This window comes from Salvia miltiorrhiza, chromosome 7, assembly GCF_028751815.1.
Source record: "Salvia miltiorrhiza cultivar Shanhuang (shh) chromosome 7, IMPLAD_Smil_shh, whole genome shotgun sequence".
In the NCBI taxonomy this organism is placed as follows: Eukaryota; Viridiplantae; Streptophyta; class Magnoliopsida; order Lamiales; family Lamiaceae; genus Salvia; species Salvia miltiorrhiza.
The window spans coordinates 35,968,939-36,033,062 of record NC_080393.1 but is presented as its reverse complement, the minus strand read 5'-3'; the positions used below and the strand labels follow the sequence as shown (position 1 = coordinate 36,033,062).

At 37.0% G+C, this 64,124-nt stretch overlaps 3 protein-coding genes and 2 long non-coding RNA genes across 7 annotated transcripts; 3 read left to right on the top strand and 2 right to left on the bottom strand.

The window, feature by feature from the left end:
* Positions 1-2,762: 2,762 nt before the first annotated feature.
* Positions 2,763-7,436, bottom strand: LOC130996217 (NADH dehydrogenase [ubiquinone] 1 beta subcomplex subunit 7). The gene is made up of 2 exons (XM_057921730.1): positions 6,947-7,436; positions 2,763-2,985 (listed from the first exon to the last, which is right to left on the bottom strand). Exon 1 carries the CDS (start codon positions 7,282-7,284, stop codon positions 6,982-6,984), a length of 303 nt encoding a protein of 100 aa, XP_057777713.1. The 5' UTR covers positions 7,285-7,436; the 3' UTR covers positions 2,763-2,985; positions 6,947-6,981.
* A 19,961-nt stretch (positions 7,437-27,397) lies between these two features.
* On the top strand, positions 27,398-28,656 carry LOC130996216 (uncharacterized). Its single transcript, XR_009092439.1, has 2 exons — positions 27,398-27,961; positions 28,284-28,656. It is a non-coding gene; the product is annotated as an uncharacterized LOC130996216 (long non-coding RNA).
* Positions 28,657-37,768: 9,112 nt separating this feature from the next.
* LOC130996215 (protein CHROMATIN REMODELING 19) lies at positions 37,769-45,252 on the top strand. The gene is given in 13 exon segments (XM_057921729.1): positions 37,769-38,457; positions 38,619-38,733; positions 39,194-39,234; positions 39,330-39,580; positions 39,691-39,871; positions 40,809-40,994; positions 41,130-41,303; positions 41,387-41,545; positions 42,026-42,103; positions 42,213-42,349; positions 43,405-43,623; positions 44,942-44,972; positions 44,974-45,252. Coding segments are annotated over 13 exon segments (2,250 nt in total). The 5' UTR covers positions 37,769-37,911; the 3' UTR covers positions 45,106-45,252.
* A 499-nt stretch (positions 45,253-45,751) lies between these two features.
* LOC130996213 (protein ACCUMULATION AND REPLICATION OF CHLOROPLASTS 3, chloroplastic) lies at positions 45,752-61,782 on the bottom strand. Of its 3 annotated transcripts, none has more exons than XM_057921725.1 (16): positions 61,267-61,782; positions 59,783-59,841; positions 57,374-57,435; positions 56,553-56,687; positions 56,305-56,353; positions 52,652-52,764; positions 52,458-52,529; positions 52,284-52,394; positions 51,868-52,049; positions 51,080-51,370; positions 50,920-51,002; positions 50,395-50,753; positions 49,086-49,190; positions 48,839-48,976; positions 46,987-47,153; positions 45,752-46,223 (listed from the first exon to the last, which is right to left on the bottom strand). In XM_057921725.1, the coding sequence occupies exons 1-16, from the start codon at positions 61,575-61,577 to the stop codon at positions 46,154-46,156; spliced, it is 2,307 nt and encodes a 768-aa protein (XP_057777708.1). In that variant the 5' UTR covers positions 61,578-61,782; the 3' UTR covers positions 45,752-46,153. The 3 variants fall into 3 exon arrangements, with proteins under 3 accessions (XP_057777708.1, XP_057777709.1, XP_057777710.1); XM_057921726.1 differs by having other exon boundaries at positions 52,299-52,394; positions 61,267-61,753; XM_057921727.1 differs by lacking the exons at positions 56,305-56,353; positions 56,553-56,687; positions 57,374-57,435 and having other exon boundaries at positions 61,267-61,713.
* Positions 47,545-48,363, top strand: LOC130996214 (uncharacterized). Its single transcript, XR_009092438.1, has 2 exons — positions 47,545-47,982; positions 48,211-48,363. It is a non-coding gene; the product is annotated as an uncharacterized LOC130996214 (long non-coding RNA).
* Positions 61,783-64,124: the final 2,342 nt, after the last annotated feature.

Below are 64,124 nucleotides of genomic sequence, written 5' to 3'. Positions count from 1 at the left end.
AAGGGTAAATTGTGCGTTTATATCAAACATAAAAAAAGGCTAATTTTTCCATATTTTTATATTTTTTCTTTTTCTTATACAAGAAAGGCTAACTTAGCCCATTAACTCAAAAATTTAACCCTCAAAAAGGTGTAGGCCAACTACTTTTAACCAATTTACACATTTTCTTAATTTTCGTGCCGAAAAGTTTTGAGTCACTTATAATGGGACGGAGATAATAGCTAGTATTAGTTCCTAGCTATCTGCTTTTCAATCCTACTACTCCTTGCTTCTCAACCATATTCCTGTTTTCCTTTTCTGGAATAGTTTTCATGTGATTTTAAATCTTAAAGACTTTACATAGGATAAGTATCATATATCATTATAAAATTAAAGATAAATATTTTATTCATGAAATGTCAGGTGACTGATGTATATAGGTTTGCGTTGTGGGTGAAAGTTTAGAAGATCTGTTCATATTTATTACAAGTAGGATCTCATTGGATGCTATTATTACAAACACTATTTGTGGATGAAATATTGTAAAATCAAGCATTTAATATATCATGTTTGAAATTGGATCTGAATGCGAGGTGAATAAGACATCTTTCAATCGTATACACTTGGTAAAATAGTATGTTGTGTAAGAGATAAAAGAAAAAGAATAGAAACTGCCTACTCGTAGCATACATATAGTATAAGAAAATGTCAGTTTAGGACTCAAATTAAACTATCTTTTTTCACGAAATTGTTTATGAGGCGTTACATATTGACATTCAAATTTTAATAAACTGAACTAATATATTGAGCTTTCACCGAATCCAACGAAACTATATTTCCGCCATAAGTCGCGCTCGTGCAGTGAGGATCCATGATTTTGAATTTGGATACAACAAATTAAAATGAAAAAAGTATTTTTTTTTGGGGGGGGGGGGTTATTGCCATAAAATACATCAAGTTTGTTAATTTTCTAGTTTATATCATGACCTTTTTTTGGGCCAAAAAATACATGAATTTATGATTGACTCTTAGATATCCCATAAGTTGTAATTTCGTCCAAACTAATCTGAGGTGGCTGCCGGAATTGCCAAATCATACATACACACACTTTTCTCTCTCTCTCTCTCTCTCTCTCTCTCTCTCTCTCTCTCTCACACACACACACTGCCACATAAGCCACGTAAATGACACATAAGTTTCGATTTCGCCGGAGATACTCGCCGTGGGATTTTTACCAACAAATCATAAATTCATGTATTTTTTGGCAAAAAAAAAGATCATGATATAAATTAGAAAATTAACAAACTTGATGTATTTTATGGCAATAATCCCTTTTTTTTTCTTCAACTCAAAGCTCAAAGTCTCAACTATCAAGTTTTGGTAGGCAGTCAGTTCTTTCCTTTTTCCTTAACCTCTCAAATCTGTTTATGTTTTTAGTTTTTCTTTTAAATAATTAAACACGTAATACATGCAATTTTTTAAAATTGAATTGATTCGAGGAAAAAAAAAAAGATCAAAACCCAAAAGCAAGGACTGAGGCCTGAAGCAAAGGGAAATGCAGCTAGCTTTTTTAGGGTGCAGAACACTTATTATAAAATATTTTAATACATAATATACATAATACTATTAAAAAAAATAAAAATAAAAAATTGGGGGTACAGCCACCGCCCTACTCTCGTGCAAGGTGCAAGGTAGAGCGCCGAAAACAAGCTCAGACCGGCCTGATTTTGGGCAGGATTAGGCTAAGGGTGCATTCTATTTGATGGAAAAGGGTAAAATACATATATTTTCTCCTATTTTTTCATTCTTTTCACATGTTCTCTTAGTTGGAAAATTTTTCTTGAGCAGAAAGGAAATTTTTTCCGAGCAACTTGTTTTCCTACCTTTTCATTCAAATTCAAGATAATATTATCACGATTCACAAGTTATAGGTGTGATAATATTTTCTCATATTATATATTTTTATGATCTTTCGATTTTGCACTCAAAATATATACTTTCTCCGGCCCATTAATAATAGCTCAATTTCTTTTTTCGTCTGTGTCACTAATAATGGCTCAGTCCAAAAAAAAATAACTTTCTTTCACAAAAAGTTGTGGGACTCCACCACTTCCTATCACTTTTTTCCTTTAATAACTCATTTTTTTAATAATCCGTGCCGAACAGTAACGAACCGCTATTAGTGAGACAGATGGAGTATAATTTAACTCATCTCTCTATCTTCTCATGCTCTCTCTTACTTTTCTCTATCTTCATAATGTTTTCATATATTTTTTTCACTAAAAAGAGAATATGAGATAAAAAGAGCGGGGATCATCGAAGTGATAAAAAAAATTCATATTTTCTTTTCTCTTATTTTTTTAATGATAAACTTATAATCAAGGAGAAGACAATCTAAAAAATTTAGGGGCGATAGAATTTAAGGGCAGAGTGAGGTGCACGTAAAAAATGTGGTGGACTCATCTGATGGCGGTCCAGGATGATTAAAAAAAATTGTAGTAGAAAATATGTTTTGGTGATGGTTAGGTTTCATTATTTTGGGCTTCATCTCTGATGGGGTCGAAAGCAAGCCCGCAATCTTTGTTGGATAATATATTTGTAGCTTAAGTTTCCACAATTCCGCGTACTTTTGTTTTGTGCATGATTTAAGAAAGTCAATCTTCCTACTTATATAGTAGCTTTTAGTTTTATTTGTATCTCACCAGAATATTAATCTGTATAAATGAAAAAGAAAACCATAAGAGTAACAAAATAAGCAAACAAATCCTTTAAAACCTTCGCAATGGGGAAGAAAAATTGGTTGCTTGTATATGAAACTGCAACAGTTAGAAGTAAAACACTGGTTTCATGGATATTTTGGTAAAACACTGGAAAGTAGTAAGTAAAATTGAAACACAATCATGTGCGAAATTTATTACAAACTGGTGTACCATGAGGAAACCAAAGCATTAACATGGAAGAGTTCTCATACCACATTCTGCCATTGTAAATACTTCCAGCTTCTTCCTGCGTGAAATGTACTAAGAGTTCATGACCATGTGCAACTATGGAGAAATTTAATGCTATGTTCGCAAATTTTTAGTTCAGAAGTAATATGCAAATATGTGAAAACATGCGCGTTCATTGGTCTAATATGTGGAAAGAAGATAATAAAAACGGAAGTAAGCAAGCATTCTTGCCAACACGACTACATGACAAGCTTCAACTCCAAACAAGCTTCTTATATTGTAAATAAGGGCATGTAAAAATCTCAGACTTCTCTGAATAGGGTTGTTTGACAATTCTTAATAATTGAAGATTATCATGTGTTACGTGTTAACACACACAAAAAAAAGTATGTGTTAGTATAGGGGAATATGATTATCATGTCGGAGCTTATTGTATCGATAGACAAAACACGACGCTGTTACATAAATTGCCAGCCCTACCTATTGGTCCAATAAATTACCTGAACTAAAGAGTGTTTTCAGATAGGTAGATGGCAGTGATGAATAAAAATTGGACACAAGTCACACAATAGATGCATTTCACAGGAAATGAGTTTTGACTGGGGGCCTGGTGCTATTGGCTGAGATAGATCTTACAACTCTTTTATCTTTTGAGAAGAAAAGGCAGCAGCAGAGTTATCAACTCACAGTGGTAGAATCGAGGGATGATCAAGGCGAACAGACACTGGATAAATGAACATTATTTAAAATACTAAGGCCCCATTTGGTAGCCCCGATTAGCCCAAGATAGGAAAGGTATCTGAGCTAATTGGTTGTTTGGTATCCTCGATTTACTATCACGAAAGGCCCGAGATAGGAAACTGGCCCGTGCAAAAAACATTGTTGACTTTATGTAAACATACCGGCCGCTGAGCCTCCGATTCATATCGGGGCTTGAACAGTGACCAAGTTTAAATCTTCCTCAGCCAATACTACCCCTCTCCTCCGTCAGCCTTTCTCTGCCTGTGTCATTATTTGTAGATGTACTTTTTGTCTCTTTGTATAATTTCTCTTTTTGTAATTGATGGAATTTCTTGAGGATGGAATATTTCTGTTTCTATAATTTCTTCTGTGTTGGGGGCTGCGGAGAAGAGAGAAGATGGAGGTTTTCAGGGTTTGGGTGTTTCGGGTGTTGGGCAGTGGGGAAGAGTTATAAGATGGAATTTTTCGGTGGGGGAAGGCTTCTTCGGGGTCGGTGGTGTTGCTGGAGGTTTGGGTTTGGGGGTGAATCATTTTTATTTTGTTTTCGTGGAGGTTCAGTGGAGAAAGAATTGGGCTTTCAATGAGGGGTTCCAATGAGGGCTTTCAATGAGGGGTTCCAATGAGACAGAAAAACCAGAGCATTGGGGATTGAAGAATTGCAGTAAAAAAATTGGCTTTCAACGATTGAAGAAAGAATTGTTGGGTTGGGGGGTCGTCCAGTGAGTAAAAGAAATGGGTGGGGAGGGGGTTTCAGTCCATGGAAGAAATTGTAAGGTTAAAATTGTTAAGAAACTGGGTTGGGGGTGTCCAGCGAGCAAAAAATTGGTTGACCTTTTTTTTCTTATTTATTTAGATTATTTACTTAAGGTTAAAATTGTAAATTGTTTACTTAATCTAGATTTTAATCTTTCATTCCAAACAACTAATTCATGATATTTGTATTTTATATCTGAACAACAAAACACAAATACATGATACCAATCTCCCCTTATCTACGATACATATGTTAAGTTTTATCTATCTTGACTTATCCTAACAAGTCTAAACATGCCCTTAAGATACCAGGCAAAAGCCGACTTGATACTAAACTAGTTCCATGTTTGGAACGATTCAACAACTAAACTTAAATACCGAAAGGAAATATAACAAATGTAGGGTTCCTAGAAGGCCCTGATCCACACTAAGTCCTAATTCAACTAAAGAACTAATTCAATCCCCTTTATCCTAATGGCGATAAACTCTAATCTGCAGTTTGCTAACGGTCCACATAAAACCTATGTGAAAAACGAGCTAGAACATGATAGAGTGAAGGGATTGTGATAAATGAAGAATAATGAATAGAAAAGAAATCGATTGAATAAATAAATAAATAAATAAAAACAATAAGAAACCCTCCTCAAAACAAGGCCAATCCTCAAACAAGGCCCTACAGCAGAAGCTGCTCCTAAAACAAAGTAATATCCTGAATGAATGAACCCTAGCTCACCCTATTTAAAGACCTAAAAACTTGGAAGCCTAAGTAAATAACTTGGAGGCCACACAAAAGCCTAATCCATTTATTCTAACCCTAAATAACTAAATATATTAAAGAAATAAAAGATACTACAGCTAATAATAAACTTTATCAGAACATAGAAATTTGCAATAAGACCAGAGATACTCATCACTCACTTTTTCGATTAAAAATTTTCTTGCAAAAAAGTCCCTTTCTTGCTTTATACACCCGACAGTGTACTCCTCCAAAACTGATAGAGATGCACATAGCATTAACCTAGGCACTGACAGCTCAATTTGAAGAATAATAGTAAGATACATTAATTATCACAGAAATGCACTACAAACTTTCTTTCTAGTGTGCTCTAGTATCTCAATCGGCCTTTACTAATGAAAAGTCGTCCATGAAACCTAAAAAAGAGGACATATCTGTTCATACAGAAATAGAGGCGGGCAAAACAGTACAAAAGTTTAATACAAAACTGGGGCAAGATTTTAGCAAAGCACATTAATAGAGAGCCATCAAATACAAGTTCCGACCAGAACAACACATGAAAATGTATTTTTCAAGTGGATTCTACAAGCTACATTGTCACAATTGGTCATCATGCTTGTGACATGAATACTTATATATTAGATGACATAAGAAGATACACTTTTGGTTTTGTCTATGGTAAAACATATATAACAACTTGAAGTGACGTTCTGTGTATAGATTTTAAGTCAAAGAAACTTGTACTCGAATGATGTAATGTTTACCAAGATGTGAGCTCTTGATTAGTCTCCCTTCCCCTTTAAAATTACCCCCTTCTACATATTTTATCATTCCTCTTTTTCACAATCAAATCTATTAATTAAATAAGACCACAATCTTGGCATACAATGCAATCCTCTTTCATAAATCAAATTGCATCACCTCTTCTGAGCTCCTAAATTATCCTTTTTCGCTATACGCTTCAAACCATTTCACTTATTTAGCCAGGGTCAGGGATCGTCTAGAGATCAAACTAACCTAACCTGAGGACACTCCTCCGAGATACTTCTCAGACAGCTTAGCAAGACAATTGAAACAACAGAATGCATGTTACTCCTATTTTATTTTCATGTTATGTGTACTAACTAACAGCATAGCCAGATTTATTTCAAATTTGGACTAAATAATTAGCATACAATTAGCTTATTAGAATGTAAGAAACCAAAGTTCATGTTTCCCCAATTTTCTTTAAACACATTAACATAAAATTTGGGTGAATACAGATGCAAAAATAAATTAATTAACTATAAGTGGGAATGCTAAAATAGACAAAATTTAACAGATATGCAATGTTCACACATTTTTACCATACATCAATCTAAATAAATTAATGAACTTCTATTTATATATGCCCGTTATGAAGGTGAACAATCATTCCACATTCCACATTATTTTTAACAAACTCTTTCAGGTTAAACTTGAAAAGAAAATTCACGGAAAGCATTGTACATGGGAACATACATTGATATATTATACTAATCCATATAGGATAGGTTCGATAATCTTCAAATACAAGATCTAAACAGAATCATAATTCAAATGAAGAAACCATAGAAAATCACAACATTAATCTTGGCTCAAGAGAAGGAACAGACAAGTAACGTGCTAAGATCATTGGCCATAACCAGCATTCAGAAATTCAAATGCACACCGATCGCCATTTCAATAATTCTACCGAGAGAGCGCAAAATTTGGCAAAACAGAAAAGAAAACACACCACTCTCAAACAACATAGCGCGAGAAAACTGACCTTGAAAGATTATTCATCATCGTCAAAATGTCGAATCAAGCATTAGCGGTTTTAGGGATGAGCGGAATGGGCTGCGACGATCCCACCTTCAACTGGGCCTCGCGCTCGCGGATCTTCTGCATCTGGAGCATCCGTTCCATGACGAGCTCGTACTCACACTTCTCGTAGGAGTGTCGTTCCGACCCGCACTTCCACGGCAGGTAGAGCTCCGCCTGCCGGCATTTGTTGAGGGGGATGAGCAGATGGGCGCACTGGTCTCTGTAAGCCAGCGGCACTTTCGCCTCCACCATCTCCTCCTGCGTCGCTATCATCTTCTTCGATGAGCCCGGGGCCTCCATTGAAGGAATCAGATGGTGAATTGAATTTGTAGATTTGGGGAATGGGTTTCGTTTGATTTCTGGGAAATTTTCGATTTTGATCTCGTGTGTTAGGGTTGCTGATGCTTTTGGGAAAGTAGAAGTAAACTTTTTTTCTTTTCTTTTTTTTTGTTTATTACTCCCTCCGTCCGCCAAAATTATGTAAAATTGCTTGGGCACGAGATTTAATAAAATTGGTGATGATTTTGATGTAGTGGAGAAAGGGTCCCACCACTTTATGAGATGTGTGATTGAGATTGAATTTTTAGTGGGTTTTTTGTAAATAAAGAGTGTTAGTAAGGATAAAATATTAAAGAGGATGGTGGGACCATTGCCATAAAAGGAAAGTGACATAATCTTGGCGGACGCCAAATATAGTAATTTTTACATAATCTTGGCGGACGGAGGGAGTAGCATCTAAAAAATACTCGTAGAAGTAAACTTTTTTTCTTTTCTTTTTTTTGTTTATTAGCATCTAAAAAATACTCTCTCAATCTGGCGAATCTTTAAATCAATTCTTTTCAACAGGAGAATTAACAAAATAGTTAGTGTGTTAAGTGTGATAGGTGGAAAAGTGAATAAAGAAATGACTCAAGATTCGTGGGACGATCGAAAAAGAAAAGTGATTCAAGATTTGTGGGATGGAAGGAGTACATAAACTCATTTGTTGCTTAAATTAAAGTTGATGTGGCAAGTCGAAATATCGACATGTACTCATCGGACGTTTTAAAAAATGACTAAATTGTATAGGACATCTCTAAATGACATCACATCTCTAAGCTTGAAAATCATAGGATTTTATAGAGTTCGAATGTCTAGAAATTAAATTTGTGATAAAATTGTTATATTATTAAAGTTCATGTATTTTTTTACTCCCAAAATTTAAGTGCAAAACCAAACCATCCCCAAAATTAATGTATTTAGGCATTAATAAGTATTTTTTTTTTCGTAAATTCGTGTAGATGTCAATTTGTAATTTTTATTCCACTACGTCACACAGGGGCGGTTTTGAGGGTGTGCGGGGTGGGCGACCGCACAGGGCCCCGAAAAATCGAGGGCCCCCGATTATATATAGGTCAATATATTTATATATACCTAAATAGTTGAAAAATAAATAACTTCATTAAGTAGCTTGGTAGAAATATGCTCTCTCAACATCTTATTGATGCAGGTTTGATTCTTGAGAGTGTCATTTGTAAATTTTTATTGCTTGGGCCTTTGGGGCCTTTTTCCTTAACCACCGTATTATATGTGTATATAAGACTTATTCATAAACTTAATAAACAAACTAATTCTTCTTCTTTTTTTTGACGGAATAAACAAACTGATTCTAGCTAGATAGCACTAAGAAAATCAAATATATATATATATATATATATATATATATAGAGGGAGGGTCATGTGAGAATGATATATTTTTGTGACACCTAAGAATTAATCCTAGCCATCTAATTTGTGAATCTAACGGCTGGATATGCTATTCACATTCAACCTATAAATATATGCTTAAAGGGTAATTATGTATTTCATCAATTCACCAAATCGGTTACTTTCCTTATTTCATGCAAATGATATCACATAATTATGGTATTTTACATGTTGGTCAAACAAACATATCTTTGAATCTAACCCACTAACTCACGAAAATATGATTGTGATTTTATCTTTTATTAATCAAAATTTCAAAGCCATTTAGAACATGTAACTTACGCATAGTTTTAACAATGTCTGACGAAGGTTAGTAATCGGCTGTTCATGTCTTAATTCCATCATCATTTGTTGCTTAATTATTTACGTGGATCTCAGTTTTCTTTTATATTCTTTAAATTGTTTTGTTTTCAACACTTGAATTGTAATGTTTTAATTCACTTTGAATGTTTTATGAGTTTGATTCACATAACAATTACTAAGTTTGATTTAAAAGTGAATTCCACTTTCATGTTCTTAGTAATCGGTTGTTCATGAGTTTGATTCACATAACAATGTTCTTAGTGTTCATGTGAATATAAAAGTGAATTCTGATTGTTCAGGCAACAAATGAGGATGAAAAGTTAAATCAGACTGAGTTTGATTCAAGTGTCGAACAACAAAAGTGAATTCTAATTGGATTAAATGTTTCATGAGTTTGATTCTTATTTTATGTAATTTTAAATACCTTTATGGTCATTCGAATATTTTTATCGGCAAAGTTGTTCAATCACTGCGTATAGTTTTATTCAGCAAAACAATGAATGTAATTATTCATGTTGTTGTTGCTCATATTCATGTTATTCACACCCCAATCATATTCATGTTGTTCATTCGAACACAGTAAGAATCTCAAAATAGATTTATTCACATGAACAACATCCATGCCCATTCTGTCTATGTTCACATGTTTAAGTGTTGAACAATGGAACATATTAAAAAATTTCAACATATATTTATTCATAACCACATGTGAGCAAATTAGAACAACCAACATGCATAAATTAGATTCCAATTGTCAAATGTAATAACGGGTCTTTGACCTATAGAAAAATGGCCTAAAACATAAAAATTGTTTAATGTCTAACACTTATTCATGAAAATTGAGTTGTATCATCCAAGCAAGACGTAGTTAGCATTGAAGTTGCTATTCTTGCACAACTCCAGATAATGTGCAGCCGCATATTTCAGCAGCTTCCCCCTTACATCATTGAACTCGCAACTCAAAATTGTGCCACAATATCTAACTCGCATACGGCTCATATGACGTGGAGACAATGACGACATTCCACACTTCCAACTTGTTGAACCATCTCCCATAAAAGTCTCCAAATGGCGCATGAGGTATAACCCTGTGAAAAATTAGGCATAGTAATGAAAAATCAATGTATATTGAAACATGAACAAATCTCGAATTAAACTCAGAGCAATATTTATATTCGTTTTTAGCCATGCATAATGATGAATATTTTTTCTTACGCTATATTCATCAAACATTATATACATGAACAATTCAAAATACTATTCAAACGTAATATATTCATAGCTATAGTAATCAACGAACAACTCCATAACATATTCATGTTTACACTAAATATTCACACAAGTACAACGCATATCCAAATTATATTCATGCACAAAATGAAACGAACAAATACTAGTATTTTTTTTAAGCGCAAATACTGGTATATTTATACAACCAAAAAATCACTCATGAACAACTCACATGAATAAGGCTTGCTTGTATTCATAGTTATACTCCTAGCATATTCCAGACATGAACAACACAAGTTTATATTCAAACTCATTTTATTCATGGAAGAAAGAAGTCATGAACAAAGCAAACTCCAGATTCAAACCCATAATATTCATGTCAAATATCGAACATGAACAAATACTTTCATGAACAAAACATCTAAGCACATGAACAATAAAATATTCTTCTTACGACAATGGCCCGAATAAGCATTTTTCCCAGTGAAACCCGACACTGTCTGCATCTGCACAATTAATTAAAATATGTTCGTCGAAAAAATCCCCTTTAAATTAAAATATCTCTGCGGTAAACAATTCCTATTTACGTCGCCGGAAATCCACAAAATAATATTCAGAGAGGTGTAAAATACATACATTCATAGAAGATGAGTCGCCGGATGTTGGATCGACCAACCTTTGACCTCCGCGTCGATGAACAGCGGCGTTCTAAGGATGAGTCGCCGGATGTTGGATCTTGGAAAAACTTCTTATTCCTCGATAATGGCGGACGAATTCTATGAGGAAGAAGGGGTAAATCTGCGTTTTAGAAGGGGCAAATCCCAATCAAGTTTTCACCTTAAGTCAACAGTAATTTAGGGATCTAAAATCTTGCCTTTTTTATTCACAAGAATAATTACTTATTAGCCCTTTTACACAAAATTCGGTTGTTACATTATGGTAGGTGATTTAATTTTTAATTATCATCTATTAATTAGAACCATTGGATTAACATTAATCAATGGTGTATGATTGTTCTTAGGTGTCACAAATTCCTAAATTCTCACTTGATACCAACCCTATATATATATAGGGGGCCGCTCCAATGAGACTCCCTAATTTTAGTGAGATCTAGGGCACGATCTGGTGCGTTTATTTTGTCAATCCTATGGCTGATATTGTATCTGGAGGGTGATTTTTTTTCGCAGGGTTTGAATCCTGGAGGGAGCAGAATATTTTAAATTTTGTTATTCATCAGTATATACTGTTTTGTTCATCAGTATATACGGCCCTGTTCATCAGTATATATGTCTTATTCATTACGAATTTTTAAAATTTTATTTTTCATCAGTATATACATCTTGTTCATTAGATATGTGTTTTGTTCATTAGTATTATACGTCTTATTCATTGTACTCATGTTACACGAAAAATAGGGGGTCTCACTGGAGCGCGCCCCTATATATATATATATATATATATATATATATATATATATATTCTTTGGGGCCTTTTCCTTAATTAAAAGCGTGTGAAATGAAATCAGACAATCAAGTATATTTTTAACCAAAACTATCGTTCGGATATATATATATATATATATATATATATATTGTGATACATTTTTAACTATAAAAAAGGGGCCAATTTTAAATTTTGCACCAGGCCTTCCGTAGGTTTGCCCCGCCCCTGACGTCACAATTAACATCATATATAACATGATAACATCATATACCTCACATTAAAATGTACTATATGACAATTCACATTATAAACTCTACTTTCATTAACGTATATTGAGTTGTAATTTACATTAGAGCATCCACGTCGACTGACTCGATGGAGTGATTCGAGTAAGCTAAGTGGATGAGTCGACTGATGTAGCCCCCTTAACTAGAGATGTGACTCGATAAGATGAGTCAAGTTCATCCGACTTTATTTCTGGCGCGTATTTACACACGCCAATATTAGAAAAAACAAAAATATAGAATTTTGATTTTGAAAATGGCAATTGTCGACTTCAGTTTTTTAATTTATGTTTAATTTTTTTATATGTTTATTTTTAATTTAATGTTTAATTTTAAAAAATAGTTATTTATATATTTATTTTAATTAATGTTTACTTTTTAAATTTTATGTATTTTAAATTTTAGTAATTTAAATTAATGTAATTTTAATTCAAATAATAGTGTTCTTTAAATTTGTGTCTTTAAAATTAAATGAAAAAGGTCAAAAATCAAAACTAATTCTATAGAGTTAGCAGGATGAGTCAAGCAAATGTAACACTTGACTCATAAGTGGTCTCAGACTAGGAAGCACCGGTACGAATACGATACGAGACGAGAACAAAAATACGTCAATATCCCAAAAATCACAATACAAATACGTTAAAAATACGTTTAAATTTTTATAATAATTTTATAAATAATATTAATATATATATCATAGAAACTAATTCATAACCAAATATAACAAATAACTACTTAATTCTTAAAACTTAGAAGTAAATAAATAAATAACAAAATTAAACCCACCCCTTACCTACACCAATCGGCCACCCAAGTAAATAAATAACATAATTAAACCCACCCCAATATACCCACCGCCTACCATCTGCTGAATTAGAAATTTTATTGAAGAAAAGAAGGAAACAAAAAACCCCAAACGCCGGGGACAAGCAGCGTCAAAACCTCAAAAGCGAGGGAAACAAAAAACAAAAAACCACATTGGATGAGCGGAGGAGAAGACTTCAGAAGTTCCGGCCGAACCATCACCTCCAAGTCTCTCGGCCCAAGCCAACGACACTAGGAAAACCAAACAACAAGACCGCCAACGACGCACCAGCTCACTAGCTCCCCATTCTAACAAAAGTAGAATGAACGTCCTCATGCACCAGCTATGAGATCTCCGGCAGCGAATGATACCAGAAACCTTCATGAGAGACCGAAGACGCCATGAAATCCGCAACTTTATTACCTTCCCGAAAGATGTGAGAACAAATGATATTAAAGTTGACGACACCCTTAAGAGCAGCAATCCAACGTCCACGGAAATGCCACGGCACAGGGGAAGCGCGGTTGTTAAAGATGTTGACGACGTAAGTAGAATCCGACTCTACCCAAAGATTAGACCAATTATTGGCAGCAGCTCTTTCCAGTATAATCAAAAGCGCCAAAAGTTCTGCTTCGAAGGGGAACCCAGGCCCCGCTGAGAAATGATAGCACGCTATCACCGAATTAAAAGCATTCCGAATCACCCCTCCCGCATGCATGGTAGTCGGTTCCCCCCTGATGGAACCATCAATATTAGCTTTGAGCCAAAGCGACGGTGGAAGCTTCCAACAAACATCCACAGTTGCCGGAGGTGGCCTTGGATTGCCCGCGACTTTCACACGGTGAAGCACCTGCAACTCACTAACAGAATTCGCCATATAGCCCAGTCGAAAGTTGCTCGAAGTCTCTTTGAAGGAGAGGAAGAGCAGGCTGATCATCGCCTGCCTTGTCGGTTGTATATCATGAAACACCATCTTGTTGCGAGCAGACCACAATCCCCAAATCAGCGTGACAACTCCAAGCCTCCAAAGGTTGGTCACATGCGCGCTAGCTTCAAATCTCATGGCTTGAATAATCAAGCTCCCCACATCATAAACCAAAGGCACTTCGACCCCAAACCAAGAAAAGAAGATGCTCCAAATTTCCTTCGCAAAACTACATTCCCAAAAAATGTGGTCGATGCTTTCTGGTGCTTGGCGACAAAGCGAGCAGAAGTTTGGCCCGACAAACCCACAACGTCGAAGAGCATCAGTTGTAGGCAGGCGCCCCAAGATCACTCTCCAGCACGTGATCGAACGACGAACCAGAATAAAAGCAGCCCATATCCATTTACCCCAATCAACAATCGGATAAGAGGGAGCAAGATAATCAAACGCCAAAGAAGCCGAAATCTCGCCGAAACGCGAGTGAGTCCAAGCCCTATCATCGATATTATTAGCAAGAGGAACGGAGATGATATCAAAGGCCACTTCCGGGAAGGCTTCAATAAAAGAGTCAGTGAAGTGCCAAGTATCCTCAAAGTAATAATCCGACACCCGTTGAGAAAGAAACGGGAACATGTAATGCGGAATATGCAGCTTATCCACCAATTTATAGCCTAACCAGTTGTCGAGCCAAAATAAAATGGAGTCGCCGTTTCCCAGGATACAGAAAGTATAATCCACAATCTGTTGCGTTGGCTCTCGTACACCAAGCCAAATAGTAGAGGAAAACCAGCGAGATTTCGCGCGAAGGACAGGAGAGAGATATCTTTGACGGAAAAGCTCAAACCCCAAAGATTGCCCCTTCAGAATCTGCCAGCATAAGCGAAACATGAAGCTACGGTTTATATCTCTGAAGCTTCTAACACCCAGCCCGCCCATAACCTTAGGCGCACAAACCCGATGCCACGCCACCGAAGATCGAGCAGTGGTCGTGCTGCAACCAGTCCAAATAAACGACCTGCATGCATTATCCAGCTCATTCAAAAATTTCATTGGCCATTTATAAATAAGCATACTGTGCATCGCCGTACTTTGAATAATAGAAGAGACCAAACAAACACGTCCAGCCATAGAAAGATGAAGACCTTTCCAACGAGAGAACTTTGAGAGAATAAAATCTTTTGTCTTACGAAGCTTTGAGATAGAGGCCCGTCCCATGAACATCGGCACCCCAAGGTATGTAAACGGAAGCGAGGCAGCTGCAAACCCAAGGACACGCTGAATTCGCCGCTTTCTCGGAGTAGAAACCCCTTTCCCAAAATAAATGGTCGACTTAGCAATATTGCAATGTTGCCCCGACACGCCAGCATATAGCTTTAAAATAGAGTTAATCATCACACAAGATCTCCTTGACGCTCGACAAAAGAGAAGAATGTCATCTGCATACAATAAGTGTGAAGGGAAAAGCAGCTGTCGCGACATACGCATCTGAGTAATAAAGTTATTTTCCGCCGCATGAATGAGCAGTCTGCTCAAGACATCTTCCACTAAACCGAAAATGATAGGGGATAACGGATCTCCCTGCCTAACTCCTCGACCACACTAAAAAAATCCGTGGATCGTGCCATTGAACATAATGGAAATCCGGGCAGAATCGAAAATAATTTGAATCCAATTTCTGAAGGTAGCAGGAAAGCCAAAGGCCTGTAACACCACATCCACAAATTGCCAGTCCAAAGTATCAAAAGCTTTTTTGATATCCACCTTCAGAGCCAAATTCTTTCCCTTAAGAGAACGATTCATGCAATTAACTCTTTCTGAAGCAAGAAGAATAGCCTCGTGAATCAAACGCCCACCGCCTACCATCAATAATAGAGTGTTTAATATTTAGAATTTAACCCATCGATTAACCCCAAATCTTCCACGATACGCACCCCCAATATATACCCAATTCACACTCCAATTCATGAACTGCTCCAGAACGGCGGCGGCGGCAGTCGCGACGGCGGAGAACGGGCTGGGATTTGCACCGCTTGCATATATGTAGGGTTTAGGAGATGAGAAATTCAGAGAACTAATTCGCGTCAGTAGGCTTGGTCTTCTTTTTGTCTTTTTTAAATTGGGTCAAACGTATTTTCTAGTCAATAGGCGTATTAAAAACGTATTTCTCAAACCCTAAAAACAAAAAAACGAAAAAGACGTATTAAATATGTATTTCAGACGTATTTACACGTATTCGTATTTTTTTCGTTTTAATACTCGGACGCTACCCTCAGAAACGTACCGGTGCTTCATAGGTCTCAGAGCATGGATGAGTCAAAGCTTGACTTAATCAATGTTGATGCTCTTATAATTCTCATTTTGGGCGTGTTTGACTATCTGTTTAAGTCTAGTTAGTGGCGCTATATTGATTTATATCACCGTTTGATAAGTAAGAAACCCAACATGTGAAGCCCGCAAGAAAACTTGAGTCCGACGAAAAAACATTGTTACACCACAGAAGTAGATGCGGGGGTGACCCCCGGTTAGAGAGGCTTGGCGTCTACAGTAACCTTGCTTATATTTTTTTGTCACAAAATTGAGGATTGTCCGCAGCAAATGGTTGTAGTAGAGAAAGGAGGCAACTTACAGGACGTAGATGGTGCAGCCGCAGATGAGGGTCAGCTGGGGCCCAGGATGGTGTAGATTCTGCCACTGAGGACTCCGAAGACGGTGAAGGTCATGTAGAGGGCGGTGTTCGCATTGTTGCCAGCGGTGGGGTCCACCTGTCTCTCAGCGCCCATGCCGAAGAGGGCGTTGAACATGCCGGGACAACAGAAGCATACGAATCCGATTAACACCACTTGGACTAGCGGAGAACTGTAGCGGAAGAGGGAGGGTTTCAGTCTCTGGCGATCCCTTTCTGGTATCTTGATCGGCGACGCTACCCATCTAGAAATTCGGTTGAAATATTAGATTTTTTTGAAGGGGAGTTGTGAGTGAGAAAATGGGTGTGCGGAAACAGGGATTTAAACTGAGGATTTCGTAATTTGCTATGATGTGATTGAGATTGAGATTGAGATTGAAGAAGAATGTTTTTTATTGCTAGTGTGAGAAAATGAAGCAGCAACTACCGATTGTAAGAGATTGGGTAAGCTGAGGATATAATTGTAATCACCAGCAATTTGGATCTCCAAATCAAAGTGGCGGTTTCCAAATTATGATTGTCAAAGTTGCAAAGCTCTTGTCTTCAAAGGAGAGGACATTATAATATTGGAACGAAGTTGCAGCAGAGAAAAATCACCATCTTTTCATAGATGCTTATGATGGAATATCCAAGGTACTGTATTCAAGCTATGGGAATTTGACTGAGTTGCTAAAATTATGTTTTCTGTATAAGGGAGTTTTTCGTCAAAATTATGAGATTCATCGGGGTAAGCTGATCAATATATGGAGTATTGATGGATTTCTTGAAGAAGGGTCCCACTTTAAATGTGAGTGGAGTTGTGTGGACCCTACTACTAAAAATGGATGTGGCATATTTTTGTGGACGGACGAAAAAGGAAATTGTGCCATATCTTTAGTGGACGGAGGGAGTATCAAAGTAACATATTTCCCAATTCTGCAGTTGGTGAAGAGCAAATAAAAACATGTGGCCTTCATTATTCGTTTTGGTACTTGTGTAACATAGAAGCTAGGGAGACGAAGTTGTGTTGCATATTAAAAATTCTCAATGATAGTTTAGGAGGAGATCTACAAGGGCAAAGTAGATTGACATTCCACTACAATGTTTTGTTTGGCATCAAAGATGTGTATGAATCGGTGGAGGTTCATTGTGCATCAACTGTGTGTTCTCTTCTTTGTTATGGTCTTTATCATCAATATCAAGTTCCTATATGCTTTGGTTTGAAGTTGCTGAGAGAGTTGGATGCTCTTACAATCCGTTTCTATGAGTTTCCATTGGAGGTGCTAAAACTAGTTCAGTTGAGGATATCCTTGGGAAGAAATGAGCAAGATCGCGTTGTTGGTGAAACTTACAGTGCTCAAGTTGTAAAATTATGCTGAGGATATAAATGTAATTTTACTGGGTTAGCTGAGTTTTACTCTTTCCTACCAAACAGGCGCAAAATGTTATCAAGGATTTATGCTTAATCCACCAAATATACATCTATATTATCCAAACACGGTTATATGTGATAATCCCTTTGGTTTAGTTAATTTTTATAAATCCTAACCTCTTTATCAAACACGACCTAAATGTATTGTTCACAATTTACATCATAACTCTGGCTAAGACACACTTGTAATGATTAATTATTAAAGCACGACTTAATTATATGTGACATAATTGAGCACTTTATGACAAAATCAATTTTTTCTCTAATAATAAGTACTAATCGGGTTTAATGAAAAATCCACTCATTAGGACAAAAAACAATATTATGTTGTTTGAACTGCAACATTATTATTTCCAATTTCTTGGAGCATAATATTGCTTAGGCCACTTTATAGGTGATCACATGGTCCTTATCCAAGAATATTGTGTTACAACTAGCAATAATATTTTGATCTTTGGGACTATAAAATAACCATATTTCTTTCATTCATGGCATCCTTTAAACATCATGACCTACATCCTAGATCTCAATCTATCGTTATTTTTATTTAGCACGTGTGTTGAAGCGTCCCAATCTCAAATGCACTTTAGTTGGACTTATTTGCTGAGCACAATTCGCATGAGATTTTTGTAACCGACTTTAGATGGAACTAGAGGAAATACATTGATGTTATCAAGGTATATTCCCAAAGTGAAAATAGCAAAGATGCCAAAGATCTTATACTGAACCAACTCATGGTGTTGGATCCCGGAGGTGGGCTGTCAAAATGGGCCGAAAATGGCCCGGCCCGATGGGCCCGCCCGTAGTTTTGGCCGGGCTGGGCTAGGATTTTCAAGGCCCAAAAAAAACCGGGCCTCCTTGGCCCGGCCCATGCGGCCCGCGGGCCAAAAAGCCCGCCGAGCTTTCGGGCCTAAATCGGCCCGTCAATATAGAAGGTGAAAATTTTGAAAATTTATATCTCCTCCCAAATTCCAATGGACCCAACCCAATCTAAGTCCATTTCTTCAATTGACGACAATGACGAGTCGAAGTCTAACTTAGGATTTAAATTAGCAATCAACAATCAATATTAAATTATTTTTACTTGAAAGATTTATTTATTTTTGGTGGTTGTTATTTGATTACTGTATTAATTAATTTGTGAATAAATCGTTTTCAGTTTTTGCAATTAGTTTTTGTTTTTTACTTGTATTCATATTGTTTACATTTAGTTTTAGTCATATTTGTTTACATTTAATTTTAGTCAATTACGTAATTTAGATGTAGATTGTTTAAGGTCCTTTTTGTTTCATCGAATTTGTCTTCAATTTTTTTTCTTTAAATTTGATTTAATTTATTAATTTTTGGAACTAAAATATATATATATATATTATATGTATATATATATATATGTATATATATATTAATTTATCAATTTTTGGCCCGTTTTGGCCCGACCCGCCCGGCGGCCCGTATAGGGCCGGGCCGGGCCGGGCTTCAATGTTCAAGCCCGCTGAAATTTTGGGCCGACCCGACCCGGCCCAAAAAATTGCCTAGGCCCGCTGGGTTGGGCTGGCCCGGCCCGCAAGGTTTGACAGCTCTACCCGGAGGGTTTGCCAGATGATCACACTTTGTAGAAGTTTTATCTGGACAAAGTCAGCTCACTACCAACTACCAAGTGTGTTGATCCACTAATATAAAAAATTTAAAAATTAGCCACACTTACCCTATTACCCTTCACGTAAAAAATTTAAAATTTATCCCTTTCAATTTACTTTCACATTCATCATCTATCATAATTATTCACTAAATCTGCCTCCATGTTGGATCGTTGTCGCGCCTCTGCTTCCTTGATGTATCTCAATGCCACCAACAAAGCTAACCAAGTTTTAATGTATGTCAACGTTATTAGGGGTGGGAATTTCGGGATCGGGTATCGGGTACCCGATTACCCGACCCGAAAAAATCGGGTATTGGGTACCCGATACCCGAAAAAATCGGGTTCGGGTTCGGGATCGGGTATTTAGGGTGGGGAAAAATCGGGTATCGGGTATACCCGATCGGGTATCGGGTATACCCGAAATACCCGAATTAATTAATTTAATATATTTTGAATTATTTAAATTGTTTAATACATTGGCTGGCAGTGTGGCACAGCTGTAATCCAATTTCGGCCCTTTGGCCCCTTCCCAAACCCATTCCCAGCCCCCAATTCCAATTTCGCAAATTCTCAATCCCAAATTCCCAATCCCATTCCCAGCCCCCAATTCCAATTTCGGCCCTTCCAATTCCCAATCCCATTCCCAGCCCCCACTCCAGAATCGTTTCCGTTTCCGGCGACCCAGCGGCGCCCCTCGCCAGTGAGGAGCTCGCTCCCAGCCCCCCAGCCGCGACCTCGCCCAGTCGCCCCTTTGTTCCGCCGGCGAGCTTGTTGCTCCGCAGCAGCCGTGCCGCCAGTGGAGCCCCGCAGCAGCACGCAGCAGCTTGCTGCCCCCGCCAGCCGCGACCTCGCCCAGCCACCCCAGCCGCTTGTTCCGCCTCCGAGCTTGTCTACGCCTCTTCTTCTTCTTCTTCTTCTTTTTTTATATGAATTTTAAAAGAGGTAGCCTCATTTGAATTTGCTGAGTCTCGATCTGTATTTTGTATCAATTTTCTTGATCTGTATGAATATTGTATGAATTTTCTTGATCTGTATTTTGTATGAATCTTGATCTGTATTTTGTATGAATCTCGATCGGGTATTAGGGTACCCGATTTCAAATTCGGGGTCGGGGTCGGGTAGTGGGTTTAGGGTATTTTCGGGTTCGGGTACCCGATTTTTTCGGGTAGGGTACCCGAACCCGACCCGATTCCCAGCCCTAAACGTTATCAACAAAGCTAACTAAGTTCTAATGTATCTCAATGCCATCAACAAACCTAACCAAGTTCTAATTCATTTGAATAAATATACCGACGTCAAAAGGCAGAGAGATTGGATATCTCAACGCCATCAACAAAGCTAATCAAGTTCTCATTTATTGGAATAAATGCACCGACACCAAGAGAGGCAGAGAGATTGGACCACTTTGTTGAAGGACTCAGTTCTAGCTGTAGACGCAGGTGCCGATTCTGCGCCGTCGATGAGAAATCTCATCATCAACAAATTTGCTATTATGTGGAAAAAAATCAAAGTTTTTCGAGATCTGATTTTTCAGATTCGAGAATCGGAGCTCGATACACCGAAAGCATTCAATAAAGGTGGCGACTTTCATTCTCCATCGACGTAGAACGCTCTGCATCACCGCAATTCGACGACTTATTCCCTGAGCCCAAACATGCGACCGAAAATAGATTGAAAATGTGAGGAATTGAGGAGCTGTCAAAGTATTTGGATCCCCGTCGTCGACCGAACCTGCCCTCCATTTTTGGTTAAGAGATCTATTGCCAATTTATTGAATTGCCCCGCCTAGATTCTCCTCGCCGCACTGTCACCTTAGGTTTGACTCCTCGCCGTGCTTCCATCTGATTAACAACTAGTTATTCTAGAATTCACAAACCAACACTAGCTACTCCTAGTTGTGAATCCGAATTTTAAATCTTGAATCATAACCGAGAACTAGTGTTGGTTGTGAATTTAAGTTTTAAAATTCAAATTCACAGCCAATATTATTACTAATTGTGAATGAGAGTTTTAAAGTTTGAATTCACAACTAAAAATAGTGTTGATTCTGAATTCAAGTTTTAGAATTCAAATTCACAACCAACACTATTGTTGTTTGTGAATTCAAGTTTTAAAACTTGAATGTATAACTTTAATATTATTGATTGTGAATTGTAGGGTAAAATTATCTTCTTTTATAAAAATTGATTAATTTTTAATTTTTTTATCTTAGTGAAAAAATTTTATTTTATACATATGAGATTGAATATTGTGATGTGTTGAGTCAAATAAATATATGTATATACTCATGCATCGATATAAATATACTCCCACCATTCACGAAAGAACTTTTTAGGAGGAAGTGTCACGGGTTTTAAGAAAAAAAGGTTGTTGAGAGTATAGATAGCAGAGAAAAAGTTATTGAATGTATCCAGAATAGTGAAAAAGTGTTTTAATTAGTATTGAGAGTGGTAAAAAAAAATGAAAAAAGTACGGATAAATAAGATATTTATAAGTGATGAAATATAGTCCAAAAACCTAAACTGAGAAAAGGGCAAATGACGTCAAAATCCCTGAAGTTTGGCTCGATTCTCGTTTTTCCCTTAACCTTAAAATCTCGCGTATAAATCCATGAACTTATATCCGATTTGTAATTTTCCCATGAAATTAAATTTCCCCCAAACTAATGCTGACATGTCAATTGGAAATACACGTAAGCTTAATTTTTTGGCGAATCGAACGACTGTGTTTAAGTAAAAACATTAAACGTGGTCATTTATCTTTTGGTTGGAGATTAAATCAAATTCAACTGAAATCCCTCTTCAAATTAGGGCTCCTCATGAAAAAAATACCCAAAACACTCTCAACCATTGAAGATGAAGAATTACCATGTCTTCTTCATTATCATCGCGCGAAAACTCTCATCCCGATGCTCAAATAGTATGTGGCCATGGGCTCCGAGCTTCAATTCGTATTTCGCACACTAATAAGAATCCAGAGCGTCGATTTCATACATGTCCTCGTGCTTCGGTAATTTTTTGGTTTGCATTAATGTTTATAGTGTTTGTATGTACTTCTGTAACACTTGTCTGCAAATTTTGATGTAGTAGGATGATTGTGGATTGTGGATTGTGGAGTTGGATTGACCTTGAGCTATCTCCATATTATAAGCAAACTTTTAACACCTTAAAGCTTCAAATGGACAATGTATTAGGGCTGTTGAATAAATGTGACTGGAAAGAATTACCACATACTGAGAAGGATGGAAGAAAGGATGAATTAGATTTGAAGTTTTTGATGCAAGAACTTCAAATAGAACTCAAGCAAATGGCATGCAAAATGAAGTATATGTATCGATTGTTTGTTGTGTTTGTAGTCTTCATTGTTGTTTTCATTGCACTCAAATAAATGAAGGTGAATTATGTAGTGATTCTCATTGTGGATCCTTATCACCAGCCCAATTATGTACTTACTTTTTAAATGAAATGGAAAAAAATTGTGTTCAAATCTTTTCATTGTGTCATGTACTTAGCTTTCAAATGATGCAAGAACTTCCCCTAGTTTGAGAACTCCCCTTACTTGGAACAACCCCGCTTCATTATTTGAAGCACTTGCTTCATTGCATACACTCTTTGTCCTTGGCCTTCCAGCCTTATTCATTTGCCATACTCTATAAGCACATATCTTATTTTCCACATGAACCAATAACTTATCTCCCTCAATATGAATTTCAAACTTACCTCCTAATGCAGGGTATGTCATGCAATGCTTAGATTGGGAAGCTAATTGTTCTAGCTTCTTCCTAATCAATGGACATAGAGTATCATCAACTTTCTCAGTCTCACTTAGCTTCTTCACTTGTCTAACCATTAAGCTAATCCTAATATCCTCTAACATGTGGATAACATGTTTTCCTCTAACATTGAATATATATCCATTAAAAGTTTCTGAAATGTTGTTATCCACCATGGCAGAGAAAACATTAGTATATAGGAATACTGTCATGATCGGACTTAATTAAGGATAATTAAGTCGAGAAATCGTGACTAAGGGAGGGAGATTAGAAGCGGAGATAGAAAGAGGGTAAATAAATAAGGAACGATCAAACTTAATCATTGTTAACGAAGTAAACATTTATAATATAACGAATGTTTAGTCACAATGACACAAATAACTAGTAAGTTCAGATAACTCCGACTTAGCCAAAATAACATAAGACTTGTGAGTATGCAGCGGAATAGGGGTTCTGATTACATGTATGAAGACATGTATCCCAAGAGTTCATCAATATATATATCTAAGACAAAAGTAATCTCGCTCGTCACTTCATCACCACCGGCCACTGCTCAACCTGCACATTTAGAAATATATGCAAAGTTGAGTACAAAAGTACTCAGTGGGCATATATGCCTAAGTATAAATATAAACATGCTTCGTAAAACTGTAAATTTTCATGCCAGCATAAACAGTACAGCAAGAGAGTTTTAGCTAAATAGGCCCAAGCTTACTAAATTCATTTGGGATTCTTAAAGTTCGACTGATCAGTCTAAGTTATCTCGTAATTTATCATATTTGGAACTGCGTGCCGGAGAGGTGGTCACCTCTCAACGAACACCTGACCGGCCAACCCGCTCAATGACTCACGGTCACACGTGTACACTAGCCCTGGCAGGATAGCTATCAACTGCTCAGGACCCGAATTCGATTACATAGCTGGCAAAGCCACATCAGATAGATATCATACTAAAATTGAAACATTTATGGCAAGACAACACTTGAAATAATTTTCAATTCAAAGATTTTGTAACGAAATAACTTGTTCAAATGTAACATTAAACTCATTTGATATATATGAAAGTAAACCCACCTGATAGCAAAGTTTGCTATAGCTCATTGACTTTTGACTAGCTTTGACTCTCGCTCTTGACCTTTAATGCGAGAATATAAGGTAAGACTTAACTCGATAATAATTCTCAAATGAATGAGAATGTGTAAAAGAACTATGCATGACTCTTTTTCAAGTAATTTTTATTCTGAGATAATAATCTGAGAAATTCTAATATTAGCCCGAACTACATCGTTAAAGCTCGTCTTATGAGATCGGGTTATTAATCTTAATTGAACCATTCATCTTAGGGTATGTTAACCCGCTTATTAATTAATAACCTCGTTCTAAATTAATCCATGAATAGAATTAACTAAATCCAATTAATAGATTAATATAGACTAGTTCCTTAATCGGGATAAATAAGGTGACTAATCTATATAATATATAATAATAACACCGAATTCTATAAATAGTAACTTCCTTTCAGCCCAATTAATAATTTTCAGATCTGGAAACTATGTTTTTGTAACTTCTGTTTATTATATAGAATCTATATAATATATCACAATTTTTATAATTTCCAGCCCAATTATTTTTAGCACTTCCGTTTCGAATAATTATCTTTAAGCCTATTGATAACTACCATATGTAGCTATGTTGAAAAAAAAAAAGAACTACCACATTTACGCAAGGATGCCACGTTTGATGATTTGCATGCATATAAAGATTGTGGTTTAATTGATGGAGCAAGTAAAATTACAAATAAAATAATATATTATGTACTTATAAATTGAATTATGCCAAAACTTTCAAATTCTTCAAAAAATGAGTTGATATCACACCTAATTAATTAAGTTTTTTTTAAACCTAATTAATTAAGTTTATTAGTCTTAATTTAAATGTAATCTCAATGTGTATTTATGTAAGAACGTCCTCACATAGATATCATTGCTGAGTAGTAGTAATTGTTAATATATTTTTAAAGAAATGAGAAAATTAACATCATTACTTGAATCTGGAAAATTAAGCTCGCTAAGGTAACATCTCACTAGGGATGGCAACGGGCCGGATCTGGACCGGGTCTGACCAATACCAGATCCAGATCCGTGGATCTGAAAATTTTGGATCCAGATCCAGATCCATGGATCTACTATTTTTAAATTAAATTAAAAAAATTTCACAAAATCAATAACATCTAATTTCCATCATGAAAAATATAACATAAAATACTTTTATCTAATTACTTTTAGTTTTTATTCTTTTGAATATAATTTATTTATTATTTTTAATTTAGTTAATATTATTAGTAAACTAAATATAAAATATAAAAAATATATATAATAAAACGGATCCACGGGTCGGATCTGGGCCGGATCCGGATCTAAAATTTCAAGATCCAGATCCAGATCCGTTTTCAAAACTGAGATCCAGATCCGTCAGGTCCAAAAAATTGAGATCCAGATCCGTAAACGGATGTGGACCGGGTCCAAGATCCACTGCCATCCCTACATCTCACAAGCTAGAATTTTCAGATCTTGAAAATTAAGTTTTTATCATTGTATTATCTATCTATTAATCTATTAATAATTCATATATTGAGTATTAAATTCAATAGTTAAGATTTAATTTCCGTTTCTGCCTCATTTCTAAGTGAGATAAGCATTGTTTGTGGAAAACACAAATTATAGGAGAAAATTAAAGAGGAAATAAAAGTAGAATAATATATGTATGGAGATTATCAGTTTCTGTCGTCATCAACGGTAGGAGGAACTGAGGAAGCGTTAATTCGCAGAAAAGAGGTAGTTGAATATATTACTCCATGTAATGACAGTAGCTGAATATAGGGAAGCGTCTAATATTTTAATGAAATAATTCTATATAGTATAATTATAATATTGTTCGCCAGCTGAATATAGCATTACAAATATTGCTAATCCCCAGAGTAGGCAATCCTCATAGTATGCATCAGCTGAATATATGCCTCAAAAAAGTCATAACCGTGATTGATGAAGGAAATTATTACTATATCCATTACCTAATAATGAAATGACATTATGAAGAGCTCAATTAGTGGATAGTAGTAGGCGAAAATACATTGTAAATATTTGTTTCATACGAAACAAATTTACACATTCTTTTCTTCTCCATTACTTGCCCCATATTTTTATCAACTATTTTACGTGTAACAACAACAAAAAATGGCCCATTTCTATAGCTTAGTCAAACATATACAAAACACGGGAGAGAGTAGAGGGGATTTGGTTTTAAAGTTACGAGTTGTTCGGTCGTATAAGTTATTTTCCTACGGAAAAACGAATGATTTTACATCACACGAGTTAGTATTTCATGATCGAAGCGGTAATCGAATCCGTGGATCGATTAAACGCGTTATTATAAAAGAATGCAACTTGATTTTATTGTTGGTAATATTTATGCATTTCAATTTGTTAAAGTCCAACACAACAACATGTGTTTCAGAACTACCACAAATATTTTGAACTTTATGTCTACTTCAAAGACTCGCGCGGTTGAGATATTCGATGATACTTTTCCATCGAATTTATCCATTTTTCGTGAATTATCTACTCTTAAAGATATTGCACAATTGGATGCCAATAGTTTGTTTGGTAATATTTTTATTTATATATTTTTTATTTAAATATTACTCAACAAGTCATTCTTTATTTAAATTCATAATCTTCAATTTTGCAAATATTATTGGTAAAGTTGATCATGTTCTAAAAGCACAAAGGAAAAAGATCAATGATCGTGATTCTATCTTGGTGGATGTATATCTTAAAAATATCGAGTAAGTTCACTTTTTTTTTCTATCAAGATTGATTTAGTAATTAAATATATTTAATTAATTTGTTATTATTATTATATTGAAAAGGTCCAAATACATTCAAGAAAAAGTATACGCATATATGACTTTGATGATAGTGTATTAGTATTGCTAATTAGTTTGGGTAAAAAAAAAGGGTGTGTTTATTAATTAGTTTATTTACATATATTAAATTAATAGGGTTAACAGAAACTGTTACACCCATAATGATAAATTTAAAATTATTTACTTTTAAATTCATTTATGGAACTCCGTAAAGAAAATTTGAGTTATAACTATGTCTTTGTAAAACTAATTTCCGGCGAGTCTGCGTCTTTTCTCCGGTGTAGACCGATGTCTCGCACCGGAGCTTCTCTCATTCGTTCTGAATTTCGAGCTCGCCTTCTTTTCTCGCGGATTTCTCCCGCCGCGGCTCCTGATTACTCCAGCCGTCGGCGAGGTTCGCTGCCGCCGCCTCTAAAATGGAAGACCGGCGAGCGGCACCGCCACCCTCCCCCTTCTCTTTTCACACTCTATATACCTCTTGAAGAACCCCCAAAATAAAAGCCCTAATTTTATCGTCATAGCTCGCCGCCGCTGAGGTCCGTCTGTGGATCGCCGAGGCAGGCGTCGGTTTGGGGTTCATCGACCTGCTGATGTATCGCCACGCCGTCGACTCGGTGAAGTCCAACGAGTGGACGCTGCTCTGTCCTACCATCCCGTTTGACTTGATCTCTTCTGAGAGCGCTGCTGCCGCCATCGAGTTCCGGTGATTGCCATCTCCTTTACTTCTCCCGCCGTCGACTTCTCGCAGGCATCCCGCGTTCTTTCCCCACCCCGGTTTCTCACAAGTAAAAGGGGAAGTTCCTCACAAAAGGTAACTAGCAGCAGAATAATAATGAGCTCCGTGCTCAGTATTTCAATTGTTTCTCCGTTGGATTTTGTGTAAGTATGAACTATTATCCTACGTTTCTCATATAAAGAAAGTTCCTAAAGTTATTGATTGCATAGGGATAAACAATTATGCTATGTCTATGCATCTCATTACTCAGTATTTCTAATAAACTGAAAATGTGTTTTGTTGGAATGAAACATGGGATTGAATAACCTTGAATGCTTTCTTGGTTGGCTGTTGTGGAGTTGAATGCAGTGGAGACGAACTGAAATAGAATCATATTTTGTTCTTTAAACAATAGCAGGAACGATTATGGAGAATGTAGGGCCAAGTCTTACCCTTGAAATCAGGCAGCAGCTGAATGAAGCTCCTCATTTTGCTTGATGATGCACGAAGAAGGAAGAAATGAAGAGGAGATTTATCTGCTGAAAATATGAAGGAAGAAGTTGTTGGCTATACTTCATATGAGGGACTTGGAAAAGATGGAAGGCAGGAATAGGGTGGCTGAATGTTCAGCTACTTCTGTACCTTAGCATGGCTTGCCATGAAATGGTGCTGCAGAGGAAGGAAATAATCTGCTGTATTTATATTATTTGATTTGTGTAATCTGGATCTTTAATTATCCCATCGGCTCTTGCTAAATAACAACGCCTCGTCGTAAATATCTACGAATTAAATATCTGATTTAACTCGTTTTATGTGTCGGAATAAGTCAATTATTAATCTGAAAAATAAATTATTAATTTGCTCAATATTTCAATCGCGATCATCTCACGCGAAAACATCTAATTCGGAATCTAAGCTGAATTAACTTAATATTAATCACTGGATTAATATAATTGAAAGATGCCATAAATAAATATTGCATTTACTAGTCTTAATCAAAAATAAAAGAGCGGGTTATTATAAATACCTTGCAAAACTTCTTCACATCTCTGTTTATGAAGCTCTGATATGCAATCACATTCTCTTCCTTCAAGTCTTCAAGTGCTTGTTTATAATCCTCCATGAATGTTGCCCTCACTGTCCTCCAAAAAATATTTTTCAATGTGGTTCTTTTATGTTCCTTTTTCCACTTCATGTACACATGCCGAGCACAGTTTCTATGCTCGACATAAGGTACCAACAAATTCACAGCAGCTTCAAGTCCGTATGAACAAGCAAAAAAAAAAATTAATACATAAGCAAAATTCAATTATTGTAATGAGAAAACAAATCACATACCTTTTGTTGATCTGATATAAAGGTCTACCCATCACCATTTCCAATACCCAAGTCTTCAATAAGACACTTCATGAATGCACATTCTCTATCTCTACAGCTGCCCAAACTATGGGATACATTTGATTGTTTCCATCTTTTCCTATTGCACACAATAGAATACCCCCTAAAAAGGTTTTCAAATGGCATCCATCTAGTCCCACAACAGGCTTGCAACCAGCCCTAAAACCCTTTCTTAATGAACTATACCCCATGTACAAATCCTTGAACAAGTATCCCTCTGCCAGTAGCAATTCAAACCTACCCTCTGGATTCACTCTTCTATTTTCAGCCAAATACCTCCTAATGAGAGCATAATGCTCATCCACAGTCCAGCCTTCTACCTAACTCTATACAGTCTATCCTCATGTAGAGGTGGCCAAAAAAATCAGAACCGGAAACCGAACCGTGAAACCGGACCGTTCGGGATGATTTCGGAACCAAAACCGTGTTAGACAATTTCGAATCGGAACCGAAACTGTGTTCGGCCGGTTCAGTTATGGTTTCAAGTTTACAAAATCGGCAGTTCCCTATTCGGAACCAAAATCGAACTGTGGAACCACCTATAACAGCCCGGCTCCAGATTTGACGGCTGTCCTCACAGACCAGAACGAGTCTTTTCTAGCGTGTTTTGTACTCACTCACACTTTCCCTAAGAAACTTCTCAGGGGGTCACCCATCCTAGAATTGCTCCAAGTCAAACACGTTTAACTTTAGAGTTTCTTCCACGTGGGCACCAGAAAAGAAGATGCACCTTGGAGTTTCTTCCACGTGAGCACCAGAAAAGAAGATTGTGGAAGAGCACCAGAAAAGAAGATGCACCTTGTTGATATGAGTAGCCTAATCAATTCCTTTAAGCTCTCCTTGAATATGTTGTCCCATTCCAACATATTCTCGGAATCTCTCTCGTTCGGGTGTGTTCCGGTTCATCCCTGCGCCCCTCCGCTTGGAAGTCTTAATCGGAGTCGCTCCTTGTCCGTGCCTCTTTTGCACCGACGATCACTCCGCACTTCGTCCCTGGGCGTCACAGGCCCACCAGCTTCCGCTCGGTTTGTCCCCAAACCACACCGTACTGGGAGAGGTTCGGCTCTGATACCACCTGTAACAGCCCGGCTCCAGATTTGATGGCTGTCCTCACAGACCAACACGAATCTTTTCTAGTATGTTTTGTCCTCACTCACACGCTCCCTGAGAACTTTCCAGGGGGTCACCCATCCTAGAATTGCTCCAAGTCAAGCACGCTTAACCTTGGAGTTTCTTCCACGTGGGCACCAGAAAAGAAGATGCACCTTGTTGATATGAGTAGCCTAATCAATTCCTTTAAGCTATCCTTGAATATGTTGTCCCATTCCAACATATTCTCGAAATCTCTCTCGTTCGAGTGTGTTCCGGTTCATCCCTGCGCCCCTCCGCTTGGAAGTTTTAATCGGAGTCGCTCCTTGTCCGTGCCTCTTTTGCACCGGCAATCACTCCGCACTTGGGCGTCACACCACCAAACTGCCAGGAACCGCCCCTAGGACCGGCAATTCCCGGTTCAAACCATCATTTTTTTAAAAAAAATTACTATATTTTGAAGTGTTGTATGAAATGTAAATAATGTTGAACCATTTATTTAGGTTATAAATAAATGGTAACCTAAATAAATGGTTCAGGTTTAGTAAGAATAAGATGTGAGGATGAGAAATGAGGATTGACCATTTTATTTAGGTTGTGAATGGTTGAAGTTTAGTAAAAATTCGATGTGGGAATCATGTGCATTGAAAAACCATAAGTTCATGTGCTTCTTTTATATCATTTACTTTTATCTATCTCAAATTCTTATTCCTACATCGAATTTATACTAAACTTCAACCATTTACAATCTAAATAAAATGGTCAACTCTCATTCCGACATCTAATTCATATTAAATTTCAATAATTTACAACCTAATTAAATAAATAGTTCAACATTGTGTACATTTTATAAACTTCAAACCAACACTTTAAAATATAAAATAAGAATAAAAAATATAAAAATATAAAAAAACGGTTCCATCTTTTGGAACCGGGAACCGTCAGTTCGAAACCGGAACCGGAACCGTCGGTTCACGATTCCAACCGAAATCGTGACACTATGTTTTCGGTTAGGTTTTGGTTCCCGTTTTGGAAACCGTGGAACTGGCGGTTCTGGTTCGGTTTAAACTGGGAACCGGACCGTGGGCACCTCTATCCTTATGCACCTTAGTGGCATATCTCTGCCAAATATCTTCCCTCAACTCAGGAATAGACAAATGGGGTCTCACTCTAAAAATATTAAGGTATCTTTTTGCTACCCAGTTAGAACTCATCAATTTATTGTTCATTGCTTTTGGACATCTATGTCTACCCCCAACAGTTTTAATTTTGAATGAGCCATCACTCCTCACCCTACTAGCACATATCCTCCAAGGACAAGTCCTGTTACAGTATGCCTCACAGTAATCATCCCCACCCTCTTGAAATGAACACATTAATTTATGGTTCTCTATAGCCCAAGATTGGATTGCATCTCTGCATTGCCAACCATCTTGAAATCTTAGGCCTAAACTGAGATCTAACTCCTTATGATTGCATTTAGGATCATATACTATTTTCTTCTTTTTCTTCTCCTCATCACTGTCATAGGAATCAACATCCCCATCACTATCCTCATATTCATATTCAGATTCAGATTCAACTTTTATTTCCCTTACTAGGTCTTGCTTTGTTCTTACTTCATCATCAATCAACTAAAATATGTTGGGCTGAGAAGCTAACTTCCTTCTAGATTGGACATATTCTTCATCATCAGACATTAGCTCATCATCTGCTAGGCCATCAAATTCATCATCACCATCAGATACCTCTATAGAGGATATATAATCACTATCCTCTTCACTGACCATTTGCTCCTCACCAAGGTCTTGTCTATCTCTACCTTGCTCATGTATACCATGCTCATCTCTTCCTTCTTCATTTCCCTGCTCATCTATGCCAAGCTCATTCTCCACCGTATCACTACCTAAATCAATATCATTCCCCTCATCTGTCATTTTCCAACATTCAATATAAACAATTAGGACTCTTTGTTTTGGTTCTAAAGTAGAAGTTTCATTACCTGCCTATCTGAATTTATGGTCTTAAATGTATTAGTGCCCTCTATTCTATGCCAAATATCAGTCCATTTTTATATAGCCTAGTTGTTCCATAATTTCAGTTAAATCAAAGTAACAAAATAAATCAGGATCAAGATCACCCCTCCAATCTACCAAACCACCCACATAATGATCTATCCCATTAAATGGTTCAAATCCACCCTCATGCCTTAAAAACATAGCAAAATCTTCACTGTAAGACGTAAAAAAAAAAAAACCTAAATCAACAACTAAGCATCAAAATGAAGGAATATTAAACTGAATTAATACTCGATTTGCCCGAAGACCGTTTCTTGGATTATTATTAATTTATCATACAACGATTAATCCCTAACATGCCCCTATGAATTTAAGTGCTGCACGTTGGAGTTCAGAATTACCTGAAGAATTCAGAAGAATTCGTCAAATTCGCAGCTGAACAGACTAGTCAGCTTCAAGCCTTCGTTTGAAGCCTCAAACGTCCTCAAATCGTAGTTTGCCCAGAAATACGACTTCTTCATCTTCGAGAGAGCTTTTCGTGACCGCCTGTTTCGCCTGAATCGAAGTTCTGTGGAGGAAGTTATGGCCGTTCTTCCGAAACTGCCAGAACTTGATTTCCTGCGAAAAAATAACTCCAGCTCAGATCTTCTGAACTGTATCCCGCTCAGCTTTCACCGTTGGATGGACAACGAGCTGTGAAAGTCCCAAGAGAGAATTCTGCCTTTCACGCTAGCGCCGCTCTATTGCTCTCAAACCCTAATTTTATGTGTGTATTTCATAAGAGCAGACAGCTGTATTTAAATAATTAAATACGTGTGGCAGTTTCACAGTAATAGGCGTGTTCTCTCTGTGCTAGGGCAAGGAGACTTTGGGCCAGTCCAGGTGATGAGGACTAGAATACTCATCAGCGCTGTACTTAGCAATACAGGAACATCTTACCTGATTACTATTACTGTTATCATTATTCTTATTGAACGAGGCCAACCAGTGCAGGTTTAATTGAAGACCTTAGATAATAAAGGGACTCGCCAGCGCAGACTACGGGACTTGGCGGCGCAAATTACCCAGATTACTCGGCAGCGCAGATTAAGGGACTCGCCAGCGCAGACTACGGGACTTGGCGGCGCAGACTACCCAGGTTACTCGGCAGCAAAGACTAGCCTGCGCAGCTCAAGGGAGCTACTCAACATGAGCAACGAAGGACATCGCAAATGGATCAAGTCAAAACTAAAGTGTATTAAGGCATTAAAGGGCCTAAATCCAATTATTAGTGTTCATGGGCCTAGGGCCTGTAGGGCTCACTCTCACATCTATAAATAGAAGGTTAGCAAGCATTAAAGGCATCATGATTGTTCACTTGTAATATGTAATTCTCTAAAAGTATAGTGAAAACAACGAAGAACTCCCGTGGACGTAGATCATTTATGATCGAACCACGTACATCTTGTCTCGTTTATCGCGTTTATCGTTTTATAATTAGGGTAAAGTTTCTTGTTTCATCACCAGGGACCAAATACAAGGAATAAAGATGGGCCTCAAATAAATTAATTTTCCATGGTCAGCCCAGACCATAATTAATTATAAATATTAGTTCATTCCACTAGAGAACCAATACTGACTTACCCCTTTATTGCCGGTGATGAGTTGGGGCTTATATTTAGACTTATTAAATCACCGTATTTAAAATATCCGACATCCACTAATTAATTATAGCTCTGACAGCTTAAATTAATTAATCTCTTTGTAATCCTTAAGTAGTACCACTCAAACCTTATTATTGCGCCTGAACTTAATCAACCTGTAGGGTTTAACGCAATAAACCTTATTGAGCTCCTTAAGGGGATGCCATTATCCTATACCGGATACGGGTACTAATACAGATAACCAAATATCATATATTGACCGTTATCACCTAAGATACAGAGTACTCAAGTTACTATATAACTCTCACCCATAGTAAGTCAAAGTGATATACGAATCAACATATATATATATATATATATATATATATATGAAATCTTATTAGTATTAAGATTCTATTAAGTCACCGAGATATTTGATTCTTCACTTAAGTCAGACAGAAGAATACATCTCACTGTGGTCCTATCAATACGTTATGACGTACCAGTATAGACAAGTAGTCAAGACAAACTACTCCCATCTATACCGCAGCCTAAACCAATGACTCGTCCTAAAGTCATCTCGGCTGTGATCATTTTATATCTCTTAAGGTTATTCCAATTATATGGTCTTCTGTGATCTACAACACACCATATAATCTACTTATAAAGAGATAAGGAACATACATATGCAATCATGAACACAATCGGATAGGAGATTAAATAGTGAACACATGAATCATTGTATACAAGCACAAAAAGTTCTTGCTTTCAGTATACAAATCCAACACAAAACATGCATTACACAAGATAAACAACAATCCTTCATCATGCAATATTTTACAAACCATCAACTAAAGCAAAAAATAAAAATAAAAAATAGTGGTTCAATGCACACTTACGGATTAGCCATCGTCGATGATGATGAAGCCGCTTGCACCCCAACTTCCAACAACAACTACGCATGCTTCTTCTTCCTCAAATAATGGTGACAGTGTGTAATGGAGGACGACTGTTCACTTTTAATACTTTGAACATAATACTTCGAAGTTCAGAGTTAAATAGGGTTATTTAATTCAGATGTAAAACAACGTCGTTTTGCCTTAATTAATCTAATCAGCATAAGTGTGCCACATATGTGACATGTCATTTAATTAATGGCCGGAAAACGTCATTGAGGAAAAATTAATAATCGGAGCAACAATCATGGAATATACGCAAGATTTTAAGGTTAAGGGAAAAACGAGAATCGCGCCAAACTTCAGGAATTTTGACGCCTAAAGAAAAAACATAAAATTCTTTTGTAGACGGAAATAGTATTTGAAGTACTTAAATTAATTTTGGGTTAATAGCTAGAACATACACGAACTTTCACCGAATTTGTAAATTACACATGACCTTCAAAAATAGCCTCAAAATACATGACCTTTTAATGTAATTGCAAATTGCACACGCGTTGATCAACACATTAAGAGCATCTCCAATGCATTGGTGCTTAGGGGGTGTCTTAGAAGGTGGTCCCCACCAAAGACACACCCCTCTCCAATGCATTGTGTCTTAGATGGGTGCTTAGATCCACATTTCCACAAAATTCACATTTCTACACTTTTATTTTTAAAATTCATATTTTATTAAAATTAAAATTCTACATTACAATAATTTAAAGACATAATTTAAATATAATAAAAAAAATAAAAATTACAATAATTTTCTAGGGCTCAATCGGACCAAAACGAGACCAAATGTGCTCCTTCAAGTCTAAAGTGAGGCGAGCATGCATCTCCGCATCTCGCATGGATGCTTGTCGTGCAACAAATGCACGAAAATCCGGCGGAGAACCGACACGAGGTTGAGATGTGGCGCTACTCGAAGCTTCGTCGGTGTCTTCTTCCCACTGTGTTGCGTGCTCGCCTTCGTCTTCGATGATCATGTTGTGCAAAATGATGCACGTGAACATGATGTCGCTCATTTCCTCCTTGCTCCAAAGACGCGATGGGCCTTTGACGATTGCCCAACGAGCTTGAAGGACGCCGAAGGCTCGTTCAATATCCTTGCGAGCCGCTTCCTGCATCACTTTGAATCTCTTCCCCTTCGGATCCGTCGGATGTGTAGGACTCTTCACGAATACCGGCCAATTGGGATAGATGCCGTCGGATGTGTAGGACAATTTGATTAAATTCTTGCACAAGATTGGAAAATTCTTGAGCACGTCGCTCATTCTCGTGGCTTGATGAAGAGGAAGACATTTCTTATAGAGAATTTTTGTTGTGGAGATGATTTGTTGGTAATAAAATGATTGGAATTAAGTTGGGATATATATAGGTAAAGTGAAAAAAAAAATATTAAAATCTCACAATACAGTTGGAAGCCAACGGTCGAATTAAAAAAAAAATTCAAACGGCTCAATATTTCAAAAAAATCGAATTTCGATTTTTTTTTAAATGGGGTTCTTCTCTTCGCCCCGGGTCTCCGCCAAGACACGGCCTCGCATTAGCTCGGTCCTCCAACGCGGGCATCAGTTTGGCGCATCGGATCGAGGCTCCCTTCGATCCCCCGGTTGGAGTTGCTCTAATCCGTGTTGACATGGTTCCCGGAATTTTCCTACGTCGACGACCGGTGATGATGGAAATACGACGTCGTTTTGAGTGATTATAACTATATATAAAAAAAATCCCCAAATCTGCAATCCACCACCACTGCCATCGCCTGAATCCAGCCACCCTCTAATCAAACCCTCACAAGACTTCATTTTCTCACAAGATCTGCAAATAAATAGACGTGTAAAATCGGCAAGAAGGAAATGAACAACAAATGAACCCTATCGCCGACTTCAGGTTCTCGAGGTCGGTGCAGACTTGGAGCCACTGAGTGGGATCGCCGGAGTTCAGATCTGGTGCGCCTCTCGCTTCATACACGAGCTACAGAGCACCTAAATCCTCAGCTACTTCCGCTAGGCCGCCGCGCCGGATGAGGGTTTTTAGGGAAGGGGCGCGGCGGAGGAGGATGAAGGAGATGAGGGTTTGAAGAGGAACATAGGAGAAGAAGAATTTGAAGAAGAATTTCAGAAATGAAGAGAAAGGGCCGCAGGACAGCGAATGAAGAAGGAGGGCTGTAAGCCTAGATCTGCAAATCGTGGAAGAAGAGGGAGGGCGGCGGGCGGCGAAAATCGTGGAAGAAGAGAGAGTGCGGCGGGAGGAAGAGAGAGTGCGGCGGGGCGGCGGAAGAAGAGGGAGGGCCACGGGCCTAGATTTGTAAATCGTGGAGGAAGAGGGAGGGCCGCGGGGCGGCGGAAAACATGGAGGAAGAGGGAGTGCAGCGAGGCGGCGAAAATCATGGGGAAGAACCAAATCGGGCAAGAGATTGAAGAAGAAGAAGAAGAACAAGGACATGTGGTCCAAAGGCATTTTTTTTATTTTTTGTATTTTTTCTCCCTATCAAAACGATGTCGTTTTGAACACGTGGCTTGCCACCGTGTAATAAATGCCACACGTAATGCCATGTAATTTAAAATAGTGTCCACGTCATCGCCGGTCAAACATAAGAGTGATCGGAATTTCTGTCGGGTATAAATTGCAACTAAATCAAAATATCATGTATTTTGGAACTATTTTTGAATGTCATATGTAATATACAAATTCGAAAATAGTTGATGTATTTTCTGGCTATTAATCCATTAATTTTTTAAAATTGAAGTGTGTATATATTATGATGATGATGATGCGGCCTGAAAGTAGAAGGACCAAAAGGACAAATAGTCAAACTAGGATATGATAAAAGTGTAATTTCCGGAAACATAAGCTTCTCGGCGCACGAGAAATGGCGGCACTTCTCCCACTTCTCAGTTTTCTCTATTCTACCTTGCTTTGATCCCCACTCTCTCTCTCTCTATCTCTAGCTTGCTGTGGAGCAGAAATCAGCAAAAATGAAGAGAGAGAGAGAATTGATCGAACTCTCCGAAGACGAATGGTCTCCCCACTCCGATTCCTTCAAACCCTCGCGCGTCCTCAAGCCCAATCCCCCTCCTCCAAACCCTCCTCCCCCCATAGAGTCCTTCGCTTTCTCCAAAACCACAACCAATTCCAATGAAATCCTCGTAATTGAGAGCTCTTCCTCCGATGGCGCCGCCACCGGAAACGTGAACGAGTTTGAGGATTTGGAGGACGATGATGCTGAACTTGAGGTCAGTAAGAGAGCTTCGACGAGTACACGGGGGAGCAGGTTCGTGATCGACGACGACGACGAGGAAGACGATGATGGCGGCGGAGGCGACGATGACGATGGTGATTTTAGCGACCCTGGGATGTGGCTGGAGGAGGAGGAAGATGATGTCGTTAAGAAGGCTTTACGCAAATGTGAGAAGATTTCAGCTGAGTTGAAGCAGGAGTTGTACGGCACAAGCACTGCTGCGTGTGATCAGTACTCTGAAGTGGAGTTGGGGTCTGCTGCTGCTGCTAGAATTGTCACTCAGGTACTGATTATGGAGTCCTTGATTTTGCTATTTAATTTAGTGGAGTTATGGAGATTTAATTCGTAGCATTCCTGCTATTTTCTGATATATTCGAACAGTTTTGCTGCATGGCAAATGGATGCAGATTGAGAGTTTGAGCTATTTCGATTTTTTAAATGCAGGATGACGTGAATGAAGCGTGCGGAGCTGGGGAGGATTTTCAGCCTATACTAAAGCCATACCAGCTAATTGGAGTCAATTTTCTTATGCTTCTGTATAGGAAGAAAATTGGTGGAGGTACATCTTGTATAATTCTATTTCAAAGTAAATTATACCGAACAATTGATTGTTTAATCTCGCTTTAATTGATGAAACACATTCACGCCACAAACAAATTTCTTCCACCTTTCCTTCTTGGCACTTCTACGATTAATTCCAGAAGTAACAGATGTGTGTTGGTAAATATATTATACTTTTCCCAATTTTGTTGTGGGATTGTTTATTGTCTAAATAGCCCGGGTTTAATCTGTGATTTCTTTTCTTGTCTCAAGTTTTACACTTGGCTAATTTACTAATTCATCATGGTCCCCTACATACTTCTGATGCACACTACTTCTCTGGACTTCTGGTGATGCTTACTTTAAGCCAAGCACGACCGTCAACTAGTATAAGAAAAAAGTTAAAAGTGCTCAGTTTTGCTTCTGGTTTCAACAAACTTGTCATCTTTTCTAAGTTCTAAAAATATTTTGGCATGCAGCTATCTTGGCAGATGAGATGGGTCTTGGGAAGACTGTCCAGGTATTTTAGTTACAATTCTTTCTTGCCTAATCATTATGTAATTGTTTTCTAAATTCTCAAATCACTGTAATCTCAAAGGAAATCTTGTATCCCAGGCCATAACTTATCTGACCCTGTTGAAGCATCTGGAAGATGATCCTGGCCCCCATTTAATCGTATGTCCTGCATCTGTTTTGGAAAATTGGGAAAGGGAGCTTAAGAAATGGTGTCCATCATTTAATGTGCTTCAGTATCATGGTTCTGCTCGGTCAGCCTATTCAAGAGAGTTAAGCTCTCTGGGAAAGGCCGGGCTGCCACCGCCATTTGATGTTATTCTTGTGTGCTATTCACTTTTCGAACGCCACAGGTTTGTGTTCCAGAGGTTTATATATTTATTTAATTTATTATTATTATTTTGTAAAATTGCCTGCCAGTCGAGTATCTGTTCCATTTGCAAATCTGAAAGTCAATCTTCAGTTTGCAGCAGAAAGAAGACCGTAAAATTCTGAGACATTGGAAGTGGAGTTGTGTGCTGATGGATGAGGCTCATGCATTAAAGGATAAGAATAGTTTCAGGTGGAAAAATTTGATGTCAGTTGCAAGAAATGCAGGACAGCGTCTGATGCTTACAGGCACACCGCTACAGAATGATTTGCATGTATGTTCATTGGAACCTATTCTGGATTATAAGTTTTCATATGCTTGATAACCATGTAGATATTATTATGAACTCATTATAAGGTTTCATATGCTTGATAAACCATGTAGATATTATCATGAACTCCTCTGAAGATATGAGAACTTAGGTAAACATATTCAATATTAGTGACTTGACAATCTGGAAACTTTCCGGTTTCAGCAGTTTCAGATAAAATGTATTGACTGCATGAATTAACATTATTAAAATAGATTCCTTGTTGATTCACTTTATGAAATCTGTCTTGAAGTATGCGGTTCTGCCTATCTAATTAGCATATTGTAGCACAATTCAAAGTTTATCAACTTTACTAGTTGTTCTGCATTGATTTGTGCTTTGACGTGCTTCCTATTACCAGATTTGAACCATTGTCTTAATAACTTCAATTTGATTGTCTATTTTGAATTCAATAGATGAGATCTGCAATATTGCTGCTTTCATGCTTCATACCTATGTTTTCTGGCAAAGATAAGCACATGAGAATTCTGAAAGACATTCTTGAATTAATTAAAATGATTTTTTTCAACCAAAACAACTGGCAGAAATTGTATGAGTTCCAAAATGGAAGCTTTTTTACAACTACCTTGTATGTGAGGCTAGGGGTTCTGACCTAAGTTTCCCTTCTGTCCTGCGCCCTGGGTTTGAATACCCTCCTTACCACTAGAAAGTGAAAAAAGTCTGGAGTTTTTCCTACAAATGAAGTGTGTAATGTGATATTTCTGAAGGTAACTGACTCTATATCATGTCTGTGAATCCTTCCGCTACAATTTTAATTTCTCAGCATGATTGGTAATTATTTGATAGATTCGTACTGGGTTTGTGATTTTTAAGCTCTAGTATAGTGAACATCTTTTACTTTGGGAGTGCCTTTCTTCAGTAGGTGATTTTTCATTTGCAGGAGCTGTGGTCGTTGTTGGAGTTTATAATGCCTGGTCTTTTTGAAACTGGGGATGTTGATTTGAAAAAGTTGTTGAATGCAGAAGACAGAGACCTAATTTGTAGAATGAAGTCCATTCTAGGACCATTCATCTTAAGAAGATTAAAATCAGATGTAATGCAACAGCTAGTTCCAAAGACGCAGAAGGTACTGGCAGCGTCTCTTCTGCTAATGTTGCTTCATTGTTTTTTTATGAATTTCTTATTGCTTTCGCTACATCAGACTTGGCTAATAACTTTATCCTTCTGTCTGCCAAATCTGAATGGGACCAATCTATTATAGATTGAATACGTTTGCATGGGAAAGGAACAAGAAGATGCTTATAAAGAAGCGATTGAAAATTATCGTGCGATATCTCAAGCTCGTATTATGAAATCATCTGAAACTAGCTTAAGTAACGTGGTCAACATGCTCCCTCGACGACAAATTTCTAATTATTTTCTGGAATTCCGCAAGGTACTTCAGTTGTTTGTTCTTTTAATATACTAAAGTTCTTTATTTTGCTACAGTATCTTTTTTCTTAGAATTTTGAATTCCAGATAGCAAATCATCCATTATTGGTGAGACGCATCTACACAGATGATGATGTTGTTCGTATTGCTAAAATGCTGCATCCAAAAGGTGTATTTGGGTTTGAATGTACCTTAGAACGCGTGGTCGAGGAGCTTAAGAGTTACAATGACTTCTCTATTCATCGGGTAATTGAGTTATAATCTTGGAATATACTTCAAACATTATTGGAAATACTAGCACCTGTTCATTGCTTTGTAATTGATGGCATGTTACTTATCCTCTCCTGATTAATAGGATCGGCCATGAGATATACTTGTTTTGTTATATACATATTGTTAAAAAATGTAATCTTTCTGAAAGGTCGACTTTACAAGCTTCTTAGATGTTGTCCAGTAGTGGGTCTGACCTTTTTGTTCCTTGAGCCGGGCTTCAGCATCTACCAATGAAAAAACTTTCATCTCTAAGTGATTTATACCAATTCCCTTGCTTTCATTATGAAGTAGTGCCAGATCCCATATTTGACTGACATGAATTCTCCTTCAGAAGAGAACCCAATCCTACATTTTACTTTCTCTCCATTAAAAAAAAACAAAACATGAATCAATTGTTTGGGATGCCATATAACTTTTTGGGTACTCAGATTCAACTTAACCGCCTTAATGCAGCTTCTACTTTACTATGGTGATGCTGACTTGAAAGGAACTCTTTCTGATGAACATGCTATGGTTTCTGCAAAATGTCAGGTATGTTCTACAGTCCTCTGATTTTTATGTATTGATATTGATAAGCTGAACAATGGAGTAGGAGATGTTCTGTTCCTTTATTGCTATAATGACCATATGTGTGGTATAGGCATTGGGTGAACTTCTCCCTAAGTTAAGCCGTGCTGGGAGCCGTGTTCTTATTTTTAGCCAATGGACATCAATGCTTGATATATTGGAGTGGACTTTGGATGTGATTGGTGTGACCTACAGGCGCCTTGATGGAAGGTAAGTTTAGCTTTCTGTTCTGCAGAGTTCCACTGATTGGTGCCATGTTACTTATAACACTCTCGGACAAGTAGATGAATTTGATAGTTCATTCACATTATTGAGACTTGTAAGTTGTAGAGGTGTCAAAATGACCCCGAAGGCCCAACTTGACTTTTTTCAAAGTACTTAAATGTATCTAGTATTTACTGGTAAATTTGGATAGCTTGAAATATATTCCTGGAAAACTCAACTGAAAGTCTTACCTGTTCGGAAATTGGCTTTATTTAACTTTGGTTCCAATTTACCAAACTAAAGTTGAAAGTAAGCATCTGCCAAACCATCTGGATTCTGGAGCCAAGGTGAAAACTATGCCATGAAAAATAACTACTTGAGAAGGGACAAGATTATAAAACTCTGCCTGAAATTTCTAGCCGAACTTAAGATTCATTAGTCATCTCTGATTCTCTCAAGAGCTAAGATGAATTATATCTCAAGTGCATATACAATGACTAAGAGAGTATCAAAATTGCTTGAAGTTGAATTTACTTTTGTTTAAACGAATCCCAGACCTAAATGAAGGATGGACTTATTAAAGGATCTATATGAGAGTCTGAGAAGTTTTGCTTATTGAAGACTTCCAACAATTCACTTGGCTAAACACCATGGAACAATGCATTGCTGCAATCTACTATCTTAATAAAATAGTGCCTTCTTCAGTAATTTCCTAATTAAAGCAACCCATTCTGGGAAAATCAAAGGCAACATATCATTAAGGATACAATCATGACCAAGGATGACTTGGTCCTATAGGTTAAGCCAGAAGGTTGTATCTGTTCAAAAATATTTGATTAAAACCTTATGTTCCTGTCATTTCTCAGATGATTTGTATATCTTATTTAAAATTTTAATTTCCACCTAAGTAGTAAGTACATTAGTACAAGTTTAAGTTCTAATCCATACTGTTGAAGCTATGTTTCTATTAAAGTATATGCGCTGAAACAGATAGATACATATCTTGTTGAAAAATGTCATAATCCCTGGACTTCCATTTTTACGTTTCATATTGTTGTCAGTACACAGGTGAAAGAGAGACAGACAATTGTGGATACCTTCAATAAGGACACTTCAATATTTGCATGTTTGCTGTCCACAAGGGCAGGAGGACAGGGTCTGAACTTGGTCGGAGCTGATACCGTTATAATCCATGACATGGATTTTAATCCCCAGATTGATCGTCAGGCTGAAGATCGCTGTCATCGCATTGGGCAAACGAAGCCTGTTACAGTATACAGGTAGATGATCTTTTCTCTTCATTTTCCTTCTATTATCTAGTAGATGCGATATTTGGTTCTTCAAGGAGAATTTATGCCGATCGTTAACTGAATTATGCATTACATCAAGTGACACATTTGCTGTGTTTCTTGAACTTTATTTTGAATATATATATATATATATAGAGGATCACATGAGAATCGTATCTTTTCGTGAGAATTGAGAACCATTAGCAAACACATAAAATACATGAACAAGAGATAGTCAGATTGTAAACAATTAAATATAACGCATACCAGATCCGACCATTTCTTGTTCATGTCTTTTATGTATTATAATTGTTCACGATCTGAACTATCTCTTGTTCGTGTATTTTATGTGTTTGTTCATGGTTCTCAGCTCTCACGAAAAGATGTGGTTCTCACTAGAACCTAACCCTAGGTTAGGTTATAGTGAGAATGCCTATTTTCTAGTGTTGAATAAGTTGGTTGTAATGCATGAATAATTGGTGAAATTTTTACCCCCTCTATGATTCGAACCCAGGTTTGAATGGATATTCGTGCATTACAAGAAGCTTATTCAATCCTGTATACTGACTTATTCATATCAATTCTCATTCTCACGAAAGATAGCGTTCTCACTGGATTCTTTATATATATATATAGGGGTGGGCTAAAATAAAAACACATTTTAAAATATAAAATAGGAATTATTTTCAACCTTTAGATCATCAAGATCTATGGTTGATTCATCACCTTGTTGGATGAATTCGTGGTCTCGACTTCAAATTCCATAGGTAGCAAAAAGTTATTTTCGTGATTCATACATTTACACAGCGAATTCATATGTGTTCTACACAGAATTCATACATTTTAAGTAGTTTGTATTTTATATGTTAATAGGTGTTTATACCGTAGCCCTCCCCTATATATATATATATATATATATTTGTATTACACGGTAACCTGAAAATGTACTAATAACTTGGGAGATTTCTGATTTCTATGACCGAGCAACACTGCCAAGAAGTTACGATGCTATTTCAAATGCCCTTGGCTGGAGCACAGCTCCATAATGAAACTCTGAATCACACCGAAACTTAATAAGTTTATCTATAATCCCATCTAATGTGTGAAGCTCCAGTAAACACTGTGCTTTTATAGAATCCAGTAACACTGTGCTTTTATAGACAGTAAGGCCATGTAGCATCACTTGTGCTGCTGGAAAAGGATGAAAGTGATTTTTTTTGTTATACTATCTGAATATAGAATCCTGCCTTCTTCACACTTAAATTTATTTCTCAGTATTTGAATTACTCTTTTTGTTTCAATTATGAAGGCTTGTGACGAAGTGCACGGTGGATGAGAACTGTTTATGAGATTGCAAAGAGGAAATTAACATTGGATGCAGCTGTCCTCGAATCAGGAGTAGAAGTAGATAATGAAGGGGAGATCCCTGATAAGACTATGGCAGAGATATTATCTTCGCTATTATTGCACTAACTACAGTCCAGGCGCGGGCACCAGAATTGAAACGCTTCCCATTTTTTCGATGTACACTATTTGTTGTGACCTCATGTATCTGGTACTGACCAAATTACAAACTTCGTGTATACACTTAGAAACAAGTAATATTCTGAAGTTATTTCATGTTGCTTTCGTAGTTTTCTGAGATAATTTGGTCACTATTTTCTATTTAAGTTCCTTAGTCGTGACGAACTGGACGAATATCTTCGAATTCCATTTTCTCTCAGGTCTGCATAACCTTGGACATCAAATTAGGGTCCTAATCGTTGGATTTTCATTTTTTGTATTACGTGTAAATAACATGCAACAGAAGTTCAGGAGTATTACTAAATTATTTTGAGTGTAAGTCGAGCATTGTAAGTTGGTTGAGTGATCGCGCTAGTCTTGGGTTTATATTGTTTACCTGATTTATGTATCAAATTAACCATCTATATGTATACTTGGAAAATTTTCTTATTCTCATAATTTCAAATCATAGTGTAGTGTATCTCTCACTTGTATAAACTTGGAAGTGCTGCTATAAGTAACATATTTTGCTTTACCTTTTTGGCGTTTTAGTCATTCCGAAGCAAGACCGATTAGGTGTTATTATTGTTTGCGGAAGATACAGTACATGAAAAGATAATGTAATGACATTTTCATCCCATTCACTCTTGAATAGCTCTTAGCGAAAGAAATAAAAGAAGCAGGTACTGTGACAGCCAAAATTACAATTAATCATTTCATTCCATCAAATAATTACTACTATATTCCTCCTTCCCCATATAAGACTCTTTTCCAAAAGTAGACGCAAAAATTTGACTACATATTTTGGTGGCGCGGCGGAATAATCTCCCAGTGATATGCACACATTTACACAATACTATCTGAGATAATAGATTGAGTCAGTAACCTTGGGACAGAAAAGTAGGCTCCGCATCCAAAACATATTCCAAGAGCTCCTATATTGGGGCGGATTACATGCGTTTCTATATAAATCAGAGGCATGGGACCTTGCAAGAGGGTGGTGTGTGAAGACCGATGTTCAACCATCTTCATTGGGATCCAATTGTGTTTCACTGACGAGCACACCTTCCTCCCATAACTCTTCGGCCCTGTGGAATGTGAATATTGTAAATAAGAAAGTTCTAGATGAAAGAGTATAAATTTATAGCAAGTTTACTTGACATATGTTAGGCATAACACTCAGCAGGTGTAGAAAATACAAGGTAAAGTTCCCATGGAAACAGAATGGCTCTTATGGATATTATAAAGTGGTTGCTTAGCTTTGCCATTCAAAAGTCATTGATTTCTTGCATTAGAAAAGTTGAAATTTTTAAGATACAAGCATTTTTAGGATATCTCTTGAAAAGACAATACCTAGATTTAAGTTAAGCTCAACTGTATATAGACCAATCTCTGACTAAAATTTGACATTAAATAAGCAAAACATTTTAGTGTAGAAAAGCTCTCAAATTATATGTTAAATTTTTCATGGCAATGACAGAGCTTCTAGTAGAGTTTTCTTGAACAACAATAGAATTCAACCTAGAAACACATGCATTTAGAAATTATGATTACGATCTTAATATATTGGAAAATCCTTATGGGCTAGCTCGGGTCTAAAGTAGAGGAACAGTTTGCAGCTAAAACCAAATTTTGTTAACGGTAGCATGAACAAGATAATCTAACCATTAGTATGCACGTTTGTGGCCTTCCTACTTCTAAGATTTATTTAAAACTCATTATCTTGATTATTTTCAGATATGATGAGAAAATTTCATTTTATATATTGCATGAAATAGTCCATTCATACCAGATCACAAAGATCAGGTAAAAGAATAAATGTAAAAAAGGAACATTGTTAAAAAATTGAACCTTGTCCCATCAACATTGATACGAAGAAAGTGGCCATGTCGCCATCCCTCTTTGAAGTGGCCAAAGAAAACATCACCATGCTTTGAGTAAAAACGGCCTTCTCCATCAGCTTTTCCCTTCCAGAAGTTAACAAACCATCTATCCCCTGTGTGGAAGTAAATCCATCCCTGTGTAATAAACACAAAAGAAGAGAACATCTTTCAGAACTATTAATCCATAACAGATACATTTGTGGGTCTCATGTTTCCTTTCGCCGGTTCAGGCTACATGTACATTTATGATGCATCTAATAGAGTCTGATTTTTAATAAGTTTGGTCTGAGACGTAATACAAAAGTGCACTGGGAAATTTTGATCCCAAATAACTCATTCTTCAAACTGCTGTATACTTCTATGGTTATTAAGGGCAAATCGATTTTTGTAACACTTTCTTTCAGTGAAACAATACCATTTTTTGAGTTCACCATAGAAACTATTAATTTCTCTTTTGTTTGGTTGATTGCCACCTGAATCCAACTTTTGTTATTCTCCATTTGGAATTACCGCTGGAGGTATTTTAAGCTATGAAGCATGGGGACGGCAGTTTGCTGGACGTACGCGTCCCGGGGACGTCCCGGGGACGATACGCGAAAAATACGCGTAAAATACGTCCCCGGGGATGTATTTTTAAAGCCCGATTTTTTAATTATTTTTTAAATTAAAAATACGTCGAAAATACGTTGACAATACGGTCAGATACGTATTTCTCTCAAAAAATACGTTTTAGACATAATTTAAAACTTCTAACTTCTTAAACCCTAATTCGCGCCTCCCCCACTTACAATTAACGTTCCTCCTCTCTTCTCCTCTCTGACCCACCCCTGCGCCACCCCGCCGCTCGCCGTCGTGCCTCCCTGCGCCACCCCGCCGTCGCCGTCGCACCGCCCTGCGCCCCGCCGCTGTCGCCGTCGCACCGCCCTGTGCGCTTGGAGCAGTCCGGCCACCTTAACAACTAAAGGTATTGCTCTAATCTCTTTTATTTGGCTTGGGCAGTGGGTATGTATGAAGATTGGCTGAAATTGGCTTTGAGTTTTGTTGGATTGAAGTTTAATTTCGAATTGGCAGTTGGTATTTCAAATTGGCAGTGGCGTGGGTATTTTGTTGAATTGGGCAGTGGGTTTATTGAATTGGGCAGTGGGTTTATTTGAATTGAAATTTGATTTATGTTTTTTATTTGAATTGGCAGCCATGAAGATTTGAGGGAAGAGGAAGAGGAGGAGGAGGAGAAAGACGATGATGAGTGAAAAGGGCTACTAACATTTTATTGTGTTTCATGAAGTATTATCTGTTAAGACTGTTTTATTTCATTATTTGCTATTTGGAACTTTGTTATGATGAATTAGCAGTGTTTTACTTATATTATTGGTGAATTATGAATTTATAATATATATAAAATATATTTTAAATAAAAAAACTAAAACGTATTTTTGACGTATCGTATCTTGATTTTTGGAAAAATGACGTATTTACGTCCCCGTACCGTATCGTATCCGTATTACGTATCCGTCCCCATGCTTCTTAGATTTTAAGGAATGCTCTTGGAATATTCTGATCTCCAACAGTGGGCTTGTGATGGAAATTGCAGAAGATGGAATACTATACTTGAGATGAAAATGAAACCCCCCCCAAATAATTAAATGAGAAATGGTAGAAAAGCCCCAAAAGTCCTAGTTTGCATGGCAAAAAACAAAAAAATTGACCCTAATATTACATGGTTTTATAATGGTACTTGTTAATGTGCAAAAGGTACAAGTGATAAACAAGGAGCAGATCAAATAGTTTTTATATTTGTTTAAAAGCTGGAAGAAAAGTACCTTGCCATGCATGACATCATCCCTCCATGATCCCTGGAAAACATCCCCATTGTTGAAGTAGAATGTTCCAAGACCTGATCTCTTTCCATAGCGCCACATACCATCATAGATGCTTCCATCACCAAGCAATAGACGTCCCTGAGAGACACAAACCATAACTTTTTAAGATGAATCAAGTAATTGGGTTCTGCACAAGTAAAAAAAATAAAAATTGGGTTCTGCGAGCTTCTCAGTAGAGCAGAAGTACCTTTCCTTCAGGAAGTCCTCCTTGAGAGCGCCCTTTGTATTTTCCTCCACGATATCTCATCTCAACCACACGACTCCACTTCTTTTGTGAATCTCTCTCTGATTCCTTCACACAACAAACATTCACAATCTAATTACAATCTTAAACCTAAAAGTTTACTATGAGAAACATAAAGAAGAACTGTCCAATAAATCTGTTCATATATATACATGTGCGTGTGTGTGTGGATGGATAGAGATAAAATTTCACAATTAATACTCACTCTACATCTATCAGAAAAAAAAAAAAAGAATACAAGGAGAAAAGGAAATGCATTCAGGAACCAAAGTTTCAGTTCGGTTCAAAGTTGTACTGTGCTGATAGAAGATCATATATTCTTTTGCTCAAGTGAGAATGGATATTGGTCCTTTTTTATGTCGGTTTTGAGATTACCCAAGATCAAGTTAGATTGGTTCCAGAACTGTGCGAGAAAATGTGTATATTAAGACCACTATTACCCACAGTGTGCACTTGCCATCTCTACTGCATAGATACTACTACTCCAGATTATGTTCTGTAAACATACTTCTAACTAAAAGTTAGCTATTTCAGAATTATCTGCTCCAACAAGTTTAAAGCACGGTGCAGCTAAAAACTTACTTGATAAGTTCTTTATCAAACAATACTGATAACAATGGGCAAGACTAAAACTATTTGATGATAGCTATGAACAATTCACTATTATATTAGAGTACTGATTTTTTTATAGCATTTGTTAACTGTTAAATTTTGTCATACTTGCAAATACAAAAATAATAAGACAAAGTAGAAATTATTGGTCACTAAAATTAATGACTCCCTATATCTTATGTACCAAGCTAAAAAGTGAGCAGCTTTAGGTCAAGAAAATTATTATACAGTAACTTTTGTTTTGCTCCAATGATATTTATGTTAATCACTTCTTAAATTGTGACCATCAACTTTCAGGCCAAAGTTGACTTCACAAGTATATTTTGCTTAAGGGGGAAAACACACGTTGGGTTATATTTTGTGAGGTTTAGATGAAGTGTTGTTGGGATGTTATTGGAATATTTTGGACAAGAGTGGACTGTTTAGAAAGGAACTGGAGAATGTCTAAAAGTTTTCTGACAGAGTCATGGATATTATGCTGAGGAATAACCAAAATTGTGTAATTAATGAATAAGGGACGGATGATTCTATTACTTGGAAGAAAGAATGAAACAGCACTAAGCAGTTCCAGTCAGGCATTGAACCAGACCCTTCCATTAATATGTGGATTTTATAAGCCCTGAGGAAGAAATGAATTTACCAACATGGATGCAGCACGAACAGAAAGCACTCCCTGCTTCTTAGAATTATTGGCGCTACTTCCTTTGTTGAATATAGAAGCATTATTGAAATTGACATCAGCCAGTCCAGACCAAGACACATTTGGTACAGTTTTCTCATCGTCATCAATTCTCCATGCTGCTCCACGCTTATTGTTTGAGGAGACAGGAGACTCTTCCAACTTTTCTAAATTTTTTACACCCACAGGTAATCTGTAGATGCTGACACTGTCAACCAGTGCAGCTGCATCTGTAAAATTGGTTCCGTATTTGGATTCAGTTGAATGACTTGGCCCCATATTTCCTCTAGTAAACAGCTCCCTCTTGAACACGTAGTTTCCTGTACAATCCATTTCAACTAGGATTACTATAAGACAAGTAGACAGTTTTATTTACTTCAAAGCTGATGCACTATCATCATTAACATAAGAAGAACAAGAGAATCATATTCGTTATTGATTGAATATTCAGCAAAAGGTGACAAGGATACATTGAGATTTTTTTACCTTCAGAAATTAACTCATATGGCAAAGAACTAAAATTGGTATCCAATAGGTCTACCTCTTTTTCTCCAGAACTATGGTCACTCCTGCATAAAAAGAATTTGTAAATGCAAAGATATATTATTGTGTACTTATTTTAAAATTGATATCTACATGGAAGAACCTGGAAGAAGGGAATTCTTCCTCTGCATCACCGAATGTATTTAGGGTTTTCCCAGAGATAACAACAGTGTCATCAGCAGTACCATCTAAAGAATTTGTCTCAGACATATCTTTAATGACAGGAGGATTTATCTCATTAGAGACATGTGGACTCTCAGATAAAATGACTTTCTCAAGGTTGTTCAGTTGCTGGTGTTGCTTCTTAAAGATATTGAAAATGGAAGGGAAATGCTGACCCAGGCTCGATAATATGCCACTTCTTGGAGCAGGAGCCAACTGTTTTCTGGTGTATCTATTAACACATTGGACACAACAAACATACAGAAGGTGAAGCTAAACAAAATTGCCTGAGCAAAGAGAAAACAGATGGTCACAGCTAAAGAAAAATCAGCATTAAATTGATAGAGTTCCAGTAACATAATTCAAACCAAGTTGGCAAGAACTGACTGCTTAAAGTTGTGATTTATTAAAAACTTTCAACTTTTCACCTATGCAATAAAAAAAGAGACAAAATTCAATGCTGTTACCCTTATTAAAAAACACTTAAAAGCATCTCTTTTATCAAGCATGTCGGAATATGCAAAGGCTAAATGAAACAAGTATCGGTGAAGCATTGAAGAAACTTGATGTCCCTTCTTACGTCCATTCAAAAAGAATAGATTTCATGTCACAGTCAAGTTATCAAAGGTAAACTTCATCCTTAAATAGTAAAACAGTGAGAAGTAATGCAGATTGAAGCCTAATGTGGATACTTAAAAATTAGCTAAATTGGTTTACAAGGAACCTTACCCAAAAACAATGATGGCAGATACTATTGTGTTAGCCTCCAGATAGGGCTCATGGACTATAGCTACAATTATTTTTCCACTGCATTTTGTAATTACACGAACAGTATGCAAAATATTATTCGCCTCACTGCTTTCCACAGCACCTGAACTTGCAATGACGCATAAAACTACACCATCAAGATCCTGTCATAAGAATAGTGCCAGGAAGCCTGAGTTGAGTGGACATTGGACAATTGAAAATCAAATCGAAGAAAAAACTATCATGCTGCATAATGACTTAATGAGCCTCAAGAAATTAAGCAAAACTCAGTTGGAGAACTAACAAACGAAAGGTGGTTAAGAAAACCAAGGAAAACAGCACAGAACAGCCAGAATAACAGTTGCTGCAACATAAACAAAAAATTAAATAAATTGAACCTTTATGTCAACTACCAGGAAAGGGCAGTCATTTATAGCTCGCAACAGTGATGCTTTGACGTTGTAACCAGCCCCAAATCCAATTCTTGCTTCTTTATAGTTTTCAAAAACCTAGAGATGATAAACATAAATTTTAGTGGATGAAGGCGAAAATGAGAGTATAAAGAAGCTTACTTCTTGAAACTCAGGAAGTTGAATTTCTCTGATCGAATCATCTTTTGCACTCAGAAACTTCATGTGCTTCTCCTGTTAATGACAATACAAAAAGTGATTATCTCAATACTCCACAGAATAAATAACAAAGAAGTATTAGCAAATAAGAAGTTAAAAAACTTGAAACCAGAATCAAGGAGAAAGAGTTTGCTTACAGATAATAAAATGGAAATGGTGTATATGGCCATCAAAACAGCATTATTGGTAGTCCTCAAAGCCTCATCCAGAGTTACCAAATCATTTTCGAGAAGTGTATCAGTTTCAAGAACTGCAGCCATCATTTTTGTGAAAAACAATTAATATGATTCATCAAATTAAAAAGGTATAGTAGGAAGAAGGGTCCCTGAGGAATAGTAAGTCATACTACACTGTAGGGATGTCAATGGGCGGGTTTCACCCGGACCGATCCGGAACCGTTGATTACCCGTTGAGCTACAAAGTAACGGTTTCGGTTTCGGTTCCGGTTCTAGACCCAATCCGCTCATACCTGGAACCTGACCGGTCCAGACTTGATCCGACCCGCTAATTTCGGGTCCGGTCCGACCTCGCTCGTGATTATTATTATTATTATTATTGGGAATGACATTTTTAAATGATTTCAGAAAATATTAATAATATTGCAATAATATTTTCTGCCAATAATATTAATAATATTGCAATAATATTGCAATAATAACTTAAACAGATACAAAATTGGATTCAACAATAAAACTGCAAAAAAGGCTGTTAAGCCTGTAACTCAAATATTTGAGTAACAACGATGGTTAGAGAAGGAGACTCAGTGGCGGCGGCGGTGAAATTTGGTTTTTGAATTGAAGAAGGGTTATGTCGTATCGGTAACTAACCCATCCGGACCCTTTCATTTTATCACTCAATGGTATGGGTTCAGTCCGATTCCAATAACTGATGGGCAGGTTACCCGAAACCAAAACAATTTTAATGGTTCTGGTCTAGGTGTAACCCGCCATTGACATCCATACTACACTGTACTCCAATCTCTAAACATGTCTGACATAGGGAAGGTTTAAAATTTTAAAGTGCCGAACCCACCAAGCAACCCTAAACCTGATAGGCTGCGTTTACTTTTTATGATTTTTAATGGGATATGAATCAAGCAAAATTAGCTCAAACGATAGTAATTACCAAGAGCCTTGGGATATCCCAAAGTTCCAATCCATCTTAAGAAACAAGGGATTAGCCTATACTATTTCTATCTATCTAGGCCAATCTTCAAAAGTAAACGCCGCCATAGAGTAAAGGTGACTCAGAAAAAAAAATCGACTAACAGATTAAAATATAACTCCTCTTGCAATGCCTACAGTGAGATGCTGTCCCAAAATAATAATGATCTCCAAAGATGTCTCACCCAAATTCACAAATAACTATTTAAAGACCTAAAAACTTGAGGCACAAGTAAATAGCTTGGAGCCCACACAAAAGCCTTATCTATCACTTTATTCCAACCATAAATAACTAGATGAATTAAGGAAATAAAAGATAACTATGAACATAAAGTAAATAAAGATATCATCTTATTAGCGCTAACAATTCCTTCACTGTGAGAATACTTCAAAACACAACCCAAATCTGCCACGTCTTCAAGCTATTTGAATCAGTAAATCCATATCCCTCTTGCTGCATGGTGATCCCAGAAGAGGCTGTATATTTTCAGCATAAATTTCTGGTGTTGAAGAACTCCACAGTCAGTTCCCTCCAATCTCGATGAGGGAAGTCAGCATCAACCCTTGCAAGTGTAGGGGCCTTTGTAGGGACAGGAGCAATCCTTGAAGCAGCAGAAGCCTTTGTAAGGATAAGAGCAGCAACAACATCTAGAGGAGCAGAAGCCACCACAACAATTGCATCTACAAGAGGAGCAAGCGGTGTCACATAAACAGGAAGGTGTGGCTGCTTTGGCACTGTTCTGGCCACAAGGAACATGAGAGGTTGTTGTGCTGATGTAGCTTCATTTTTCCTGATCAAAATAATAACAACTCCTCAATGCGCACCCGCCGCTGCCCGGCGCGCATCAGCCGCGCCTGGTTGGCACAGATTTCGTCGATCGAGCGGTGCAAACCCTCAAGGCCTCAACCACCTTCTCTAAGTTATTTAGTGGACTCTCGATGCCCCGTGTGTTTACCATCTCTCTATCCAGCAGATCGGACCACTAGATAAAGTAAAGGTAATTGAGAAAAGAAAAATGGCCTACAGAATGAAATACAATTCCTCTTGCGAGCCTACAGTGAGATGTTGTCCCAAAACAGTAATGATATCCAAAGATGTCTCACCCTAATTCACAAATAAGTATTTAAAGACCTAAAACATGAGGCCCAAGTAAATAGCTTAATGCCCACACAACAGCTTGATCCTATATTGAATATAAAGTAAATAGATATCATATTATGAATGCTAACAACACCTAATGCTAACCCCCACACCTCAAGTGAGCCTTCATAAACTATGAAGGTTGCCCAATTTCTTACTAACCGAAGGGACCTAACTTCCCCAAAAAGCTTTGTTTCTGCCAGTATACACCAACATAAATCTTAGTTAATAGTTAAAACTAGCCATTTTGCTTTAGAGAAGACAAATTATACCCACAGCCCTACCCATTTTCTGGGTGAATGTCCAAATTTTCCCTTAATAGAAAAATGAAAAAGTACTCCTCTCTCTTGCGTACAACAGTCGTATTGCCACCTCCATAGCTCGTTGTAAGTTCTCACAGGACCGCTGACGCACAATACCTCCCCTCTCCTCCAGACCGTGCTTGAACCTTTAGTCTGTAGCCATCTCCCATTGCAAAACCAGTGGCAACCACCCTCCCCTTCCCCTTCATTTTGTACTACTACACAAATGCTCAAACACTTCTGTTTGTGTAATCATCGTGAATTGCGTAACAAGTTCAATTTCATAGTATGTTTTTACAGGTGTGGGTATATTTCTCTTCTGTATAGCAAAAAAAGTGTATCTCATATCCCTACTAGATCTTAATAGGCTAGTCCTAATTAAATATTGGACAGAACCTTCTTGTGAACTTGTAGTGTATAGTATCTATATCGGTGATTTCCATATATAATGCAATGTAATTTTCTTGAGCTAGCATTTTCTCCTCCATCCACTGTTGGACAACATAATGTAAATTACAGTAATGCATATTGTTTCTCCAGGGTTCTCTTTTATTTTTCCCCTTTCAATTCAATTTCTTCTAGAAGAAGAGGTACATACATTTCCAGAGTTTGCCCAGAAACCAACCCTGTTTAAATAAATCTTTTAATTCAAATGAATGAATGAATGTAACAAATAATATCCTCAAAAGTCATTATGGGGAAGTCCAAGCAAGTCATTTGCTGAAAATAATGGGAAAGCTTCTAATTACAAGGAAACAGTTCCTAAGAGGAGCTGTACATTGACATAGCATTTTGTCTAGCTCAAGATTTAATGATGTTGAATTTATCCCAGCAGTCACCTCCACAACATCCTAGTTTTGCCTTTTATCATATCATTCTTTATTGGAGGATAAGGTAGAAATATACATAGATGACAAAAGCATACACTAATAGTGTATAATGCTGGCACTTATGTGCTTAAACTAAACACACACATATAAAATAGAGAAATTGAAAGTGGTGATTTTGTACTATTACACAAAGCTCAGTGCCTCATGCTCAACTCACGAAGTTGTCTATTATTATAGGAACCGGATATTGGCTGAAGGTTATGGGAACAAGACATGTTTGAAATAGGAAGGGAAGCTTCAGAGACATTTAGCTCTAGGTGCACCATAGTTGGCCCAGGAAAACAAGTCACTCACCAATACAGAAATTTGTCTGCTTTTGAAGTTTGCCAACCAAATCCTTGACCTACAGATGAGATAAATCACCATCAGTTATTTTCAGCTTCAAAATGATGACATTGGTATATACCAGAACTCCCAAGATCAACATGGTTGGATATTCAATACTCATCATCTTCCATTTTAGTTTCAGAGGCAGGTAACAGATTGTGTGGATATATTAATGTTTAATGTTGCATCATAGACCGAAAAAGAATAGAGATCACCTCATCTTGGCGTCTTTTCCCTTCAAAGCTAAATGGCATCAATATTATGCCCACCACAAACCCATTTCCACTCTTGACATTGCTAAGGACCTCAAGTGCTGTAATATGATCTGAACCATAAGCAGCACTAGCAACCTAACAAGAATATTGAAGAATTTTCAAATATTGAAATCTATTAACGACACTTCAATGTGAAACAAAAATCTCCATTAGGCCCATTGCATCATAGCATTATATCTTTTCCGATTTTATTCGAGCTCTAGGCTTTTATTTTTTTACTTCAGAATGAGTTTTCTTGACTACTTATTTGACTTCGTGAAATAATCTGACATCACCTATATGTTTTTCCAAATACTCGTACTAATTATCATATGAAAAATTGAAAATAATTTCATGGAAGTTCAAAATACAGATTAACATAAATCAAAGGGCTAAATGTTATCAAATGTGTTTAGGAGGCCAAATCTAGAAACAAGTTACATATGGCAACATATTTCTCGCAGAAAATTTTAGGGATTTAGCATGTTTTTCTCAATCTTAAGTAGTGAATTACAAAGAAGGATCAAATCTTAATGAAAACTCGTGTTCTCTGATCAAGTACCCAACACTAAAATATTTAAGTAAAACGTTGAACACACAATAATATGATATTTTCCTAATACTATTCATTTGGAGTTTCTTCAACACATGCATGAAGATCTCCATTAATGGTTCTCATAGAAACATGAAAACCTCTTATCAACCAACATCAATTACCAAAAAAGAAGTTGGTTAGACATGAAAGGAATAATTATTTGAGGAAAAGTAAGTTATGTACAAACAAGTATCACAGCTTTAGAAGTGTGCCAAGCCAAGAAGTCTTCCACAGTTCTTGGAGTGCTATCTGAAAAAGCCACAAAGAGACTGAGAAAGATGCAGAAGAAAAATATGCAGCGATTGCAAAATAAAAGCTAATGGTTTGCTATGCACAGCAGAAAGAAAATTGCCATTTATTCTAGCATATAATAAGGATATTATTTGAGCTAATCAGCTAATACATACCATTCAAATTTTGTTAATTTCGTTAAAAAAGAAAATGTTAATTTCAGTTCCCATCATTTTATACCACAATGGCACCACCTAACCCAGGAAGAAAAAAGAAAGAAAGAAGAAAGAAAGAAAGAAAGAGAGAAAAACCAATAATGGTGATAAAATATTCCAGCATGGGACGACAAAAATGAGGAAAGAGCAGCAACATGATTGAGTACCAAAAAAAAGAGCATCACGATGATGGTGGTGGCAGGTTAATGGTGCGACAGAAGATTCATGCTAGTGCAAACAATTACTTGTACTCGAGGTTTTGGTTTGTGTGGTTCGTCTAAGAATAATACTGTGCATTAACCTGGAAGAAAACAACATTCGACAATTAGCGATTGCTGTTGGATGTGCTGTGGAGAATGACCTATTAGATAGTTAGTGATCTAATTGGGAGATAATCCCCTAAAGAGATCTCCTTTTGGGAATCAGTTATGATAAAGTTTTTGGAAAAGATAACTGAATGGGAACAAACTAACTTGTTAAAAGGGGCGGGGTGTTACTTACAAAATCAGTCTTAAGTTCATTCTCAATCTTTTATCTTTAGCTTTTTCGAGTGTCAAAAGGTATTGTTTGTCTGATGGAAAAGAGAATGAAAGATTTTTTATGGGATGCCCTGACAAAGAAGATAACTCCCATCTTGTATCTAAGAAAGTGATCACACAAGACACAACTCAAAGAACTTGGGGTGGTGTTTGGGTATTGGGATGCTTAAAATGTAAGGCTTTATCGGGGAATGGTGGTGGCAATTTCAAGAAGATAATTCTTTGTGGTGTAGAGTGATAAAGAGGTGCAGATTCCAAGATAACCAATGGAATGAGGGCATTGTTACTGGAGCTACTCTTCAAAGTACCTGAAAATGCATTTCTAGAGTCCATAATGAGTTCCATCAATCAGCAAAGGTCCTTATCAGAGTTGGTAGTGAAGTGAGATTCTGGGAGGATGCTTGAGTGGGTAACTTGTCGTTTTTCCTCATTTTCCACTTCCTTGTACTGTATTTCTTCAGTCCATCATAAAATAATTATTTCCTTTGAAACCGTGACTCAAAACCCCTTCCCTTGCCCTCTTGTTTCTTGAGGTTTAAATCTGCTTCTCAATCTTAAAGATTTTGAATTGCAAGAACTGTGATCTTTGCTTAACTTTTTGAAGGAGTTCATCTTTTTCGAGGATCAGAATGATACTAAATCCTTTGTGAATTCTTTCTAGCATTTGATTCTTCTTCCCATTTCCCCTTCTTTAAAGCTATCTAGAAGGTACCCATGCCTTGAAAAGTTCAGATCTTTTCTTGATTATTGGTTTCGGGGAAGTTCTCACTTGTAATAAGTTACACAGATTTTTCCCACACAATTTCCCCAAAATGGGTGTGTTCTTTGCAGAAATCTCTCTAAAGATCTTGATCGTTAGCTCTATTTTGCTCCTCGCTCAGACTTCCACATATGGCGCTTAATGAGCTTGGCATTCAGTGGATTGTGCCATGTTTGGTCAATGATTTATTTTTATCCAATCTTGGAAATCTGATTTCTAGAAAAGGCAAAGTATAATGGGGGATCATTTGTTCCATCTCTTTGTTGGTCCTCGTGGTCAGAAAGCAATAGGCGAATTTTTGAGGATAAAGAAGAATCTTTAGAAGAGGTGGGGGGATAGAAATGAGTTTTGAGCTGCTTGGTGGCCTCAAATGATACAGATTTTAAGGCATTCTTGGTGTCAGATATTGTTAGAGACTGGACTTGTATTAGGTTGATTTCACAACTGCGGGAATTCCCATCCCTTTGTAATTCTTCCTTTTTTAAAGTTTAGCATATTTGTTTATTAAAAAAAGAACAATACTGTAGATTAAAGCTCTAAATATCATGTCGAGTGAGCTGTTCAGGGAGAATCCATTAGACTCATCGATGTAATATATAAGACTCATATATAACTATATATGACCAAGCTTTGACAGGTACATGGCCCAACAAAAATCAAAAGGATCTCATATTAGATGTAAATGATTTGAACTTGCAGTTACTAAATTATTTATGGATATTTATTTTTTATCTAAGAAAAAAAAAAAAATAATAATAATAATAATAATAATAATAATCAATAAACAAATTTAAATAAATAAAAACATTAACTATAAGCCAGAGAAGGAAAACTGAGATTAGATGTTTGACCTTTGCTTGCGAACCTTTGTTGCAGTTGCACCTGTTCCGAGTCAGCACCAAGAACGTTCCTGCCAGAGTCCAAATTGAGGTTAAGGGGAATTTCTGTATCCAGTAAGACCTTGGTAATTTAGCAATCCTTGGGCCAGCTAAAATCTACTCAAAAAGAATTAATTCATTGAGTACTAATCCTTCAGCACCAAGTTAGGACAACACATATTATTACATTGTCTAGGTTATTATTATATTATCAAGTTAAAGGTTCAAATTGCATCTAATGAAGGAATCCATCAAACTGGTTCAACCAGACCCAGTTCAACATTACTAGATGGACTATCTGGGTAACTTCTAGTCCTCAAAACACACACACACACACACACACACACATAAAAATATCTCATAGAATGAGTCAAGTAATGTGTTTTCACATAATTTGAGGTCTTTTTTATATAAGAACAAAATAGCAATTCTTCAACACCAATGCCAAATTTTTGCATGCATCTCCACCGATGGTTATTATCACTAACATACGAGCAGCATAATATTTTTCCTCTATGGGTTGGTTCCTTTTTCAGAATAATCATGAGTATAATAACACATATCATTCACAGCCTATACCTTAACTCTCACCCAAAAAACTTTACTCCAAAAGTATTATCAACTAATGGGTGAGTATGTATAAATCATGTATGAGCATAACAAATTATAGAAAACAAAGTCTTTCCTCAATCGAGCAACTAGAAATCAAAGCCAACCAAATTGGCTGTTAAAATAACTGCAGAACTCTGGATATTTAGTAGAACAGTCCAATCATTTCCAGAGTTTATATAGTCAAGAAACAACATGGTGCATCTCAGAGATATAGACAAAGCTCATTACTTGGCCACCAATACTAAATTTTGCAGCTATTCTCAGTGGTTCAAGCCATGGATCTAATACCCTTATTCATCTATACAACCTGATATCTTTCATTAGTTAGCAAACTAGCAAAAAACAGCAAGTCACTTTAACCACAGCTATTAGAATCTATCCAAAAAATAAACAAAAACAAATGTTTTTGTTTATTTTCCACATTTTACCTCCATGAAGAACATTATATAAGTTCAAGCCTCCACTCTTTTACAGCACATAGTCCTTGATCAGTTTATTTGTGCTATGCATATTTTGCAATATTGGCAGAAAGTAATGCCATTGACCTGTAGGATTCTACAGAACACTCTTCCCAAGTCCCAAATGCACATTGAAATCCTCAAGGACACAAGTTAAGCAATCACATTGAACCTAGGTTTCTAATTACGCGATTCAGTCCATCCGAATTGCACTTTGCACGGTCCATACCTATTCTATTCCAAACCACTTCTATCAAGAGCGGCCCTTGTAACACTTCATTACCAATTCCACAACCTAATAAATCATATTACCAAGACATACAACAATTCCTAAATGATAAATCACACGCACAACATAAGAATTTGAGTAGAGCAGAGCACACATACCAGAATCTCAAAACAGGGGATAGGAAAGGCGAGGCCGAGCAGAAGTCCAGCAGCGCATCTTTCCGGCTGCCCACCACTATCACGTCCAGGCACTCGCCGCATTCCCCCGACGTATCACTACCGCCATTGCTACGCCCACTGCTACTTTCGCAGCTAGAAGTGACGCAATTGCAGCTTAATTTCTGTTTGATGGAATTTGAGCGGCATCCGACAAACAACTTAGAACGGCGTTTATGGAGGGTTGTTTGTGGAAAGGATGAAAGGCGTGAGAAGGAATGTGGCGCAGTGGTATTGGGGTAGAAAAGGTTCATGGGCTATCGGCGGAAACTTTATACGGCGTGCCGTCGTGGAGGTGGAGGAGGCGGGAGCTGGTGGACGAGGAAGGGCTCCTCCGACAGTTGCAAACTTTTAGATTTAACGGATTATTTTTCTTTTTTCAAAGAAAAAAAAAACGGATTATTTTTCTTCAATATTAGACTATAAAATTGTCACTCAATTTTAATTTTGTTAATATCCTAAATATTACTCCTCTTAACCTTAAATTGAAAACGATAGTTTCTGCTTTGTAGCATGATCTTTGGACTTCAAAATAGTTAGATTTTCAAAATTCTATTGAAAATTATGAATAATTGGACGGAGTTTCAAATATGATATGGGAGCAAATTTTGTGATAAGAAATTTGAGCTATCTTGTTAAAGTCACACATGTGATGATGAGTAAATTGTAGCATTAACGGAACCGAATCGATCCAGTATGCTTAAACTAAAATCAAACTGATGATTACAAATTTTGAATCGAACCGACCGATCAAAGGGTATAAAACCAGTTAAGTCCATGCTTGGTTTTAGGCAGTGGATGACCGCTCCGATTTAGAAACGTGTCATGTGTTTTAAGTGAAAAAAAAAAATCAATGAACTACTCTTTCAAACTCGGTTCTGTTTCGAAATAACCCAAGCTACACCCGGTTCCCTATTGTATAGCTATGACAGCTGTGTTTCTGCAAGAATTTTTCAAATGAAGAGTACTAAACACTCTTCATCATCAGGACAACTGAGAAATTCTCCATTACAAGTGAAACTTTGAAGATTTCTTGCATCAACCCCAAGTGTGACGTTTTTCCTCGTTAATTTGTACAAGATCCCTCATCGGTTGATATTCTTACAACATTTCTTCTAATGAAAGGTAAAAATTTGGACATTCGAAATAGCTAACTATATATTCTGGAAAAAAAATTATACTCATTTTCTCTACATTTCAGAATTTGCTTGCGAGATAATGGAAAAAAAAATCATTTTGTGCAAATGTTGGATGGCATGGATTGAAGCAAAATTTATCCTTCAAGCATGCAGTAGAAACGTTCATGAGAAAGACAATAGCATATATGATTTCGGCAGAGATTGGTAATTTTCAATTTTTTTCTGAATTCCCGGTAATAATTTTTTTAATGAAGGTTATTTGTATATATTATTGTAATAATTTACCTTTTATTACCGAATAATTAAAATGCATGTATTAATGGGAATCATATTTTTCCTAGGTAATTTGTTGTCGTCTATCTTGCGTTAGAGATATTATGCAGTGACATTATTATCTTGATACTTATCTATGGATAAAAATTGATTGGATATAGTTAAATTTTTGGTTATGGTGATTGATTTGAATGTTTTTTATGAAGAAATTGAGAATGATGTTGAGGTTAAGGAATGTAGCTCGTCTAAAGAGGTTATTGTTTCAGATCTGGAGAGCGAGCCTATTAAGTCAATAAGAAATCAAATTGAGGATAAATTGAAGGTTGGTGCTGTGAATGAAAGTTTGGAAGGGATTTATATTTTGTATTGTGAATATGCTCGTCTAAATGGATTCAGTGTTAAGAAGGGAACACAAGAATACTTCCACAATTCTACGGATGTTCGGTTAAAAGTATATCATAGTTCTTGGGAACACAAGGATAGTTCCACCAACACACAAAACACATTTTAAAATTGAAATCCAACAAATTCTTTAATTACACACAAACTGAAAAATCGCATGGATTTAGTAACAAACAAATAGAAAAAAAAACAAGAAAAGCATATAATAGAGTGAAAAGAATTTAAATTGGACGAAGGGAGGAGTTGTCGAGACGGGGCTGTTACTATTGCTAGTCGTCGGTCTGTTGGCAGTGGATGGGAGGTGGCGCCGCGGCAGGCTGTAGCTGTAGAGCAGTAAAGGAGAACAACGTCGATGCGGGCTGCTGCGCTGTAGGATGGACGACGTCGACGCGGATTGCAGATTGCGGCTAGTCGCCGGAGGCGGAAGAAGAGAGGGTGGTGTCGGGCGCGGCACCGCAACTGCAGGAGGAGGGGAGGACAGGCTGAGCCGCTGGAGGGATTACAATTATTGGAGAATAGAGAATTCAGAATTATTGAAGTGGAGAATAGGAAAGCGGCGTTGGTAGTTTAGGATTTAGAGTTTTTAAACATGAATTTTATGTTATTTAATAGGGTTAATTGCATATAATATCACGAACTTTGCCCGAAATCCATATTCCCCACGATCTTCAAAGATTCAATTTTTTATCAAATACTTTTACATTTGTTCAATTTCCCCATGATTTTTTTTCCCTCAAATCGGAATCTACGTGGCGCTGATGTGGCTCGCCGGCACACGCCATTCCGGCAAATGCTACGTGGCGTCGATTGGGTTAATTGCATAATTTCATATAATATCACGAACTTTGCCCTAAATCCATTTTCCCCATGATCTTTAAAAATTCCATTTTTTTTATCAAATACTTTTACATTTGTTCAATTTTTCCACGATTTTTTTCTCCATTATTGTTGTATTGTTGAGCTCATATTGTGAACTTGCCAATCATA

Coding starts and splice junctions, on each gene's coding strand:
- LOC130996217 (XM_057921730.1), bottom strand. CDS start 7,284: ATGGAGGCCCCGGGCTCATCGAAGAAGATGATAGCGACGCAGGAGGAG.
- LOC130996213 (XM_057921725.1), bottom strand. CDS start 61,577: ATGAACCTTTTCTACCCCAATACCACTGCGCCACATTCCTTCTCACGC. Junction 56,354..56,552: donor GGAAAAGACGCCAAGATGAG/GTGATCTCTATT, acceptor TCTCATCTGTAG/GTCAAGGATTTGGTTGGCAA. Junction 47,154..48,838: donor ATGATGTCATGCATGGCAAG/GTACTTTTCTTC, acceptor TTTATTACACAG/GGATGGATTTACTTCCACAC.